The sequence below is a fragment of the Sturnus vulgaris genome, chromosome 1, assembly GCF_052056855.1.
Source record: "Sturnus vulgaris isolate bStuVul1 chromosome 1, bStuVul1.hap1, whole genome shotgun sequence".
In the NCBI taxonomy this organism is placed as follows: domain Eukaryota; kingdom Metazoa; phylum Chordata; class Aves; order Passeriformes; family Sturnidae; genus Sturnus; species Sturnus vulgaris.
This window is the reverse complement of record NC_142243.1, coordinates 206,404-275,124: the sequence shown is the minus strand read 5'-3', so window position 1 is coordinate 275,124 and position 68,721 is coordinate 206,404. Positions and strand designations below refer to the sequence as shown.

Sequence of the window (68,721 nt, the reverse complement as noted above, 5' to 3'; positions counted from 1 at the left end):
TACACACCGGGGTCCTGATTTTTTCCCGCCCTTTCCGCCGCCATTTTTGGCAGGTCAGCCGGGGTGCCGCCCGAGGCGCCATTTTGAGAGTCCCGACACGCTCAAGATGGCGGCCTCTCTAGGACCCCGGCGGATAGGCGTCTACGTAAAACGCCTGCCCGCGCCCGCCGGCGCCCTCACGCCCGCGGCACCGCGGACCGCGCGGCCGTTGTCGGCACGCCCTGAAACATCCGGGAAAATTGGCGGCGAGCGGATCGGTGTCGGCGACTTAATCAGGCATCTTATGCCTACACACCGGGGTCCTGATTTTTTCCCGCCCTTTCCGCCGCCATTTTTGGCAGGTCAGCCGGGGTGCCGCCCGAGCCGCCATTTTGAGAGTCCCGACACGCTCAAGATGGCGGCCTCTCTAGGACCCCGGCGGATAGGCATCTACATAAAACGCCTGCCCGCGTTCGCCGGCATAAAAATAAATATGCATAAATATAAACATAGACATAAACATGCACAAACGTTAACCTGCATAGATAAACATAAACATAAACATAAACATAAACATAAACATAAACATGCAAAACAATAATATAAATATAAATATAAATATAAACATAATTAGAAATAAAAATACAAACATTAATAAAATCAGTGAGAAATGGGGTAAAATCAGTGAGAAATGGGGGGGAAAAGCCATGAAAAATGATGGAAAAATCAGAGAGAAATGGGGGAAAAATCGGTGAGGAATGGGGAAAAAGATCAACGAAAAATTGGGAAAAATCAGTCAGAAGTGGGGGATAAAAATCAGTGAGAAATGGGGGGAAAAGTCGGTGAGAAATGGGGAAAAAATCAGTGATTAATGGGCGGGAAAATGCATGAAAAATGGGGGGAATAATTCAGAGAGAAATGGGGGCAAATATCAGTGAGAAATGGGGGGGAAAATCAGGAAATATCCATGAAAATTGGGGGAAACATCCATGAAAAATGGCGGAAAAAATCAGTGAGAAATGGGGAAAAATGGGGAAAAAGGAGTGAGAAATGGGGGAAAAAATCAGTGAGAAATGGGGAAAAATGGGGAAAAAATCCACGAAAAATGGGTGGAAAAATCCATGAAAAATCAACGGAAAAATCAGTGAGAAATGGGGAAAAAATCAGAGAGAAATGGGGAAAAATCATTGAAAAATGGGGGATAAAAATCAGTGAGAAATGGGGGGAAAATGGGGAAAAACATCAGTGAGAAATGGGGAAAAAAATCTTTGATAAATTGGGGCAAAAATCATTGAGAAATGGGGAAAAAAATCAGTGAGAAATGGGGAAAATTTGGGAAAAATCCACGAAAATTGCGGGAAAAAATGCTTGAAAAAATGGGGAAAAAAATCCGAGAGAAAATCCCCGGGAATCCCCGGGAAAATCCCCGCGGAATCCCCGAGAAAATCCCCCAGGAATCCCCCAGAAAATCTCCCCGAAATCCCCGGGATCATCTCCCCGGAATCCCCGAGAAAACCCGCCCCGAATCCCCTGGAAGATTCCCCCGGAATCCCCGAGAAAATCCCTCGGAATTCCCCGGGAAAATCAACCCGGAATCCCCGAGAAAATCCCCCGGAATCCCCGGGAAAATCCCCCAGGAAAATCCCCGGGATAATCACCCCGGAATCCCCTGGAAAATCCCCTAGGAATCCCCGAGAAAATCCCCCCAGATTCCCCGGAAAATCCCCCCGGAATACTCTGCAATATCCCCCCGGAATCCCCGGGAAAATCCCCCAGGAAAATCCCCGGGATAATCACCCCGGAATCCCCTGGAAAATCCCCTAGGAATCCACGCGAAAATCCCCCGGAATTCCCCTAGAAAATCCCCCCGGACTGCCCGAGAAATTTCCGCCGGAATCCCCGGGAAAATCCCCCCGGAATCCACGCGAAAATCCCCCAGAAATCCCCGTGAAAGCCCCCCCGGAATCCCCAAGAAAATCTCCCCGGAATCCCCGAGAAAATTCGCCCGTAATACTCGGGAAAATATGCCCGGAATCCCCTGGAAAAACCCCCCGGAATCCCCTGGATAATCCCCCCGGAATCCCCTGGATAATCCCCCCGGAATAGCCGATAAAATCCCCCTGGAATCTCCAGGAAAATGCCCCGGGAATACGCGAGAAAATCTCCCCGGAATCCCCGAGAAAATCCCCCCGGAATCCCCTGGAAAATCCCCCCTGAATCCCCGAGAAAATCCCCCCGGAATCCCCTGAAAATCCCTCGGAATTCCCCGGGAAAATCCTCCCGGAATCCACGAGAATATCCGCCCGGAATCCCCGGAAAATCCTCCAGAAATCCCCGAGAAAATCCCCCGCAGTCCCCGGGAAAATCAACCCGGAGTCCGATGGAAAATCCCCCCGGAATCCCCGAGAAAATCCCCCGGAGTTCCCCTGGAAAATCCCCCCGGACTCCCCGAGAAATTCCTCCCGGAATCCCCGGGAAAATCCCCCCGGAATCCGCGAGAAAATCCCCCCGGAATCCGCGAGAAAATCCCCCCGGAATCCAGGCGAAAATCCCCCAGAAATCCCCGTGAAAGCCCCCCCGGAATCCCCAAGAAAATCTCCCCGGAATCCCCGAGAAAATTCGCCCGTAATACTCGGGAAAATATGCCCGGAATCCCCTGGAAAATCCCCCCGGAATCCCCTGGAAAATCCCCCCGGAATCCCCGACAAAATCCCCCCGGGATCCCCGGAAAATGCCCCCCGAATCCCCGGGATACTCACCCCGAGATCCCCGGGAAAATCCCCTGGAATTACCAGGGAAAATCCCCCCGCAATCCCAGGGAAAATCCCCCCAGAATCCCCGCGAAAATCGGCCCCGAATCCCCTGGAAAATTCCCCCGGAATCCCCGGAAAATCCCCCCGGAATCCCCGGGAAAATCCCCCCGGAATCCCCGAGAAAATCCCCCCGGAATTCCCCGGGAAAATCCCCCGGGAATCCCCGAGAAAATCCCCCCGGAATCCCCGAGAAAATCCCCCCGGAATTCCTCGGGAAAATCGTCCCGGAATCCACGAGAAAATCCCCCGGAATCCCCGACAAAATCCTCCCGGAATACTCGGGAAAATCCCCCCGGAATCCCCGGGGAAATCCCCACGGAATCCCCGAGAAAACCCCCCCGAAATACTCGGGAAAATCCCCCGGGAATCCCCGAGAATATCCCCCCGGAATCCCCGGGAAAATAATCTCGGAATCCCCTAGAAAATCTCCCCGGAATCACCGAGATAATGGCCCCGGAATACCCGAGAACATCCCCCGGAATTGCCCGAGAAAATCATCCCGTAATCCCCGAGGAAATCCCCCCGGAACACTCGGGAAAATCCCCCCGGAATTCCTCGTAAAATCACCCCGGATACCCCGGGAAAATCCCTCCGGACTCCCCGAAAAATTCCCCCCGGAATACTCGGGAAAATCCCCCCGGAATCCCCGAGAAAATCCACCCGGAATCCCCTGGAAAATCCACCGGGAATTCCCCGGGAAATTCCTCGCTGAAACCCCTGGAAAATCCTCCCGGAATCCCGGAGAAAATCCCCCCGGACTCCCCGAAAAAACCCCCCCGGAATACTCGGGAAAATCCCCCCGGAATACTCCTGAAAATCCTCCCGGAATTCCCGAGAAAATCCCCCGGAATTCCCTGAGAAAATCGCCCCGGAATCCCAGTGAAAATCCCCCCGGAATCCCCGTGAAAATCCCCCCGGAATCCCCGGGAAAATCCCCCAGGAATCCCCTGGAAAATCCCCCAGGTATCCCCGATAAAATCCCCCTGGAATCCCCGATAAAATCCCCCTGGAATCCCCTGGATAATCCCCCAGGAATCCCCGAGAAAATATGCCCGGAATCCCCTGGAAAATCCCCCTGGAATCGCGGGGAAAATCCCCCCGGATTTCCCGGGAAAAATCCCCCCGGAATCCCCGATAAAATCTCCCCGGAATCCCTGAGAAAATCCCCCCGGAATCCGCGAGAAAATATGCCCAGAATCCCCGATAAAATCCCCCCGGAATCCCCGGGAATATCCCCCCGGAATCCCCCAGAAAATCCCCCCGGAATCCCCGACAAAATCCCCCCGGAATTCCCGAGAAAATCCCCCCGGAATTCCGGTCCATTTCTGTAGGAGAACAGTTTGTAAGGATAGTGCAGAAGGCACTAGTTGCCAACGAGTTACAGCTGTACTGATTAGCAAGGAGTGGAAACAGCCTTGCCTGCCCAGTGAGGCTGGTTGTTATAAAAGCGTGGGTCAGCTGGCTGCCAGTTTCACTAAGCACAGCTCCAGCTGGAGGTGCAGAGCCTGCTGCAGTGTGGGCTGGAGCCTGCTGGCTGTGCTGCGAGGAGGAAGGGACACGTGGCCGTGCAAGGGATGGACAAGGTGAGAGGATGCTGTGTGTGGGACAGACAGGCTCAGGTGGCTGGGGAAGGGACAGGCTGGGGTTTAGCCAGTCGTACAGAGGAGAGGAGGAGTCGGTGCTGTGTGGAGCTGCCTGTGAGAAAAGGAGTCAGAGTTGCCTCAAAGAAATCTGTGGAGAGAAGGCATGAAAAGTGTGTAATGAAAGACTAATGTTGGTGCCTGTCATGTCTGTCTTGATATAATTGCTACACGTTTTCTCGGAATGCTTGAATTTAGACATAAAATGAAAACTTTATTGTAAGAAAGGAATGCATTTCTCACCAAAGTGGTGTAGGGTGGGGGATCACAACTCACAGATGGCCTGGAAGCAGAACGGCCACAGGGGTTACTGTAACTGGGCCTCCAGTACCAAAGCCCCAGTGGGTTTAAAGGCTAGAGCTGGGCTGGGATTAGCACGGGCTATGCAGCTGGGCTCGTGCACAGGTCTGTCAGCACTCCTACCCGAGGACAGTCCCTCACCTAGGGAGAGGTTCTAGGCCTGGAGATGAGGCTGAGTTTGGGAAGGGTGATGAGGACATGGTTAGGGAGGGATGTAAATGCATATCAAAAGACTTAATTTTGAGGGGTGGCAAGCATTAGCTATAAAACAGTAAGTATTTACAGCTAAAGGCTGGAGGTGGGGGCTGTCTGAGGAGGACAGGACTGTTTAAGGCTGAAGTTGGAAGAGAAACCTTGGTGAAGCTTTTGCGTTAGAAACGGCCTCACCTGCCAAATCAGATTTTTGTCTTCAGGATTGCATGAGTGAGGATGCCACAGCCAAGGAAAAGGTTCAGGTTTGGGAGGCAAAGGCGAGTTAGGCAGGGCTGCAGGGCTGGGGCTTGGCTGTTTCCATACTGCTCAGGGCAGCAAAGGGTAGCTGGCTCACTGGGCCTTGGATCTAGAACTCTTTCTGGAACAAGGTGGAGAGCTGAGGTTCATGCAAGGGGCCAGGAATTCTTTGTCTGACTGGAAAATGCCAGAGGGGCAGTGTGTGACTCGGATAGGATGATATGTTCGTCTGGCGAGAGTCACAAAAGAATATTTTGGTTTACTGATAACTGGGCAGCTCAGAAGTTACTACTTGACTTAGTTGCTGCTCCCATCTGTTGCACACATAAACAGAGCAAAGCAGACGAATTCTCTCGGAGCCTGAGGTCTTTGACTGGCCCTCCAAAAATGCTGCCCGCTAAAAAACAGACGTGGGGGAGGAAAGTTGTCAGATACAATAGAGCAAGAAAAGGCCACGGGCTTCGAAGTGCCCTCCAGCAGACCATGGAAGTGACGTGTCTGGAAGTGAAACCAGCAGTCTGCTTCCCCAGCCTCCTGGAAGCCTCTAACAGCTACACAGGCAGTGAGGGGAGAGAACAATTCAACCTAAAAATAATTCTCAGTAGCGTTCTGCACTGCTGTTAAAAATACTGCAACCAGGGAATGTGGTGTGGTGATAACTATTAGGCCTGTAAGTCTGGTAACTGGGGCTTTTAGCTCAAACATCTCGGTATGGCTACTTTGAGCCTTGTAAAAGCTGCGTTAAGTCCAATTTCTTGGGTAGTTCTACTAGCTCTAGCCTTGCTTTTCATCCCCTCAGTAACAAAGCAGCTCCCTCTCGAGAATGTTATTTACTTTCCATATGATGTGCCTACCAATTTCTGGAATTGCAAATGTCTTTGGATACATGCGTAAATTTAAGTTTCAAGAAAGCTGTCAAGCTAAAACAAAGGCTTGCCATAATGCAGAAGAAAATGTTTTATGGAAGAACTGAGAGGTCCCTACCTGGGCATAGAATTTGCTATACTAAGGTGTGTTCCAAACGGATCTGCCATCTAAACAAGCAGAAAAATAGTTGGAATGTAGTGAGTTCAATTTAACTATTGCTAGAAATAGGAATTATTAGCAGAGCTTGGAGCATGATATCACTAGCAGCAGTAAGACGCTTTTAGCTTGCTTCTCATCAATTACTTGTAAAAAGCATTTGTACCTAGTGTGTAGCAATTAATATTTCCCCATTTTCTTCCCCCCCGCCCCCCAGTCTCAGGTACTCCTTTTATTTTACCCTTTTCTGTCTTGTAACATCACCTTCCTTTATTTTATTCTATCTTCTGTTCTCAGAACATCGCAGCATCCTCTGTCAATGTGAAAGCATTTGTTCATCCTGTCTTGGAATGGCTGTCAATGTTGCCCTCTTCTGGATCACTTTTTTTTTTTTTTTTTTTTTTTTTTAACAATATGTTGCTAAATGTCAGGAAAATTAATCCACAAACACCAGCGGTTTATGTCCAAAAAGGAAACAGAGGAGTCCTTTTTGCTTTATTCGAATAAAGGGAGAGGCCATGGGACATTCCCCTGGGATCTCTCAAATTTTTGGAGGACGCAGCCTCCTTTTTATCCTATTTTCCCGGCCGCATTTCCCTCTCTCTTTTCCCATTGGCTGAGGTACTTGAGAGGCACAGACTTCCCGGAACGCCTGATACCTGAAATTCCCCTCTAATGTATAACCCTCCCTTTTAATTTTTAATTCTTATAGAATTCATAGTTTCCCCCCGTTGCTTCTTTCATCTTTCGATATCCAATTTCATTTATCAGCAGCCCCGCAGTTTGTTTGTAAAGGCAACTATCTCTTTCCATTCATCAATCAGTGGAATCCATCCCATTGTTTCTTTTATCTCTCAGTGCTAGCCTTATCTACAGGCTGATCCACAGCTCATTTGTAAAGACAAATTCAACATTCCTCTCAGCTAATAAATGAGAAGTTAGCTGAAAAAAGTAAAAACTGGATTTTTTTTCTGGTGTGTGTCGGACAATACAGTGGAGAGAATTTGCGGGAGGATGATCGAGGATATCCTATTATAATATCGTTCTCGGACATTTTACTATTTTAGATCATCAGTTGTATTCTGAAAGAAATCTATTTTAATGATATGTGTACGTTTGCACGAAGTTATAGTTAAATATAGCTTGCGGCTGGGCTCTTTAATGACTAGGGGTATTTTTGGTTTTAATTCAATATTTTATGCTTGTGGTGTGTAGTGTGCTGATTTATTTTTTAATGTTATTTACTACGTGCGCTTTTGTTTTTGAGTGAAGGTAACTTTCTGGATGGTTTTGTATTTGAGGCAGAATGAATTGAAGTAGGTTTTTAAAACTGATTTTTCATATGTACGATGGGGAGTTTAGTAGGGGCAGCTCTGATGGTGGGGGCTTGGTTGTTAATTTTATCAGACGGCTTTTGTTAGATACAGCTTTTAATTCTGGAAAGTTTTTTTTTCTAATGTCGTGCTTTGAAGGTGGTTTTCGAGGATGTATGGTATAGCTTTATTTTGTTTGTAGATGGTGTATGCTAAGGGCTATGGTCTATTTATCTAATGCCATGTTTTTTCATTCAGGTGTTGATAAGGGAGTTCTTGAATGGCGTTTTGTGTTGTTTTTGTTTTTGGTGGGGCGTTGTTTTTAAAGGATACCTTGATAAGGTTTGCCGATGGCGTTCTAGCCTGTAGCATAAGGCATAGGGTAGTTTTTGAATTATTTTGTGGTGGCTTTGATTCTTGCCAGTATGTAGTGTTTGTTTGAGGTAATGCTGTGTAGCTAATTTCTGTTTTCTTATTAATATTAGAATTGGAGTGTTGTAGTATATGGGCTGTTATTATATCCTAGGGGTTCTATTTATTTGGTTTGATTGTTTTCTAGTTATGGATAATTTTTCTCAAAAAACCATTTTCAGAATTTCAGGCGTGACACAAAAGAACACTCAGATTGCTGGAAGGGAAACGTGTGCCCAGATTGTCTCGAAGCAGTGCTGCTGTCGGTTCTCGTTCAGTTGTGTCTTCTGAAAATGAGACTGTTGTATTCATTGCGCTGTGCTAAACACTTGTCATTCTCCCAATGCCAGGAAACAGATGAAGCTTGAAGAAAGAGGAAGGAATTTGGAAGCGTACAAACAAGCTGAGAAGAGGTTCAGAGATCAGGGTGCTCACTGGCAGCAGGGGCTGGGGGTTAGGGCTGAGCAGGAGCAAAGCCGGAGCACATCAACCTCACCTCGTGTTTTCTCGGGGGCTTTATGGCCCTGGCAAGAGAGAGATGTTCACTGATGAGTCCCAGGCCGAGCCGTGAGCACAGCATGTTGTGTTGGAGCTGGGGGTTTTTTTTGAGACGTTCAGCAGCCACACTCTCTAGTCAAGAGTCCTGAGGTTTGTTGCTGCTCCACTTTCATCCTCATATCCAGCTTCCAGCCCTTTTCTTCTCTCTGTCCAGTGTGTCTTTTTTGTTCCTTTCTTGTCCTGTGTGCTCCCCATCCCATTCCCGTTCCCTACGGAGGGGGAGGGTGTGGAGACTGGGGGCTCCGACGTGGTTTGGGGCACCCCAAGGTCCCTGGGAAAGGGAGCCGGGCTGCGCTGGAGGAGCAGGTGAGTCGGGCATGGGGGGGGGGGGGGGGGGTCATGCTGGGTGCCAGAACATTGACAGGGAGGGGTGGGTGTAGAATGCATGAAAAACAGAACCATAAAAAATACCTAAATATAGTCTAAAAGGAATGTTTAAATGCTTTTTATTTGGGTAGAGGCACGGTTTTTATAGCTAATATAAAAATAAAATATAAAGAATAGAAATAGATTGGTATACATGTAAAATATAATGAAATATAAGTAGCAAATATCTATGAAAAATCTAGTGTATAACAGAAATAATGCAAATATAAGAATATGTATAAATATAAAATAGAGCTATGAGAATGGTAATAAGAATGGGGTAAAACATCAGTGAGAAATGGAAAAAAACCACATGAAAAATGGTGGGAAAATCAGTGAGAAATGGAGAAAAATCAGTGAAAAATGGGGGGGGAATCTTTGAAAAATGGGGAAAAAAATCAGTGAGAAATGGGGGAAAAAAAATCCATGAAAAATGGGGGAATAAATCAGTGAGAAACGGGGAAAAGTGGGGGAAAAAATAATTGAGAAATGGGGAAAAAAATCAGTGATATATGGGGAGAAAATCAGTGATTAATGGGCGGAAAAATGCATGAAAAATGGAAGGAAAAATTCAGAGAGAAATGGGGGCAAATATCAGTGATAAATGGGGAAAAAAATCAGTGATTAATGGGGGGAAAAATGCATGGAAAATGGGGGGAAAATTCAGAGAGAAATGGGGGCAAAAATCAGTGAGCAATGGGGGGGAAAATCGGGAAATATCCATGGAAAAATGGGGGGAAAAAATCAGTGAGAAATGGGGGAAAAAATCAGTGAGAAATGGGGGAAACATCATGGTGAAATGGGGAAAAAAATCTTTGATAAATTGGGGAAACAAATCATTGAGAAATGTGGGAAAAAAATCAGTGAGAAATGGGGAAAATATGGGAAAAAATCCACGAAAATTGCGGGGAAAAATGCATGAAAAATTGGGGAAAAATCAGTAAGAAATGGGGGAAAAAATCCATGAAAAATGGCGGGAAAAATCAGATCGGTGATCGATAGCTAATGCGTGCCTATGGATTAGATCGGCGATCGATTGATCGCGCCTGCCGATCGATTATATCGGCGTTCGATTGCTAATGCCTGCCGATCGATTAGATCGGCGATCGATTGCCAATGCCTGCCGATCGATTAGATCGGCGGTCGATTGCCAATGCCTGCCGATCGATTGCTAATGCACACTATTTGCACACTCCTTGCACACCCTTTGCACTCATACAGAGGCAGGAGGTTTCTCAGTTCTGGTCGGGGTTTTTTGGGGCGTTCATTCCGGGGGATTTCCTCAAGGATTGGGACACTCCTTGGTTCCATCCCTTGCCTGTCTCCCAAGCGCCACCCTGTGGGCAGAGCGCGGTACTGCGCGCCTGCCTCTCCCAAGATGGCGGCTCGGGTGTCGCTCCCCGACCTTCTAACTCTGGCTGCAAAAGGAGGGGGGCACAGCAAGGAGCCCGCTCGCTCTAGTGGGATGCCTGCGCACGACGCCGACACCGATCCCACGGGTGCGATTTTCGGCGGCGTTTCCAATCGTGCGGACATCTCCTTCAGCCCGCTTCGGCCCGGGGAAGAGGGGCGGGGCCGCCAGCGATGGTGCCGGCGCAGCCCGGGCAGGCTCGGGGCGGAGCCGGGGCTTGGCGAGGCGGGGCACGGAGGTCCCGGGGACGGGACCGGGCGGGGCCGGGGCGGTGCTTTAGGGGCGGTCCCCAGTGGTCCCAGGCGGCACCGGGGGCGGGGCCGGGTGATCCCGGAGCGGTACCGAGCTGTGCTGGGGACGGTGCTGCAGGGGCGGTGCCGGGCCCTCCTCAGGGTGATTGAATGCCCAGAAATCGCCTCCTCTGCCCCGTGCTCACACTGAGCTGCGGGCTGCAGCGTGCTGTCGGAGCTCCGCACACAGCACGGATTTGGGCTTCCCCTCCTCTCAAACCCTCTCCCCCTTCTTCCTCCTCCTCATCTTCCTCTTTTTCCTCTCCCTCCGCCTCGCCCCCCTCCCCGGGCCCCTGACTCCCCCCGGGATCCCCTCCTCCGGAGGCGGCCCTTCCGAACCGACCCCCCCTCCAAGCCCCGGAGTCCGAGACCATTAAGGTAAGCTTTGGAATTGAAATATCAGGATATTCACTCTATCCCACTGGCCTGAAATTTCAGGATTGTACGATTTTTTCTTGAAGCAGTTACCTTTGCTGCAGGATTGTGTGGTCACCAGTCTCCTTTCCTGTGACTCTTGTTGAAATTTGCTGTCAGATAACCGGCTAGTAACGAAATATTTGACAGAAATCAATGCTGTGAACGGACTTCACTGCAGCAGTTGATGAAAGAGCAAAGAAAATGTCTGTCGTGTTTACGCACCCCCCCGAGGCTGAATGAATTCTGATACTGTAATAAATCAGTGCAGTTGGTGCCTGCAAAGGTCTTGACATTGATCAAGAAGATATTGCTTTGGATTTTTACTTTTTATCAGCGTTTCTTTAATCTGTACTTCAGCACTCTAGCCTTTCATAAGTCTTCTCCGGTTTCCTCTGGCCCTGCAGAGTAGTCCTCTCTGTTATTGTCTGATCCCAGCTTTGATGCAAGGAGTACTTTTTGTCTTGAAAATTAGCATCCCCCTCTGCATATTTAAATTAGTTATTTGACTTTTGAGAAAAAGCTGGTCAGCTCGAAGTCCACCAGACACCAGAGGCTGCTGTTTTTAGCACCTTATTCAAAGAGGACATCCTTTAGTTACCTAAGGAGGGGTAGAGATTTACCCTTAGGAATAAGGAATAAATGCAACCAGACTGTCCTGCCAAGAAAAAAATCCAGTTACAGTGACTGAATTAGGGTTTAGTGGCCCTTGATCCTTGCAAGGGATTAAAGGCAGGTTCACTTGGTCTCCCAGCAATGAATGTCTCAACCGAAAGCTGCTCAAAATGTGCCGTTTTTCTGATGGTTTTGGATTCTTTTGCCAGGTGGGAACATGGACTGCTTGACTTGTTCCTGTGTCCACTTTCCACTTCAGTCCTTTGCATTTTCTCTGAAGGGAAAGCAGGAACAGGGAAGTTGGGGCAGTTCCGTCAGCAGAAAGGCTGCTAAGAATAGATGGTAAGGACTTACTTTTCTGCACAGTGCCATGTAACTGAAGGCTCGTTTTTGGATTTCACATTCTGTTCCTGCCTGGTTTTGTGAGAGCTGCAGGTGCATTTCTGTTTCCAGACCCTGCCAAAAATAGTCGCTTATATTATAATGAATCCTTTTTCCTTCATGTTTTCTTGCTTTAAAAGAATTACCCTGTCAGATTGATGTGAGCAGCAGTTGTTTTTAGATCTGCTGGTGTTGTACACGGAGTAACTGTAGAACAAATGAGTTGTGATGGCTTCCTTGTATTTGATGTGTGGAGAGGAGCAAAGGCACAGATTCATCCTGTGTAATTGCAGTCGTCCAACGTAGGTGCCAGGGTCGGCAAGCTGGGCAAGGTTTCCTCTCTTGCTGGGCCTTAGGGGGAGGGAGTTGAACCCTGGTGTCACTCGGATTCCTTCCTCTTCTCCCTCCTCCTTTCTTGCTTGTAGAGCTGGAGCTCGGGGTCACCGAGTTTGAGTGCTCGCAGTCAGGGCCTGAATTTGGAGAGCAGGAAAGCGGGGGGAAGTTTCTAGGCACGTCAAAGCCTGTCTCTAGGGTGTGGGACTTGTTGGTCTTCCTCACCACCCCCAGCAACTTGCACTTCTCTCTGGACCTTGCTGTGGTCACAGCCCACTGCTCATTTATGTGACTGTTCATCCCTCTGCCTGATTGCTTTAAGTACAAGTAGCCTGATTCAGGTTTAATTTAGCAATGATTTTCCTCTGTTTCATCGGTAGTTTTCTAAAACTCCCCTACAGGCTATTTTGAAGGTGCTTTTTTCTTTTTTTTTTAACTGCCTGTGATGATAGAAAGCTGTACGGCCCTCTGAAAGCAGTATAACCTGCTTTCCAAAAATTACAGAAGTAGGATTTTTATTGTCCACTATGCAGCTGAAGTCCCCCTAGTGAGCCTCTTGAACTGAGGGTGAGGAGAGCGGCAGATACGACTCCTCATCAACCTGCTCTTCTTTTCGTTCCTAAAAGAAGGAAGCATGAAGGTAACTATAGAAAAAGATCTGCATCCCTCGGGGTTTTGTATTTTAGGTGTTTTGAGGTTTATTTACACACCTCCTCCTTTGTTTCCTGGACAGGTTTTACGTGACAGTGGAGCGTTTGAGGACACGTGGAAGGAGCTTTCAATTTGGCTGGAGCACTTGGATAATACAAAAGAAGACCAGAAGGAAGCAGTGATTCAGTTTTTGGAAAAGGTAACGGTGTTCAAATCAGCTGGATAAAAAAATGCAAAGAATAGTGTTAGTGGAAACTGGAGGTCTTGTTGCTATTGTTGAGAAACCTGTCAAAGACCAGCGAATGAATTCTGAGAAAAGCCTTGTTTGGGATTCTTTATACGGAGGTGGCATCCTTCTTGTGTTCAGTGGGAGGGCAGCCAAATGATTTGTAGGAAAATGAAATCCAAAAAGATCAGCTGTTATTACAGCATTGTTGGTGTAAGGGTAGAGTGGTGTAGGTGTGGGTAGCTTTGATCTCCTCTTTAGGTGCCGACATTATCAGAGCTCAGTAGATGGTGGTCCTTGACAAGGAAAGGTGACACTTGCTGTTTACTCTTCAGGATGTTGAATGCCCAGTGCTTTGCCTCCACTGTGGTCTGCCCAGGTACTCGGTGTGTGGTCGCAATCTAGGTGCCAAGTTGTGGTGGGTTTTTGTTTTTCCATCAGTGTGGCCTGTAGAGCAGGAACTGTAGACAGAATCCTGCAGAAGTGCTATGGAAGTTGTCCTCATAAAAGCTGCCCAGCTTTCAGCACGTGGTCGTTCTCAGTACCGTGTGGTTCCCCTGCACTTGCCAGCCAGCAGGTGCACTTACCTTTCTCCCCACCTTTGCTGACAGATCCTGCTGAAGCTGGTGACCAACCCCTGTCCCTACACTGACAAGGCAGCAGACCTGGTTCAGGCAGCCAGCACGCTCCAGGTGGCTCTGTTTAAACAGGACTCTGATAACATCAGCATCCCCGTCTCTCACATTGATGGTATGTGGTAACCTGTCAACATCCCAACTCCATGACTTGGGGATACACTTTCTAGCCCTAATCAGCAAACTGGGGATGGATAACTCTGGCAATCCTGTTAAGTAAGGGCCCTCCAGGATTCAGCTCTCCACGTGTTCTTGGTATCAGAAGTCGAAGTGGAATTGCCAAGTTGCCGCTTTACCTCTGAAAGTAATTTCTGCCGTGGTTGTGCCACTTGAACGGTATTTGAAATCTCTCTTCATGCTCTTGCAGCGGCGTTTTTGAACTCAAATGGAAATCTAGCCCTTCTGCCTGGGACTGTTGACAGAGTCATGGAATCCCAGAGTGGTTTGGCCGGCAAGGCTCCTTAAATCTCATCCAGTTCCAGCCCTGCCATGAACAGGGACACCTTTCAGTAGCCCGGGCTGCTCCAAGCCCCAGTGTCCAGCCTGGCTTTGGACACATCCAGGGATCCAGGAGCAGCCACAGCTGCTCCGTGCTGGACAGCAGCATTGAAAGGCAGAGTGAAGGTTCAGCTGTAATTTAGGGGTTGCACTTAACGTTGTATTGTGTGACAAATGTGGCTTTCATACTTTTTTTAAATTTTTTTTTTATTAAAAAGAATTAAAAAGATGCCTTGTATTCCTGGAGTGTTGCATTCTACGTCTGTTGTTTTTCCTGTTAGTCTGGATTCTTGCTTTGATGTTTTTCTTCACTTATTAGATGTCCTGGATATGGTGGATGTCCTGATCGAGGACAGTGATGGCTTTGATGAAGAAGTTGGGTTCTCTTTAAATGAAGACGTGATCATTTCCCTTCAGTGCTGTTGTCCCTGCTGCATTAGAAGCCAGGAATGAACAAGTCCACGTGGGCCTGGATGCTGATCCCTCTTGCTGGTCCATGACAGCATGTGACAGGTGAGATTTCCAGGTGTCTGATTTAGCAGGAAACTGGTTTGTTCCTTCTTGTGAGGAGGCTCATTGGCTTTGCATGGGCAAAGCCACTCCACGTTTTCCATCTAGGAACAGAGTTGGGGAGCTGTTTGAAAACAGAGTCCCAGAGGTAAACAGCTTGGCTCGGTATTTCTGTGTGGAAATAGAAGAATATCTGTGTCTTCTGATTTTTCTCTCGTCTTTCTTCCACAGGTGTTTTTGTATTCCTGACTTGGGTTTCCATCGGGGACACGTGGCTTGGAGCTCAGGAGCCGGATCTGTTCCTTGCCCACGGCAGATTGGTCTGCACTAGTGCAGGTGATGAATTACAGGACGGCTTGGGAACTCGGAAACAAGGAGAAGCAAGTCTTATGTGTCTTTGCAAAAAGTTTTGGCTACCACAGGGCATTAATTCAGGGAGTTAAGACTTCATCTTTAACGTTCTGTGCTCTGCCAGCATCACTGCGAGCCCTGAAAGCCTCCTGAGCTGTTCTCATACAGACCTATCTTGTTTGGTCAAAAAAAAATCTTAGTTTAGTTTCGTCCAAGAAATGTTACTACTCTGTGCGAGCTCATGGGGAAGCTTTTATTTGGCATCTCTCAGTGGGACATTGAAAGTCCAACTTCCCATTTCTTGCACAGTCTGAGAGGCAGTATTACTTTCTATCATTTTTATCACAGGCATTTTAAACTTTTTGAGGAACCGGCAGGACTGTTTGTGTGGAGGCGTGCGGTTCACAGCCATCCTCTGTCCAACGTAGGATGGGAAAAAAAGGCTGGAGAGCTTCCTACAAGGGGCTGTAAGTGCAAATGACCAGGAGCCCGGGGTTTAGTCATGATGATTTAGTATTTCTTAAAAGACTCTGATTGATTTCATGATGCCAAAACCAGTATGAATAGAAGACTGAAGTCAGGAATCACGATGGTCTCCTTGGGTTTAAAAAGCTTTAATGGTGTTTCAGGACATTTGTATGAGACCTGGTTTGTTTTTTCTTACCCTTTTATTCAATCAAAAAAAAAAAAAAAAAAGCCTTGATCCATCACTGCTGCTGTGATGTGTGACAAATGCCTGTCCTCCCTCCACGTGGAACAGGTGAGAGGTGGAACTGAAGCCCAAAGAGTTTTCTGCCCACTGATAACATGTGAGTCATATTGGGAATTCTCTGCAGAATGGCAACAGTTGTTCTTGAATTTGGCCATGAGGGGAGTGGAACATGGCAGCCCGGGTCTGAGAAGGTGCAGTGCCAGAAGGAGAAGCTTTGAAATGTTAAATCAGGATTGATTCAGGTGACTCGCGACCGCGTGCTGTGCCCAGGTCCCTGGTAGAAATACTGTGCAGGGAAAAGCCAGAGCTGCCTGTGCTATGAGCTGAATTTTTTATTGGGGGGGGGGGGGGGGGCGGTGTGTGAAATAAGAATGAGGTGCAAATGAGGGAATTGCTTGTGTGTGTGAATATTCTTGTCCTAAAGGAGCGCTGCCCGGTGCTCCTCCCTTCCTGTGCCCCTCTCCTGGTGAGCCTCTGTCCTGCTGGCCGTGCCTCTCTGTCTCCGTGCCTGTGCTGCTCCTTGCCCGTCTTTGCCCGCCCCGCACGGGCTGTGCTCGCTTCCTCTCTGGCTCCTGGGTTCCCTCTTTGTCATGGTACCCCTCAGTCCTTGCTGTGTGTTTGGCACTCTCTGTCTTTTCTCCGTCCTTCTCTGTGCCTCTGTGGTGCTCCCTGTGCCGTTGTTTCCCCTGGGATCCTTGTGTCCCGGTCACTGTCTGTCCTAGGGTGATGTTATGGTGTTTCTATCTCCAATCATGTGTCCTGATTATGTTTGGTATTATGTCCTGTGCTTCCAGGACTGACTCTGAGAGTGAAGCTTTGTTTTGTCTTGTTATCAGCCGGCTCACCTCCCCCATGTTTATGTTTATGTCTATGTTTAGGAGAGGTTTTAGCTCGGTTTGCTTGCTTGCCTGCTTGCTTGCTTGCTTGCCTGCTTGCTCGCTTCTGCCTCTTTTTCTTTCCTTCGCTCTGCCCTTGCTTTTTTCTTATTAGTTAGTTCAGCTAGGCAGTCCAACTTTTTCCCTGGACTGTTTTCTCTTCCACCCCGTCCCCTCCCTCTCCTGGATACCATCTGAACCTGTTCCGGACGGGGACCTGGGAAACCCCAAGAAACACCGGGAGTCTACACTCTGTCACCTGCAGCAGCCATTCCCAAGCGCCAGAGACTGATAACTGGGCGACCACTCGCCAGAGAGACTGAACTCGTCATCCCTTCAGAACGGTGAAAGAGTTTTTTGTCAGCTGGTGTTGTCTTTTTTCCCTGTGCTGGGGAGTGTCTTGCTTGTTAAATAAAGAGGTTTTTTTCTCCCACTCTTCTCCGAGGAAAGTCTTCCCGAACCCGGTGGGGTGGGGGGGAGGAGTCGTGGGGTTTGCTGTCTGGGGGCTCCTTCTGGAGGTTTTCCCCCAAATTTGCCCAAAACCAGGACACTGTCCCTGTTCATTTTTAATCCCTCCCTCTTGTGCTGCCCATCCAGCATGCCAGGGGTTTCTTTTCGTTTTTTGGTTATTTTTCGTTTTCATTTTTCTTCTTCTTTTTTTTTTTTTAGGGGGGGTTCCATTTCATCGTGCACCTTGATGTTGATTTTCTTCCCTTGTCTTCTCTGCTGCCCCTCCTCCTTTCTGCCCCTTGTCCCCTGTGTCTGCAGGGCTGGGGAGGAACTTCAGCCCTTGTGGGGGTTGCCCTCCCTTTTCTGGTGTCAGCAGAGTCACTTTCTGTGGGATGGACACATGGGAGGGGTTGCAGTCAAGTGCCCTGCTGCTGTCCAGGGCAGTTGGAGTCGTTCTGTGCCTTCTTTGGGGTGAGGAAAAAAGGCTGAGGGGGGCTCCGACGTGGTTTGGGGCACCCCAAGGTCCCTGGGAGAGGGAGCCGGGCTGCGCTGGAGGAGCAGGTGAGTCGGGCATGGGGGGGGGTCATGGTGGGTGCCAGAACATTGAGAGGGAGGGGTGGGTGTAGAATGCATGAAAAACAGAACCTTAAAAAACAGCTAAATATAGTCTAAAAGGAATGTTTTATTGGTTTGTGTTTGGATAGAGGTAGGGTTTTTTTATAGATACTGTAAATAGAAAAGATAAAGAATAAAAATATAGAAGCAAATATAAGAAACCAATATATAAATATATTACATTACATTATATTCTGTTATGAAAATAGAAATATATAAATATTTAGACTTTAAAAGGAATGTTTTATTGTTTTTTATTTGGTTAGAGGAGGGTTTTTAATAAATAATATAAATAATATAGGCAAAAATATACAAATATGCAAAAATCGATACTGACATAAAATTATTATAACTATATATGCATATATATATGTAAGTATAAATATATAGAAATAAATATAAATATAAAATACATGTGTTATGAATGATGTTCTATTTTTCCCAATTTATCAAGCAACAAGATTAAATTTAATAGTAAGTTTTTAATAGTAACAAAATGAATACAATCAAAGTATTGGAGATGACAAAGTATTGGAGATGAAACAATCAAAGTGTATATATTTAAGAATATACAAATTTTGGCAGTAAGTAATTTAGTATAATTGAGGTTCATATAAAGCATAAGCAAAACCGACCGGGGAGGGGCCCCCCTCCGACCGGGGATACGGGGAGTGGCTCGCCATTCCTCACGTATCAAAGCATCCAGGCTAACAATCCCACTTATATACTATAGGCTACAAAAGTTTCTAGAAAGCTCCTCCTAGTTTCTATTCCTAAGATCTACGTAACTATACTGCACGGCGCATGCTCTACTAATGGGTTAGGGGGTCTCTTATCTTTTTAAGGGTCTTATTTCCCGTGAAGGCCCATCATCTTCATCAGTGACCGAGGTGTGACCTGCAGGTAGCGCAGGCGCCCTGTGTGACTGAGCAGATGTTTTCCATAACATGACTTTAATTAAGTCCCATGCTTGGGATCATTCCATTTTTGACAGCTTCAAGGTTGAAGCTGTATTTCTAGATGCCGCTTATCAGACCTTCGTCCTTTGACTATTCTTATCTGACTTTCTTCTAACCTCCTTCTTTGACTCCCAACCTCTGTAAGATGTCTTTTATCCTGTCTCACCCATCTCCCCCTTCTCACTCTGTAACAATTGTCTTCTATTGATCTAAATACAATTTTGTAAATATAGTTACAACTTAATTAGCACGAATCACATTTATCACACATGTATGTAGTATGTAATATAAATAATTTATCGATTTTAATATGTTATATTAAATAGTATTTATAATAGAATGTAAATAGCATATAGTATATTAATATACTAGTAAAAAATACATTAAATAGTATATAAATATAGAATACACAATATAGACATATAAATCTACAGATATAAATATGAAAACTAAATAGAAAAATATATTCAAATATAATTTAAAATAATCGAGTTTTTTGTTTCTATTTGGTTAGAGGCAGAGCTTTTAAATAAATAATATTAAAAACTATGAACCTACAAATATAGATGGATATAGATAAAATAGAAATAACATTAGTAATATAAATCTATGTATATAATGAATAATAAAATAATATTGTATGTATGATAAATAGAATAGCAATTAAACTGAATATATGAAATATGTATAGATTATGAATATAAATTAAATATTAAAAAATAGATGATTTATATATATAAATCGGGAAATATCCATGAAAATTGGGGGAAACATCCATGAGAAATGGGGGGAAAAATCTGTGAGAGACGGGGAAAAATGGGGAAAAAATCCACGAAAAATAGGGGAAAAAATCCATGAAAAATGGGGGGAAAATCAGTGAGAAATGGGGAAAAACCCAGTGAGAAATGGGGAAAAACCAGTGAGAAATGGGGGGTAAAAACCAGTGAGAAATGGGGGGTAAAAATCAGTGAGAAATGGGGGGTAAAAATCAGTGAGAAATGGGGGAAAAAATCAGTGAGAAATGGGGAAAAATCAGGAAAAAATCCACGAAAATTGCGGGAAAAAATGCTTGAAAAATTGAGGAAAAAATCTGAGAGAAATGGGGAAAAAAATCAATGAAAAATGGCGGGAAAAGGTTTCTCAGTTCTGGTCGGGGTTTTTTAGGGCGTTCATTCCGGGGGATTTCCTCAAGGATTGGGACACTCCTTGATTCCATCCCTTGCCTGTCTCCCAAGCGCCACCCTGTGGGCAGAGCGCGGTACTGCGCGCCTGCCTCTCCCAAGATGGCGGCTCGGGTGTCGCTCCCCGACCTTCTAACTCTGGCTGCAAAAGGAGGGTGGCACAGCAAGGAGCCCGCTCGCTCTAGTGGGATGCCTGCGCACGACGCCGACACCGATCCCACGGGTGCGATTTTCGGCGGCGTTTCCAATCGTGCGGACATCTCCTTCAGCCCGCTTCGGCCCGGGGAAGAGGGGCGGGGCCGCCAGCGATGGTGCCGGCGCAGCCCGGGCAGGCTCGGGGCGGAGCCGGGGCTTGGCGAGGCGGGGCACGGAGGTCCCGGGGACGGGACCGGGCGGGGCCGGGGCGGTGCTTTAGGGGCGGTCCCCAGTGGTCCCGGGCGGCACCGGGGGCGGGGCCGGGTGATCCCGGAGCGGTACCGAGCTGTGCTGGGGACGGTGCTGCAGGGGCGGTGCCGGGCCCGCCTCAGGGTGATTGAATGCCCAGAAATCGCCTCCTCTGCCCCGTGCTCACACTGAGCTGCGGGCTGCAGCGTGCTGTCGGAGCTCCGCACACAGCACGGATTTGGGCTTCCCCTCCTCTCAAACCCTCTCCCCCTTCTTCCTCCTCCTCATCTTCCTCTTTTTCCTCTGTCACTGCTGAGGCTCTGGAAAGAACTGAAATTCTGCAGGGAGACATGTCCTCTCGTGGCCCCAGGGACTGCCTCGGCACGGGCCAGGAGCGCCTCCGGCCCCTGCCTTCTCCTGCTTGAAAAGATCACCTGGAGCCCGAGCTCGGGGAGGTGAAATCAGCTGAAATCCAGGTAACTCTGTCAAGTGCCCCCCAGGGACATCGGCGGGGCTGGGGGATGAGGGTTTGAAACAGCAAATTCTTTGGAATATACACCTGTCCCCGTGCCGATGCTGCTGAGCTTCCTGCCACAGTATATCCCCACTCCATGAGGCGCTGTGAGGTTATGGCAGTGGGAATTGAGCAGGGAATTGGGGGCTATGGGCATAATTCACGGGAGCTAGCAAAGCTGACAGCCAACCCCAAATCGGGGCACAGCACAGAGAACAATCTGTGTGCTGCCCTGTCAGCTCAAGCCCTTGGGCTGGGAAGTATTGGGAGTTAAATGTATGAAATTACACAAATCACAGCAACTGGCATCACCCAGAGGGACAATCCAAGTCCCAAACAATTCCTCCACAGTCCACTCTGGGAAAAACACCCTGTGCCTGCCAGGAGCTCTGACCCTGCTTTTCCTACCAGCTCCTGAGCAGTGTCAGGGCCACCACGACGCCTTTAAAATCCAGATAAACCCCAAATCCTACACAGTGATTAATCCAAAGAAAGTACTGAATTGTTGTCATTAAAAGCTCAAAACTCATTAAGAATTCTATGACAACAGTGTAATGGACTCCCAGGAACCTCATGAATGCTCTCGGTTTCATTTTTGTGTATTTTTACTCCCTCATTTGGCAGCTTGTAAAACTTATCCTGGAATTCAGAGGTCAAGCAGGATCGACTTTGGATTGACCTTCACCTCTGTTCCCACTTTGTGCAAACACAACTCGTGCCCAGGTGGGTGAACTCATCACCTCAGCTTTTCACTCCAGAGTATCCCCTCCTTATTTCCCTGTAGATGAACTCAGATCCACTCCTCACCTCCACTGGTCATCCAAGCGTCCATTCTGTTCCCCACAGGCCCTGGTGGCCCCAGGGAGCTCCCTTGGCCTTTCTCCTGCCCCTCTGCAGCCGGAGGTCGCTACACAAACAGTTCTTGTGTCCCCTCTAAATGACCCCGGGTTTTCTGCTCAATGAATGGCATGACCCGTGCCCACTGCTCATGATTCACCCAACCAAAATCAAGAGCAAATGTTGCTTGGGCTTTAAGAACTTGAAATAACTCTGAAGCAAAAGAAATCACCTTTTTCTTCTGGTTTTTATTTTTATTTTTTCATTTAAGATGCTGGACTTGCCTCTGTGGATGTGTGCTGAGCTCTCACTGCAGGGGACTGTCAGGCCTGAATGGCTGTGAGTTCGTGTTCTTCTCAGTAGGGAATCAGAAATTATTCTTAGACCATAGAATTGTTTTCTGAAACCTTTCCCCTTTCCTCTTTGTGCCTTTGAATTTTTCAGCTGTTCCCTGTTGTCACTTCCCCTGCCTGACTTCTGTGCAGCTCCTAGCTGGGAAAAACTGGGAAAACTTAGGGGGTACAGAGGTGGAATTTTTGGCTGGATTTTTCTAAAATTTCTAATTTTGCTGAACTTATTTCCCCAGTGAGAAGAGCACGAACTCACAGCCATGCAGGCCTGACAGTCACTGCGGGAAATCTGACACAGTATTAATAAGTAACCTTTCCTGAGAGCAGTCACCACCCCAGTCCTCCAGCCTTGTCAAATGTTTGCAATGAATGGACCCAAGTTCTAATCCTTAATCTAAATTTATGTCAGCTTTTGTTAGAAAGATACCGGACAGTAAATCATACAAGAGAATTTAAAAATTGCACAAAGAATAACAGGCCCAGACCAAACCCAACCGCCCCCATCAGTGCTCCACCCCAATTTTGGGAGAAACAGTGATACAGTTTATAAATACTCTCCTTCCACACTATTCAGTCCTTCACCGCACATCCCCAGAGAGGAGTCCCTCAGACCTTGCTCCCCTGAACACCAGGAGAGCTGGAGTTTCACCCAGATCCCACATTCCCATGGCAGTTAATCCCAGCAGGGAGGCAAAGAGGAACCCTGCATCCTCTGACATAGCCCACAGCACGGGCAGCACCAGGAGCCCTCCAGGCTCAGACCTCTGGTGCTGAAGCCGCTGGGCTTTGGCTGATCAAACACCACAGCTCTTGGCAAAGATGCCAGGAGAGTCGTGATTCTTCCTGTCCTGAAAGAGAGGAGGAAAAGAAAATTAAGTCGACTGCAGAAGGATTCCAGCTCTCACACTTCTGGGGGGGGGAGAGGGAGGGGGAAGTGATTTGCCTAATTTCCACTGAAATCAGAGGTAAATGGTTCTAATCTGTATCCTTGGAAATCTGCAATTAGATATTTCGTCAACACTGGATTTAGTCTATTAAAAGCTGTACATTTTTCCCTCAACCATACTTTATGCATACTAGAGAAATAAATTTGCACGTTTTCTGGCTTTTCTGACATTTCCTGGCTTTTTAATCCTAGTCTTTGCCTTCTGAAAAGCATTAATTGACTCAATTTTCACTCATGACAAATCCACCTGGTTTTTAAAATATGAGATTTTACATTCATAGCGACAGAATTTTCATTGACATTTAAACTTGACTGAAAAATGTGCATGATTTCTACCGTGTTACCCTGAATGAGAACTCTATCTGTCAATTTAAATAACTTTCACTCTTTTCTTATTCATCATACAGCTTTTATCCCTTCAGATACCTTTGCTTTCTATCTATATTGTACAGCAAACCTCCACAACTTTAACTTTTCCATCTTTTCTGAGACATGTTTTCTTGTATTCAATTACCAGTGGCCTGGCGTTTCATTTGCTCTGGCTTTCTTTGTGACTTTTGTTACCTTATTTAGCCCACGAAAACACCCACAGGGAATATAACCACAGCAGCTTATCAGAGCTGTAAAATTGAGGCTACATTTCTGATGTGCAATATGCTCTTGCAGTACCTTCACGAGGGCATTCTGCATACAGCAGGAGAATATTTACTGATGTACTAGTGCAATAATGACCCACCTGCCTCTGCTCCTCTCTGGGGCACTTTCTGTCTGTAGGGATTGGAATTAACGACAGTCTCTCTGTGCTGCCTGATGTCAGAGCTGAGAAAGGTGTCGAGGATATATAAGAGTCGTGAGACTTGCCAGAAAGGAAGAGGGAGAAGGATACTCCAGAGCCAGATGCAAGCGTGGAATTGTTGCATGCACACTTCCTGCTAACCAAGAGGGCTTGCTGGCTTCTCCAGTTAGATCTGTGACCACAAAAAGGTAAATACTTTGCCTTTTTTCTTACTTTCCCTGCAGTGCAAAAGATGCGCCTTTAGAAAAGCTCTATATCCCCTATTATTAATCAAGAGCATTTTTTCAGGAAAAGACTAAGACAGCTTTAAAGTAAACTACACTGGGGACCAGAATTTGAGACTGGGATATGTCAGGAAACGCAAATCAGAGATAAGGGATAGGATTGAAACTACTGGATGGAAAATGAGCATTTACTGCTGAGAGCCATATTTCTGAAACTGAATTGTGTCACTAAACTTGAAGGGATCATTTTTCTCACTCTAGCTTGTGAAAAAGACTAATTGCTCTTGATTTAGGACAGAATGGGCATCGGTGATAGGATGTGCTGAAGAGTATTTGGGTTAGCTTTCAGTTTTGAATCACTGTTCTTTTCAGAAAGTTTGGAAGGGAAGATGCACAACCTGAAGTTGTCAGTTTTCTTCATTGCACTTTCTGTCACTCTGAGCTGTTTGGAAGCTACACCTATTGAGGGGTGAGTGACAAATAATCATGTTTATTTCTTTTTAGGGAAAAAGGTGTTCAGATTATTGCATGAGTTGCTTTTGCTTTCATGTCTTAAATAATATAAAAATAGAGTTATTCAAGCTCACTGTTTTATTGTTGTTCAGAGATTACTGTCTCTGGCTGATGATCTATCTGATGGTACTTCCAAGAGACAAGGATGGATGTTGCCTGTAATGTCACACAATACACTCTCAGGACTCAGTGAGGAAATGCCAGAACAACCACCAGCAAAGACAAAAAGGTATTGATTTTCCTTGTTTCTTCCAGCCATATCAGATTGAATCATGAAGCAAACTTTGTTCCAGTGATATCCTGCTATTTGAGAGACTTTGCTTCTGCTTTTTTTCCTCAGGAAAAAAAAAAAAAAAGATATTAAAATATCCTTCTACTAAACAGAGCTTTCCTATAAGCATAAAGATCAGCTTTTCTGTAACAAAAAGATCAAAGCATTTAGGGTCGAAAGTGAAATCCAGGGACTTTGTTTCAAATCATTTGATCATTTTACGATTATAAACTTTCTTAAATTAAAGAGGCTGCAAACTCTACATTACCTTGTGAAGAAAGGTGCATTTTGCAAGCGCCTTCCTTTTTAAAAAGTTCATCAGATTTCCAAGCCTGGGGGGGAAAGAAAAGAAAACATACCCTTCTTAATAATACTGCAGCTCTACTGGAATGGAATTATTTTATGGTAAAAATGCTTTCAGTAATTAAGCAATTTTAAAATCACATAATTAAATATTAATCATAAGAAGAAGGAAAAGAAGAAATTGATTCTGAGAGAATTTCACTTGTCTGAAATATATTGTTATTTATAAATTCAATTTCAGGACCTCTGTGAGAACCAGTTGCTATTTGAACCTTGTGTGGTAAGGACTTGAATAAAACCAAAAGAAATATCCATGAAAGTCAATGGGAGGTTATATAAAGCCCTATGCAACAATTTTCTTGTAATGCAATTACACATTTAAAATATTAATTGCTTAAGAACTGCTGCCTATCTACTAATCAAGAACCTGTATAAGACAGACATTCCTTTCATAGCTGCCTTTCCTCTTGTATTATTAGATCAATACAAATAACTTCAAAAGGTTATATGACATTTTAGATGATAGATTTAATAATCAGTAAGCAAAGGAACACATTGGTAACTGCTCAGAGTTTGAAACTGGGATATAGCTGCTCTTCACAGTAAATTTTAGCCACAAAGTGATATCTAATTCATGCCATATCAGCATGAAGAAGTCCAAGAAAATATGCAACAACTCAGTAGGCAATCTCTGCGAGCAAGTATTTCTGTTTGAAGGAAGAACACAGTAATCTAAGAAACAAGTCTGAAAACCCAAGCTAATCATTACATTGCAATTTAAAAAAAAACCTCGTGCTACATAGGTTTTACGTGGAGTTCTGTAAATGATCTGTCGGTTCAGATCATAAAATGTTATTTCTAGATACGGATCCTTCCTCGGACACTCTTTAAAGTATCATTCAGCAAAGGATTTTCTCTCACCACAACAGAACTTTCAATTTGCTGGTGTTTCAAAAGAGATGTGGCAGGTTTTTTTTTTAGGTGAAACCTCTGTTTAGTCAGAGCTAAGTGGGAAGAGAGACAGAGCAAAAGACCATCCTAAGTGATTCTGCAGTTGGCAGAAGCTGGCAATGCCTGCTACTTCTCATGATATGTGGTGCAGATGGGAGAAAGAGTCTTTGGGTTTAATCCACTTGCTGTGGACTGGAATATTACCACTCACTTCAGTGAGAGCAGGATGTAATTCTGTGAAAACATGAGAACTGAATAAATGTTAGTGATCATCATTATGTTAGTAATCCTCATGATATCAGCAAGAGCTCTAAATAGATTTAGAAGTTCAGCTGAAAGTTAAACATTTAATTATTGCTTTCACTTTGTGTCTCACCTATACTATCATTACAGGTCTTCTAAATGTCATAAACTGCTGTGCAGGATATCAATAAAAACGACATATGACAGTTCATGTCTCTGCATTTGAATAACCTCCATCATTAAAACTGATAATAGCACCCAGCACAAGGATTTTTTTCAGGAACAAAGTAGGTGGTGGGAAGATTCTAATGTTCCTGTATTTGTGCACATATTAAAAGAACTCCCACATTAGCAGAGCTCAAATGACTATGAGAAGTGGCACACTCGATGGCTCATTGTTTGACTTACTGCTGGCTGTCTTTGTTTCACCTTGGCAGTCACCAGCTGGAGAAGAGGAGATGCAACACGGCCACGTGTGTGACGCAGCCCTTGGCCGATTTCCTGGTGCGCTCCAGCGGCAGCGCCGGGGCCCTTTACCCGCCCACCAACGTGGGCTCCAACACCTACGGAAAGAGGGACAGAGAGCCCCAGAGCCACGCACAGCTTTAGGCTCTGGAGATGGCTGCTGACACTAGAAGCTCAGTTTTTATTGTATCAACAACCTCTCGGTCATTTATTACTTGTAGAGTCTTACCAGTGCCTTGTTTTCTCTGTGTGTGTGGGGGGGTATGTGATTTATGTTCATCATTCCACCATGCATGTACAATGACATGCATAGGCTATTCTTTCAACCCCATTAAGAACTCCAGAAATCTGCTTGTTAAAATCCTTTGTAAAAATCTGTCACAATAATAAATGGAAAAGTAATGGCAACAATGTTATTATTATTATTATTATTATTATTATTATTATTATTATTATTATTATTATTATTATTATTGTTATAAGGATGAAAAAGATAACCCATGATGTGTATGTCTTTATAGTCACAGTCTGGTAAGAGAAAGAAACCGCCTTAATTAAAGAACAATAAATATCAGAATGCTAGCAAAAGTTATGTCCTAATGAAAGTAAAACAGAAGAATCTTCTGTTTTTTAAACATCTACAGCATCTTGTCTGGTACAGTTGAAGGAACAACTAGATGAGAAAAGATGCTGCATTGTGCACCATAATCAGACAATTATGCAGTTAACTGATTGGCCTGTTTCCACTATAACATACAGCAAGCAAGGAAACGTGGTCTTGCAGCACAGACTTCTGTGCCTACTGAGCAGGGGATTTTAAGGATTTGCAGTTCTTATGTTAAGATGATATCAGTAAAATGTAAGCATAATAAGTATAATAATATATGTAAGTATAATAAATATGAATAAGAGATAGCTCTGATACAATCTAGGAGAAACTCCCGTCCTTGGGTATTCCTTTCCTTAACTACAGTAACAAAGGGAAGAGAAAAAACAATGAGTAGCTCAAGAACCAAAACACATCATAGAAACTCAGTAATTTTTTCCACTGGCATACTTAAATTGCTACCAAAATCCAGGGGAAATATTTCAGAGATGGGCAGACCTTAATGAGAATCTGACGGCATTATTTTCTCCTATCTCAGCCCAGAATCAGGGCAGGCTTAAAAACCTTTAAGTTCCTTTAAATTTTAAGCAAATTTTCATAGAGGTGAGCTGTTTCATTTCACAGAAATGGCTGTTTTGTCCACACTTCCTCAGTGAAGGGTTCACTGTTGTCCGAAAAACATTATTGTCCAATTACGAAAAACATTCAGCAGAACCTTAGTTCTGGAGAGGCAAATGAAAGTTCAATAACTGCCTTCAGTTGGTTTGTTTCCGTTACAAAGTATACCTCGAAATAGAAACATTTTTGCTAATTTAATGTTAAATGGCATATTCACTTCATTTCACACACAAAAAAATGCATGGGAATAAAAAGTACAGGATTCCTCCTGTAAAAAGTGTTATTAATTACTCTCTTTATTGAGGGAAGTTTCAACCTTCATTAAAGTTCTAATGGATATTAATTCTGAATTTTATTGAGAAAACCGTTTATATGCCATTGAACTAATACTTCTGCCGGCTTGAAATGCCTTCCATTCCAGTTACTTTTGAGTTACGCTGCACACACTGCGCTTAATTTGTTTTTCATTTAGAATATTTATATTTCAGAAAACAAATGAGAGAGAGGACAGCTTTGAAGTGTCACTGCGAGATTGTTTGTACAGAGCAGTAACGAAGTGGAGCCTTCCCTGTGGGTAGCTGCTGATCTCTAGGCTGATCCCAGCCCGGAATATGAGCCACGCTTTATGCACCAGATTTTGTTTTTTCAGCTACCATTTGACAAACACTAACAAAGCACAGGCTGTCCATGCACAGGACCAGTGAAACTGGGTACATTATTTTCTGCCTCACACACTCTCGAATCTGGTGGATTGGATACCAGCATCTATTTCACACAATCAAACTATTCCACAAATACTGAAAAATCTAACTCGGTTCCTAAGTCAGTGAAACCACCAAGAGAGAAAAGAGGGGGACCATCTCACCTGTCTTTAGCTCCTCTTTGTCTAACCAGTTGTCAGCGCTCTCCTGCTATTTGGTGGAGGAAGACTACTTCCAATTCATCCCAGCTTAGACACCTATTTTAGGATGGGATTAATCACGCCTGAAGTGCCTCTATTTCTTCGCTGATGATAGAGAGTGTCTAGACAATTAGCTGAAAATGAGCACTTAGATTTAAGATAACTAGAGTTAGTTGACAGGAATCTCATCTGCATTTGGTATGAACTGTTCAAACTAAAATCAAAGAGAAAAAGATTTGGTAAAAAAAAACCCCACACCACCAGCACCTCAGACTCCAAATCAACTTTCATTCTGAGCTACGTTAGTTAATTCATCAGCCAGAGCATCTTGAGAAACTTCCTTCAGTGAGATTTGTTCCCGCCCGTACTCCCTTGAGAAGACAGCTCTGCTCCCTCCCTCCTGCTGTTGCTGCACTTGGCCTCTCAGAGACGAAGCATCTAGCCATAGTAAGGCTGGATACAAGCACAGTCCAGGGCTAAATGAGCCAGGAAAAGAATGGACTGTAATGGAAAAAAGAAAATAAATACATTTATTTAATAATGAATTAATTACTAATAAGCATTTAAGCATTACTTCATCTGCTCTGGTCATGCCAGGCAAGCCGAGGGGGAGCCCCGGGCCGGGCAAGCCTGGTAAGCCGAGGGGGCGCCCCGAAGTGGGGGGGGGCCGCGCCGGGCCAGCTGGGGGGGGCGGGCCCCGGGGCTGGGCCAGACGGGGGGGCGGGCCTCGGCGCTGGGCAAGCCAGGCAATCCGAGGGGACGCTCCGGGTTGGTCATGCCGGGCAAGCCGAAGCGGGGGGGCTCCGGGCTGGGCAAGCCCCGCGGGGGCTCCGGGCTGGTCATGCCAGGCAAGCCGGGGGGAGCCCCGGGCCGGGCAAGCCTGGTAAGCCGAGGGGGCGCCCCGAAGTGGGGGGGGCCCGCGCCGGGCCAGCTGGGGGGGGGCGGGCCACGGGGCTGGGCAAGCCGAAGGGGCGGTCCCTGGGGCTGAACAAGACGGGGGGGCGGGCCTCGGCGCTGGGCAAGCCAGGCAATCCGAGGGGACGCTCCGGGCTGGTCATGCCGGGCAAGCCGAAGGGGGGGAGCTCCGGGCTGGTCATGCCAGGCAAGCCGGGGGGAGCCCCGGGCCGGGCAAGCCTGGTAAGCCGAGGGGGCGCCGAAGTAGTGGGGCCCCGCGCCGGGCCAGCTGGGGGGGGGCGGGCCCCGGGGCTGGGCAAGACGGGGGGGCGGGCCTCGGCGCTGGGCAAGCCAGGCAATCCGAGGGGACGCTCCGGGTTGGTCATGCCGGGCAAGCCGAAGCCGGGGGGCTCCGGGTTGGGCAAGCCCCGCGGGGGCTCCGGGCTGGTCATGCCAGGCAAGCCGGGGGGAGCCCCGGGCCGGGCAAGCCTGGTAAGCCGAGGGAGCGCCCCGAAGTGGGGGGGGCCCGCGCCGGGCCAGCTGGGGGGGGGCGGGCCACGGGGCTGGGCAAGCCGAAGGGGCGGTCCCTGGGGCTGAACAAGACGGGGGGTCGGGCCTCGGCGCTGGGCAAGCCAGGCAATCCGAGGGGACGCTCCGGGTTGGTCATGCCGGGCAAGCCGAAACGGGGGGGCTCCGGGCTGGGCAAGCCCCGCGGGGGCTCCGGGCTGGTCATGCCAGGCAAGCCGGGGGGAGCCCCGGGCCGGGCAAGCCTGGTAAGCCGAGGAGGCGCCCCGAAGTGGGGGGGGCCCGCGCCGGGCCAGCTGGGGGGGGGCGGGCCACGGGGCTGGGCAAGCCGAAGGGGCGGTCCCTGGGGCTGAACAAGACGTGGGGGCGGGCCTCGGCGCTGGGCAAGCCAGGCAATCCGAGGGGACGCTCCGGGCTGGTCATGCCGGGCAAGCCGAAGGGGGGGAGCTCCGGGCTGGTCATGCCAGGCAAGCCGGGGGGAGCCCCGGGCCGGGCAAGCCTGGTAAGCCGAGGGGGCGCCCCGAAGTGGGGGGGCCCCGCGCCGGGCCAGCTGGGGGGGGGCGGGCCCCGGGGCTGGGCAAGCCGAAGGGGCGGTCCCTGGGGCTGAACAAGACGGGGGGTCGGGCCTCGGCGCTGGGCAAGCCAGGCAATCCGAGGGGACGCTCCGGGTTGGTCATGCCGGGCAAGCCGAAGGGTGGGGGGGCACCTGTCCAGGCAAGCCGGGGGGGGGGGCTCCGGGCAGGACTTGCCAGGCAAGCAGGGCGGGGGGCCCGGTCCGGGCATTCCTAAGGGGTTGCCCCGGGCCGGGGAAGCCGGGGCGGGGGGCCCCGGGGGGGGCAAGGCGGGGGGGAGAGCCCCAGGCCGGGTGGGGGGCGAGGTAGCCCGGGTTCGGGCAAGCCGATGGGGCGGTCCCTGGGGCTGGGCAAGACGGGGGGCAGGCCTCGGGGCTGGGCAAGCCGGGATGGGGGTCCCCAGCCTTGGCTACACGAATGGGCGGCGGGGGGACGGTCCCGGGCCGGGCATGCTGGGGGGGGACGGTCCCAGGCTGGGCAAGGCGGGGGCGGGGGACGGTCCTGGGCCGGGCAAGGCGGGGGCATGGCCCGGCCCCTCAGTGTCCTACCCGGAGCCGGCCCCCGGGTGACACTGTGCCTTTGCAGGGCTGGAGAACTTGGTGTCCGTCGCCAAGACGCTGCCGTTGCCCCACGTGTACGATGTCGTGGAAGGACACGTGAAAGTTTCTGTGGAATGTGCTGAGATATTCAAACTTCTCAATGCAGAAAGGAAGCCTGAAAGTGAAATAAGTTGCATATGGGGGTTGTAATTCAGGGACTAGCAGCTGCAATCCCAACAATCTCACGCTGGAGAAGAACCAAGAAAAGGTCGCCAAGGAATGGGCACAGCCCCCAAGGCTGCCAGAGCTCCAGGAGCGTTTGGACAATACCCTCAGGGGTGCCCAGGGTGGGATTGTTGGGGTGTCTGTGCAGGGCCGATTGTTGGACTGGATGATCTTTGTGGGTCCTTTCCAGCTCAGAAAATTCAGCGGTTCTGTGAATAAATGCTTTGTGGTGTAAATAACTCTTAATAATCTAATATGGTTTTGGGTTTGTGGTTTTTTTTTTTTTTTTGTTGTTTTTTTTTCCTGGAAGTAGCAGTGGCAGAAGCACCTACCAAGTGCCAGATGCTCTTTTCTGTTTGTGGGTGTTACTGGCTTTAGTGACACACACAACCAATAGTCCTGTGTAAATCAGGCTGTTAGGGTTCTTGAAGTGTTATCAAAATACCTTTTAGGAAATAAGGAGATCAATAGAAGCAGTTAAAAAAGCAAAACTAAAGTAAACTAGTGAAAGTAAATGTTTTTAGATACCTCTCTTATACATCAGTATTCCTCAGATGCCATTGGTAAAGTTGACCTCATTTTTCTCATTTCAGCTGGGCACGATTAGTCCTCATCAGAATATGATGAATGAACAAAGAGTTCAACAGCTTTTCACTGTGAATGCTGGTGCAGCATTGCTAACTGCTTGCAATGTAGTATGGCATTGCATGTCTTTTTAACCATCACTTGCTGTTCTTTGCCTTTCAGTATTGTTTTTGTCTGTGTCATGTTCAGTGACAGCCTTTGCTCAATATCCTATTGCTGACAGGGGCTGATGTTTGTAATGGGCACAGCCCCGGTGCTGTACGGTTTCTGGATTCTTCTGGAAGGAATTAATTATGAGACTGGAACAGCCCCAATGTTTTCTTCCAGCATATTTCATTTTTTTCCTCCACTTGGGAGCAACCATCACTTGAAGCATTGGTTTCTTGAAACTACATGCTCTCAGAAGTGATCTTTTCCAAGAGGAAGCATTAATTTGGGAGAGAATCTAGAAGTTAATGTCACTTTCATATGTGGAAGCTTTCCTCTTGGAGGGGGGTTATTCTTTTTATTAATGGCGGTTGTTACTGTTTGCTCAGGTAATAATTTCAAGTCAGATATTAACTTACTTTTCTGTCCTGCAGATGCTGTTAATCTTTCAAGCTCTGGAAGCCATTTTACTGAGGACAGCCAGCGACCTCTCGCATTTTTCTGTTGTGGGAATGAACATTGTCAAAAAGTTGATTAATTCCTATGTGAAACTGATCTATGCTGCTTTGTATTCTGAAAATTGCAAGTAAGTCTTCTTGGTGACCTGGTGGAGGATCTCTGCCAATTGGTCTGGAGGGACTGGACATCGCAAAATTCATCTTGACTTATTGCTAATAATCTCCTTTTATTTAATAATCCTTTTCCACTTGTCATAAAATAATTGCCTGTGGCAGTCTTTGGAAAGTGGAAGCTCTGATACATCAGACAATCCAGTGCTGTAGGATACTTTCCTGAAGCTGTGGTTTTCATCAGTTGGGCCTGTCCTAGTGAGAGGTTTAAGGTAGTATCTCCAGCAAATTCTATGGAACAGAATGAACTGCTCTCAGGGAAAAGCTGAATTATTTCGTAAAGTATATTTTCGGGATAAACCAGAGCTAATCTATAGTATTCAGAAAGGACGTTTTAGGGCGGAATCTGAGGTGATTTCTGAGGGACAGAATGAAGTTGTCGCAGGGGAAAGCTGAGTTACTGTGCAGTGGATTTTGTGGGCTTCAAGATGAGGTATCCTGTGTTTCACTGAGGGAGAAGCAGGAGCTGTGAATTGTGCTGAGGGCCATGGGGACACCGAGGGAGATGCAGGTGCCGCGAGTGAGGTTCGGGTGTCTTGAGGAACACGGAGGGGCCAAGTGTCTGAGCGAGTGTGGCTGAGCGAGAGGGAGGTGCCTGACTGCGTGTGTGCTGGGTGACCTCCCTGTAAGCAGGGCTGGGTCTTTGCTTTGCTGCCCTTGGCCTTTTGCCACTGTTGCTGCTTTGGCTGGCTGGAGAGCGGGGCGACCCTATAAAAGGACAGTGAGAGCCCCAGTGTGTGCAGGCCAGGGGGGAAATGGAGCTCCCCCAGGCCACCCTGTAAGCAGGGCAGGGCCTTTTGCCCACGGCCCTTGGCTTTGTGCCTTGGCCACCCCTGAAGCCCCTCAGCATTTTTAGGCCTTTATGGCCTCCCTGCAGCCCCCCTGGGGCAGGCGTGAAGCTTTGGTCTCCTGCTCAGCGGAGGCAGGGCCCCCACAGGCCCTGTGAGCAGTGACAAAAGCAGTTATCTGTGTTTAAGGTCTGAGTTTCTGGTGCAACACTGAGCATCCATTACTGTTGGTTTGTTTTAGGCTTGGACTTGTATAAAGGTGAGACTCCCCCCTCACCAATGGGCCAAGAGAGATGGTTTCCTGCAGTCCTGAGAACTTAGGAAGTATTCCAGGAGTCTGTGATGAAGCCTTGATCTTTTCCTGTTTGGACATGCCATTCAGGAAGAGGTGAGTAGCTATGGTGATTTGAGGAGGTAAGGTGGATTGGTGTGGGTCCACTCATGGTTGAGCAATGCCACATCACCTTGTCCCCCCCTCAGCCACGCATAGCCTGTGATGACGGTGTCAGGCTCTGCGTGTGGCCGAATCCTGTGGCCCGAGGGCGCAGGCATTGTCAGGAGATGGTGAGCATCAAAATTGTCAGGTTTTGGGTGATGGTGCTCCTGAGATAATGCACTAATATTTGATTTCATTAATTGCAGTTGACATCAGTGACAGCAGCGCTTTGAGAGCACGGAATTGTCAGAGGATGAGATGGCCTTCCTTCACACCTGCCATGGGCTCACATCCCCTGATGTCCGTGAGATAAGTGGAGGGCTTCCACCCACAGGGGGGATGGAAGTGGGATGTGGGGTCAGGACTCTTTGGACGGGGTTTTTGAGTCAGGTTTGGAGACGAGGATGTCTAAGCTGAGTCCCCTATGGACATATGTAGTGTAGATCTGAAGATGCTGAGGTGCACAGGGCAGAGCGGCCCTGGTGTTTGTTGTGTCATTTGTCTATCGTGCAGTGTGTGTCTCGTGTGGCATGTCTTTTCCCTTTGCCCTTCAAGGTTCTTTTTGGAAACTCTGACATCATTCTTAGCATCTCTCATTGCTGCTTTCCTCTGCCTGGCACTGCTACAATCAAACCTTTGACCCAAGGGATTGGACAGGTATTAGAATCTGACTGGATGCTTCTCAAGAGAGATGAGATGTCTTTTTTAAAGGTCTTGTTCTGTGCACTGGAGAGATGCCTTGTACTGGATTAGGACTTGCAGGAGTGTGAAGATAGGTAGAGGATTCTGAGCGTAGGGTTCTCGTGCATCCATCTTTGCGGTTCTTGGAATGAATCGTCCTGTTAGCGTCTTGTTCCTGCCGGCTTCTCTGAGCCTCATCAGGTCAGCGTCGCTCTCATCTCGACCGTGTCCTTCCTCGTTCTCTCCGTGCTTGCAGTCGCTCTTCTGAATGAGTTTTCTCTTGCTGTTGCGTCCCCTTGTTTGTCATCCCCTGTGTCAGAGGCGTTTGCGTGTCTGGCCTGGGATCGTTCTGCCCTGCTGCGCAGTGTGAGAGTGGGGGTAAAAGCATAAATGCTGGGGACTTGAAATTTGTAATGCAGAGTATATTTGGATTCTGGATGGTTTTCCTAGGTAGAAACAAGGCCTCTGGAGCTGTGCAGGGCTTTAACCTTTGTCATAACTTCCTTTCAGATGCAGATGGTTTAAATCAGAAGCAGAGCGCCCCATTGTGGGTGAGGGGGTTGCCCCAAGCAGGTCGGTGACTGTTTGTCCTCGTCGGGGAAGCATAAGTGGTGGCTGTGTTACAGCACTGTTCTTTCTCTTTATTTTTAGGAAGTGATGGTGGATATCAGCTGTCAGGTGGAAGTGGGCAAGGTGAGCAGTGACAGAAGCAGTTATTTGTGGTAAAGGTCTCAATTTCTGGTGCAAGTCTAAGCGTCCGTTACTGTTGGTGTGTTTTAGGCATTGCACTTTTATTAAGGTGAGACCCCTCCTCGCTAAGAAAAGTGGTTTTGCACTGTCCTGAGAACTCGGGAAGTATTCCAGGAGCCTGTGATGAAGCCTTGACCTTTTCCTGTTTGGAGATGCCATCCAGGTAACCTTCAGGAATAGGTAAGGAGCTGTGGTGAGTTGGGGAGGTAGGGTGGAGTAGTGTGGGTGCACTCAAGTTTGAGCAATGTCGCATCACCTTGTCCCCCCCTCAGCCACGCATACCCTGTGATGACGGCGTCAGGCTCTGCGTGTGGCCCTCCAGTGTTGTCAGGAGATGGTGAGCGGCAGAATTGTCATGTTTTGGCTGATGGTGCTGCTCAGATCATACACTGATGGTTGATTTCATTTATAGCGGCTGACATGAGTGACAGCAGCCTGGTGAGAACATGAAATTGCAGAGGATGAGGTGGCCTCCCTTTACAACTGCCGTGGGTTCGCATCTTCGGACGTCGGAGAGATAAGTCGAGGGCTTCCGCCCACAGGGAGGATGAAAGCGGGATGTGGATTCGGGACTCTGCGGGAGGGATTTTTGAGCCAGCTTTGGAGATGGGGGTGTCCAAGATGTGTGCCCTTTGGCCATATAAAGGGTAAGTCCTGTAATGCTGACGTGCGCAGGGCAGAGCGGCCCTGGTGTCTGTCGTGTCATTTGTCTATCGTGCAGTGTGTGTCTTTAGTGTGTCTTGTGTGGCATGTCTTTTGCCTTTGTCCTTCGAGGGGCTTATTGGGACCTCTAGCATCATTCTTAGCATCTGTATTCCCACCTTTCCTGTCCCTGCGCCGGTGCCATCAAACCTTTGAGTCGGGAGCTAGGACAGGCATCAGAATCTCATCTCTCTTTAGAAGCATCCAATCAGAAGTGTTTTACTGTCTTATTCTGAGCTGCCATTGACAGCTGTGCACTGCAGAGATCGATTTTCAGTGGAGTAGGACTTGCAGGAGTGTGAAGATAGGTAGTGGATTCTGAGCGTAGGGTTCTCGTGCATCCATCTTTGCGGTTCTTGGAATGAATCGTCCTGTTAGCGTCTTGTTCCTGCCGGCTTCTCTGAGCCTCATCAGGTCAGCGTCGCTCTCATCTCGACCGTGTCCTTCCTCGTTCTCTCCGTGCTTGCAGTCGCTCTTCTGAATGAGTTTTCTCTTGCTGTTGCGTCCCCTTGTTTGTCATCCCCTGTGTCAGAGGCGTTTGCGTGTCTGGCCTGGGATCGTTCTGCCCTGCTGCGCAGTGTGGGAGTGGGGGTAAAAGCATAAATGCTGGGGACTTGAAATTTGTAATGCAGAGTATATTTGGATTCTGGATGGTTTTCCTAGGTAGAAACAAGGCCTCTGGAGCTGTGCAGGGCTTTAACCTTTGTCATAACTTCCTTTCAGATGCAGATGGTTTAAATCAGAAGCAGAGCGCCCCATTGTGGGTGAGGGGGTTGCCCCAAGCAGGTCGGTGACTGTTTGTCCTCGTCGGGGAAGCATAAGTGGTGGCTGTGTTACAGCACTGTTCTTTCTCTTTATTTTTAGGAAGTGATGGTGGATATCAGCTGTCAGGTGGAAGTGGGCAAGGTGAGCAGTGACAGAAGCAGTTATTTGTGGTAAAGGTCTCAATTTCTGGTGCAAGTCTAAGCGTCCGTTACTGTTGGTGTGTTTTAGGCATTGCACTTTTATTAAGGTGAGACCCCTCCTCGCTAAGAAAAGTGGTTTTGCACTGTCCTGAGAACTCGGGAAGTATTCCAGGAGCCTGTGATGAAGCCTTGACCTTTTCCTGTTTGGAGATGCCATCCAGGTAACCTTCAGGAATAGGTAAGGAGCTGTGGTGAGTTGGGGAGGTAGGGTGGAGTAGTGTGGGTGCACTCAAGTTTGAGCAATGTCGCATCACCTTGTCCCCCCCTCAGCCACGCATACCCTGTGATGACGGCGTCAGGCTCTGCGTGTGGCCGAAGCGTGTGGCCCGAGGGTGCTGGCATTGTCAGGAGATGGTGAGCATCAAAATTGTCGTGTTTAGGCCGATGGTGCTGCTGAGATCATGCATTGATTTCCTTTATTGCAACTGCCATCCATGACAGCAGCGCTTTGAGAGCGCAGAATTGCCAGAGGACGAGGCGGCCTACCTTCGCACCTGCTGTGGGTTCGCATCCCCACACGTCCGAGAGATAAGTGAAGGGCTTCCACGCACAGGGAGGATGGAAGTTGGATATGGGGTCAAGACCCTGCGGGAGGGATTTTTGAGTCATGTTTGGAGCCGAGGACGTCCAGGCTGTGTCCCCTTGGACCATTTCAGGTGTCGGTTTGAGGATGCCGAGGTGCACAGGGCAGAGCGGTCCTGGTGTTTGTTGTGTCACTTGTCTATCGTGCTCTGTGTATCTTTAGTGTGTCTCGTGTGGCATGTCTTTTCCCTTTGCCCTTCAAGGTTCTTTCTGGAAACTCTGGCGTCATTCTTGCCATCTCTGATTGCTTCCTTCCTCAGCCTGGCACCGGTACCCTCAAACCTTTGATTCAGGAGCTTGGACAGGCATCGTTATCTGATTGGATGCGTCTCAAGAGAGATGAGATGTCTTTTTTAAGGTCTTGTTCTCTGCGCTGCAGAGATCGATTTTCAGTGGAGTAGGACTTGCAGGAGTGTGAAGATAGGTAGAGGATTCTGAGCGTAGGATTCTCAGGCATCCATCTTTGCGGTTCTTGGAATGAATCGTCCTGTTAGCGTCTTGTTCCTGCCGGCTTCGCTGAGCCTCATCAGGTCAGCGTCGCTCTCATCTCGACCGTGTCCTTCCTCGTTCTCTCCGTGCTTGCAGTCGCTCTTCTGAATGAGTTTTCTCTGGCTGTTGCGTCCCCTTGTTTGTCATCCCCTGTGTCAGAGGCGTTTGCGTGTCTGGCCTGGGATCGTTCTGCCCTGCTGCGCAGTGTGGGAGTGGGGGTAAAAGCATAAATGCTGGGGACTTGAAATTTGTAATGCAGAGTATATTTGGATTCTGGATGGTTTTCCTAGGTAGAAACAAGGCCTCTGGAGCTGTGCAGGGCTTTAACCTTTGTCATAACTTCCTTTCAGATGCAGATGGTTTAAATCAGAAGCAGAGCGCCCCATTGTGGGTGAGGGGGTTGCCCCAAGCAGGTCGGTGACTGTTTGTCCTCGCCGGGGAAGCATAAGTGGTGGCTGTGTTACAGCACTGTTCTTTCTCTTTATTTTTAGGAAGTGATGGTGGATATCAGCTGTCAGGTGGAAGTGGGCAAGGTGAGCAGTGACAGAAGCAGTTATTTGTGGTAAAGGTCTCAATTTCTGGTGCAAGTCTAAGCGTCCGTTACTGTTGGTGTGTTTTAGGCATTGCACTTTTATTAAGGTGAGACCCCTCCTCGCTAAGAAAAGTGGTTTTGCACTGTCCTGAGAACTCGGGAAGTATTCCAGGAGCCTGTGATGAAGCCTTGACCTTTTCCTGTTTGGAGATGCCATCCAGGTAACCTTCAGGAATAGGTAAGGAGCTGTGGTGAGTTGGGGAGGTAGGGTGGAGTAGTGTGGGTGCACTCAAGTTTGAGCAATGTCGCATCACCTTGTCCCCCCCTCAGCCACGCATACCCTGTGATGACGGCGTCAGGCTCTGCGTGTGGCCCTCCAGTGTTGTCAGGAGATGGTGAGCGGCAGAATTGTCATGTTTTGGCTGATGGTGCTGCTCAGATCATACACTGATGGTTGATTTCATTTATAGCGGCTGACATGAGTGACAGCAGCCTGGTGAGAACATGAAATTGCAGAGGATGAGGTGGCCTCCCTTTACAACTGCCGTGGGTTCGCATCTTCGGACGTCGGAGAGATAAGTCGAGGGCTTCCGCCCACAGGGAGGATGAAAGCGGGATGTGGATTCGGGACTCTGCGGGAGGGATTTTTGAGCCAGCTTTGGAGATGGGGGTGTCCAAGATGTGTGCCCTTTGGCCATATAAAGGGTAAGTCCTGTAATGCTGACGTGCGCAGGGCAGAGCGGCCCTGGTGTCTGTCGTGTCATTTGTCTATCGTGCAGTGTGTGTCTTTAGTGTGTCTTGTGTGGCATGTCTTTTGCCTTTGTCCTTCGAGGGGCTTATTGGGACCTCTAGCATCATTCTTAGCATCTGTATTCCCACCTTTCCTGTCCCTGCGCCGGTGCCATCAAACCTTTGAGTCGGGAGCTAGGACAGGCATCAGAATCTCATCTCTCTTTAGAAGCATCCAATCAGAAGTGTTTTACTGTCTTATTCTGAGCTGCCATTGACAGCTGTGCACTGCAGAGATCCATTTTCAGTGGAGTAGGACTTGCAGGAGTGTGAAGATAGGTAGTGGATTCTGAGCGTAGGGTTCTCGTGCATCCATCTTTGCGGTTCTTGGAATGAATCGTCCTGTTAGCGTCTTGTTCCTGCCGGCTTCTCTGAGCCTCATCAGGTCAGCGTCGCTCTCATCTCGACCGTGTCCTTCCTCGTTCTCTCCGTGCTTGCAGTCGCTCTTCTGAATGAGTTTTCTCTTGCTGTTGCGTCCCCTTGTTTGTCATCCCCTGTGTCAGAGGCGTTTGCGTGTCTGGCCTGGGATCGTTCTGCCCTGCTGCGCAGTGTGGGAGTGGGGGTAAAAGCATAAATGCTGGGGACTTGAAATTTGTAATGCAGAGTATATTTGGATTCTGGATGGTTTTCCTAGGTAGAAACAAGGCCTCTGGAGCTGTGCAGGGCTTTAACCTTTGTCATAACTTCCTTTCAGATGCAGATGGTTTAAATCAGAAGCAGAGCGCCCCATTGTGGGTGAGGGGGTTGCCCCAAGCAGGTCGGTGACTGTTTGTCCTCGCCGGGGAAGCATAAGTGGTGGCTGTGTTACAGCACTGTTCTTTCTCTTTATTTTTAGGAAGTGATGGTGGATATCAGCTGTCAGGTGGAAGTGGGCAAGGTGAGCAGTGACAGAAGCAGTTATTTGTGGTAAAGGTCTCAATTTCTGGTGCAAGTCTAAGCGTCCGTTACTGTTGGTGTGTTTTAGGCATTGCACTTTTATTAAGGTGAGACCCCTCCTCGCTAAGAAAAGTGGTTTTGCACTGTCCTGAGAACTCGGGAAGTATTCCAGGAGCCTGTGATGAAGCCTTGACCTTTTCCTGTTTGGAGATGCCATCCAGGTAACCTTCAGGAATAGGTAAGGAGCTGTGGTGAGTTGGGGAGGTAGGGTGGAGTAGTGTGGGTGCACTCAAGTTTGAGCAATGTCGCATCACCTTGTCCCCCCCTCAGCCACGCATACCCTGTGATGACGGCGTCAGGCTCTGCGTGTGGCCGAAGCGTGTGGCCCGAGGGTGCTGGCATTGTCAGGAGATGGTGAGCATCAAAATTGTCGTGTTTAGGCCGATGGTGCTGCTGAGATCATGCATTGATTTCCTTTATTGCAACTGCCATCCATGACAGCAGCGCTTTGAGAGCGCAGAATTGCCAGAGGACGAGGCGGCCTACCTTCGCACCTGCTGTGGGTTCGCATCCCCACACGTCCGAGAGATAAGTGAAGGGCTTCCACGCACAGGGAGGATGGAAGTTGGATATGGGGTCAAGACCCTGCGGGAGGGATTTTTGAGTCATGTTTGGAGCCGAGGACGTCCAGGCTGTGTCCCCTTGGACCATTTCAGGTGTCGGTTTGAGGATGCCGAGGTGCACAGGGCAGAGCGGTCCTGGTGTTTGTTGTGTCACTTGTCTATCGTGCTCTGTGTATCTTTAGTGTGTCTCGTGTGGCATGTCTTTTCCCTTTGCCCTTCAAGGTTCTTTCTGGAAACTCTGGCGTCATTCTTGCCATCTCTGATTGCTTCCTTCCTCAGCCTGGCACCGGTACCCTCAAACCTTAGATTCAGGAGCTTGGACAGGCATCGTTATCTGATTGGATGCGTCTCAAGAGAGATGAGATGTCTTTTTTAAGGTCTTGTTCTCTGCGCTGCAGAGATCGATTTTCAGTGGAGTAGGACTTGCAGGAGTGTGAAGATAGGTAGAGGATTCTGAGCGTAGGATTCTCGTGCATCCATCTTTGCGGTTCTTGGAATGAATCGTCCTGTTAGCGTCTTGTTCCTGCCGGCTTCGCTGAGCCTCATCAGGTCAGCGTCGCTCTCATCTCGACCGTGTCCTTCCTCGTTCTCTCCGTGCTTGCAGTCGCTCTTCTGAATGAGTTTTCTCTTGCTGTTGCGTCCCCTTGTTTGTCATCCCCTGTGTCAGAGGCGTTTGCGTGTCTGGCCTGGGATCGTTCTGCCCTGCTGCGCAGTGTGAGAGTGGGGGTAAAAGCATAAATGCTGGGGACTTGAAATTTGTAATGCAGAGTATATTTGGATTCTGGATGGTTTTCCTAGGTAGAAACAAGGCCTCTGGAGCTGTGCAGGGCTTTAACCTTTGTCATAACTTCCTTTCAGATGCAGATGGTTTAAATCAGAAGCAGAGCGCCCCATTGTGGGTGAGGGGGTTGCCCCAAGCAGGTCGGTGACTGTTTGTCCTCGCCGGGGAAGCATAAGTGGTGGCTGTGTTACAGCACTGTTCTTTCTCTTTATTTTTAGGAAGTGATGGTGGATATCAGCTGTCAGGTGGAAGTGGGCAAGGTGAGCAGTGACAGAAGCAGTTATTTGTGGTAAAGGTCTCAATTTCTGGTGCAAGTCTAAGCGTCCGTTACTGTTGGTGTGTTTTAGGCATTGCACTTTTATTAAGGTGAGACCCCTCCTCGCTAAGAAAAGTGGTTTTGCACTGTCCTGAGAACTCGGGAAGTATTCCAGGAGCCTGTGATGAAGCCTTGACCTTTTCCTGTTTGGAGATGCCATCCAGGTAACCTTCAGGAATAGGTAAGGAGCTGTGGTGAGTTGGGGAGGTAGGGTGGAGTAGTGTGGGTGCACTCAAGTTTGAGCAATGTCGCATCACCTTGTCCCCCCCTCAGCCACGCATACCCTGTGATGACGGCGTCAGGCTCTGCGTGTGGCCCTCCAGTGTTGTCAGGAGATGGTGAGCGGCAGAATTGTCATGTTTTGGCTGATGGTGCTGCTCAGATCATACACTGATGGTTGATTTCATTTATAGCGGCTGACATGAGTGACAGCAGCCTGGTGAGAACATGAAATTGCAGAGGATGAGGTGGCCTCCCTTTACAACTGCCGTGGGTTCGCATCTTCGGACGTCGGAGAGATAAGTCGAGGGCTTCCGCCCACAGGGAGGATGAAAGCGGGATGTGGATTCGGGACTCTGCGGGAGGGATTTTTGAGCCAGCTTTGGAGATGGGGGTGTCCAAGATGTGTGCCCTTTGGCCATATAAAGGGTAAGTCCTGTAATGCTGACGTGCGCAGGGCAGAGCGGCCCTGGTGTCTGTCGTGTCATTTGTCTATCGTGCAGTGTGTGTCTTTAGTGTGTCTTGTGTGGCATGTCTTTTGCCTTTGTCCTTCGAGGGGCTTATTGGGACCTCTAGCATCATTCTTAGCATCTGTATTCCCACCTTTCCTGTCCCTGCGCCGGTGCCATCAAACCTTTGAGTCGGGAGCTAGGACAGGCATCAGAATCTCATCTCTCTTTAGAAGCATCCAATCAGAAGTGTTTTACTGTCTTATTCTGAGCTGCCATTGACAGCTGTGCACTGCAGAGATCGATTTTCAGTGGAGTAGGACTTGCAGGAGTGTGAAGATAGGTAGTGGATTCTGAGCGTAGGGTTCTCGTGCATCCATCTTTGCGGTTCTTGGAATGAATCGTCCTGTTAGCGTCTTGTTCCTGCCGGCTTCTCTGAGCCTCATCAGGTCAGCGTCGCTCTCATCTCGACCGTGTCCTTCCTCGTTCTCTCCGTGCTTGCAGTCGCTCTTCTGAATGAGTTTTCTCTTGCTGTTGCGTCCCCTTGTTTGTCATCCCCTGTGTCAGAGGCGTTTGCGTGTCTGGCCTGGGATCGTTCTGCCCTGCTGCGCAGTGTGGGAGTGGGGGTAAAAGCATAAATGCTGGGGACTTGAAATTTGTAATGCAGAGTATATTTGGATTCTGGATGGTTTTCCTAGGTAGAAACAAGGCCTCTGGAGCTGTGCAGGGCTTTAACCTTTGTCATAACTTCCTTTCAGATGCAGATGGTTTAAATCAGAAGCAGAGCGCCCCATTGTGGGTGAGGGGGTTGCCCCAAGCAGGTCGGTGACTGTTTGTCCTCGCCGGGGAAGCATAAGTGGTGGCTGTGTTACAGCACTGTTCTTTCTCTTTATTTTTAGGAAGTGATGGTGGATATCAGCTGTCAGGTGGAAGTGGGCAAGGTGAGCAGTGACAGAAGCAGTTATTTGTGGTAAAGGTCTCAATTTCTGGTGCAAGTCTAAGCGTCCGTTACTGTTGGTGTGTTTTAGGCATTGCACTTTTATTAAGGTGAGACCCCTCCTCGCTAAGAAAAGTGGTTTTGCACTGTCCTGAGAACTCGGGAAGTATTCCAGGAGCCTGTGATGAAGCCTTGACCTTTTCCTGTTTGGAGATGCCATCCAGGTAACCTTCAGGAATAGGTAAGGAGCTGTGGTGAGTTGGGGAGGTAGGGTGGAGTAGTGTGGGTGCACTCAAGTTTGAGCAATGTCGCATCACCTTGTCCCCCCCTCAGCCACGCATACCCTGTGATGACGGCGTCAGGCTCTGCGTGTGGCCCTCCAGTGTTGTCAGGAGATGGTGAGCGGCAGAATTGTCATGTTTTGGCTGATGGTGCTGCTCAGATCATACACTGATGGTTGATTTCATTTATAGCGGCTGACATGAGTGACAGCAGCCTGGTGAGAACATGAAATTGCAGAGGATGAGGTGGCCTCCCTTTACAACTGCCGTGGGTTCGCATCTTCGGACGTCGGAGAGATAAGTCGAGGGCTTCCGCCCACAGGGAGGATGAAAGCGGGATGTGGATTCGGGACTCTGCGGGAGGGATTTTTGAGCCAGCTTTGGAGATGGGGGTGTCCAAGATGTGTGCCCTTTGGCCATATAAAGGGTAAGTCCTGTAATGCTGACGTGCGCAGGGCAGAGCGGCCCTGGTGTCTGTCGTGTCATTTGTCTATCGTGCAGTGTGTGTCTTTAGTGTGTCTTGTGTGGCATGTCTTTTGCCTTTGTCCTTCGAGGGGCTTATTGGGACCTCTAGCATCATTCTTAGCATCTGTATTCCCACCTTTCCTGTCCCTGCGCCGGTGCCATCAAACCTTTGAGTCGGGAGCTAGGACAGGCATCAGAATCTCATCTCTCTTTAGAAGCATCCAATCAGAAGTGTTTTACTGTCTTATTCTGAGCTGCCATTGACAGCTGTGCACTGCAGAGATCGATTTTCAGTGGAGTAGGACTTGCAGGAGTGTGAAGATAGGTAGTGGATTCTGAGCGTAGGGTTCTCGTGCATCCATCTTTGCGGTTCTTGGAATGAATCGTCCTGTTAGCGTCTTGTTCCTGCCGGCTTCTCTGAGCCTCATCAGGTCAGCGTCGCTCTCATCTCGACCGTGTCCTTCCTCGTTCTCTCCGTGCTTGCAGTCGCTCTTCTGAATGAGTTTTCTCTTGCTGTTGCGTCCCCTTGTTTGTCATCCCCTGTGTCAGAGGCGTTTGCGTGTCTGGCCTGGGATCGTTCTGCCCTGCTGCGCAGTGTGGGAGTGGGGGTAAAAGCATAAATGCTGGGGACTTGAAATTTGTAATGCAGAGTATATTTGGATTCTGGATGGTTTTCCTAGGTAGAAACAAGGCCTCTGGAGCTGTGCAGGGCTTTAACCTTTGTCATAACTTCCTTTCAGATGCAGATGGTTTAAATCAGAAGCAGAGCGCCCCATTGTGGGTGAGGGGGTTGCCCCAAGCAGGTCGGTGACTGTTTGTCCTCGTCGGGGAAGCATAAGTGGTGGCTGTGTTACAGCACTGTTCTTTCTCTTTATTTTTAGGAAGTGATGGTGGATATCAGCTGCCAGGTGGAAGTGGGCAAGGTGAGCAGTGACAGAAGCAGTTATTTGTGGTAAAGGTCTCAATTTCTGGTGCAAGTCTAAGCGTCCGTTACTGTTGGTGTGTTTTAGGCATTGCACTTTTATTAAGGTGAGACCCCTCCTCGCTAAGAAAAGTGGTTTTGCACTGTCCTGAGAACTCGGGAAGTATTCCAGGAGCCTGTGATGAAGCCTTGACCTTTTCCTGTTTGGAGATGCCATCCAGGTAACCTTCAGGAATAGGTAAGGAGCTGTGGTGAGTTGGGGAGGTAGGGTGGAGTAGTGTGGGTGCACTCAAGTTTGAGCAATGTCGCATCACCTTGTCCCCCCCTCAGCCACGCATACCCTGTGATGACGGCGTCAGGCTCTGCGTGTGGCCGAAGCGTGTGGCCCGAGGGTGCTGGCATTGTCAGGAGATGGTGAGCATCAAAATTGTCGTGTTTAGGCCGATGGTGCTGCTGAGATCATGCATTGATTTCCTTTATTGCAACTGCCATCCATGACAGCAGCGCTTTGAGAGCGCAGAATTGCCAGAGGACGAGGCGGCCTACCTTCGCACCTGCTGTGGGTTCGCATCCCCACACGTCCGAGAGATAAGTGAAGGGCTTCCACGCACAGGGAGGATGGAAGTTGGATATGGGGTCAAGACCCTGCGGGAGGGATTTTTGAGTCATGTTTGGAGCCGAGGACGTCCAGGCTGTGTCCCCTTGGACCATTTCAGGTGTCGGTTTGAGGATGCCGAGGTGCACAGGGCAGAGCGGTCCTGGTGTTTGTTGTGTCACTTGTCTATCGTGCTCTGTGTATCTTTAGTGTGTCTCGTGTGGCATGTCTTTTCCCTTTGCCCTTCAAGGTTCTTTCTGGAAACTCTGGCGTCATTCTTGCCATCTCTGATTGCTTCCTTCCTCAGCCTGGCACCGGTACCCTCAAACCTTTGATTCAGGAGCTTGGACAGGCATCGTTATCTGATTGGATGCGTCTCAAGAGAGATGAGATGTCTTTTTTAAGGTCTTGTTCTCTGCGCTGCAGAGATCGATTTTCAGTGGAGTAGGACTTGCAGGAGTGTGAAGATAGGTAGAGGATTCTGAGCGTAGGATTCTCAGGCATCCATCTTTGCGGTTCTTGGAATGAATCGTCCTGTTAGCGTCTTGTTCCTGCCGGCTTCGCTGAGCCTCATCAGGTCAGCGTCGCTCTCATCTCGACCGTGTCCTTCCTCGTTCTCTCCGTGCTTGCAGTCGCTCTTCTGAATGAGTTTTCTCTGGCTGTTGCGTCCCCTTGTTTGTCATCCCCTGTGTCAGAGGCGTTTGCGTGTCTGGCCTGGGATCGTTCTGCCCTGCTGCGCAGTGTGGGAGTGGGGGTAAAAGCATAAATGCTGGGGACTTGAAATTTGTAATGCAGAGTATATTTGGATTCTGGATGGTTTTCCTAGGTAGAAACAAGGCCTCTGGAGCTGTGCAGGGCTTTAACCTTTGTCATAACTTCCTTTCAGATGCAGATGGTTTAAATCAGAAGCAGAGCGCCCCATTGTGGGTGAGGGGGTTGCCCCAAGCAGGTCGGTGACTGTTTGTCCTCGCCGGGGAAGCATAAGTGGTGGCTGTGTTACAGCACTGTTCTTTCTCTTTATTTTTAGGAAGTGATGGTGGATATCAGCTGTCAGGTGGAAGTGGGCAAGGTGAGCAGTGACAGAAGCAGTTATTTGTGGTAAAGGTCTCAATTTCTGGTGCAAGTCTAAGCGTCCGTTACTGTTGGTGTGTTTTAGGCATTGCACTTTTATTAAGGTGAGACCCCTCCTCGCTAAGAAAAGTGGTTTTGCACTGTCCTGAGAACTCGGGAAGTATTCCAGGAGCCTGTGATGAAGCCTTGACCTTTTCCTGTTTGGAGATGCCATCCAGGTAACCTTCAGGAATAGGTAAGGAGCTGTGGTGAGTTGGGGAGGTAGGGTGGAGTAGTGTGGGTGCACTCAAGTTTGAGCAATGTCGCATCACCTTGTCCCCCCCTCAGCCACGCATACCCTGTGATGACGGCGTCAGGCTCTGCGTGTGGCCCTCCAGTGTTGTCAGGAGATGGTGAGCGGCAGAATTGTCATGTTTTGGCTGATGGTGCTGCTCAGATCATACACTGATGGTTGATTTCATTTATAGCGGCTGACATGAGTGACAGCAGCCTGGTGAGAACATGAAATTGCAGAGGATGAGGTGGCCTCCCTTTACAACTGCCGTGGGTTCGCATCTTCGGACGTCGGAGAGATAAGTCGAGGGCTTCCGCCCACAGGGAGGATGAAAGCGGGATGTGGATTCGGGACTCTGCGGGAGGGATTTTTGAGCCAGCTTTGGAGATGGGGGTGTCCAAGATGTGTGCCCTTTGGCCATATAAAGGGTAAGTCCTGTAATGCTGACGTGCGCAGGGCAGAGCGGCCCTGGTGTCTGTCGTGTCATTTGTCTATCGTGCAGTGTGTGTCTTTAGTGTGTCTTGTGTGGCATGTCTTTTGCCTTTGTCCTTCGAGGGGCTTATTGGGACCTCTAGCATCATTCTTAGCATCTGTATTCCCACCTTTCCTGTCCCTGCGCCGGTGCCATCAAACCTTTGAGTCGGGAGCTAGGACAGGCATCAGAATCTCATCTCTCTTTAGAAGCATCCAATCAGAAGTGTTTTACTGTCTTATTCTGAGCTGCCATTGACAGCTGTGCACTGCAGAGATCGATTTTCAGTGGAGTAGGACTTGCAGGAGTGTGAAGATAGGTAGTGGATTCTGAGCGTAGGGTTCTCGTGCATCCATCTTTGCCGTTCTTGGAATGAATCGTCCTGTTAGCGTCTTGTTCCTGCCGGCTTCTCTGAGCCTCATCAGGTCAGCGTCGCTCTCATCTCGACCGTGTCCTTCCTCGTTCTCTCCGTGCTTGCAGTCGCTCTTCTGAATGAGTTTTCTCTTGCTGTTGCGTCCCCTTGTTTGTCATCCCCTGTGTCAGAGGCGTTTGCGTGTCTGGCCTGGGATCGTTCTGCCCTGCTGCGCAGTGTGGGAGTGGGGGTAAAAGCATAAATGCTGGGGACTTGAAATTTGTAATGCAGAGTATATTTGGATTCTGGATGGTTTTCCTAGGTAGAAACAAGGCCTCTGGAGCTGTGCAGGGCTTTAACCTTTGTCATAACTTCCTTTCAGATGCAGATGGTTTAAATCAGAAGCAGAGCGCCCCATTGTGGGTGAGGGGGTTGCCCCAAGCAGGTCGGTGACTGTTTGTCCTCGCCGGGGAAGCATAAGTGGTGGCTGTGTTACAGCACTGTTCTTTCTCTTTATTTTTAGGAAGTGATGCTGGATATCAGCTGTCAGGTGGAAGTGGGCAAGGTGAGCAGTGACAGAAGCAGTTATTTGTGGTAAAGGTCTCAATTTCTGGTGCAAGTCTAAGCGTCCGTTACTGTTGGTGTGTTTTAGGCATTGCACTTTTATTAAGGTGAGACCCCTCCTCGCTAAGAAAAGTGGTTTTGCACTGTCCTGAGAACTCGGGAAGTATTCCAGGAGCCTGTGATGAAGCCTTGACCTTTTCCTGTTTGGAGATGCCATCCAGGTAACCTTCAGGAATAGGTAAGGAGCTGTGGTGAGTTGGGGAGGTAGGGTGGAGTAGTGTGGGTGCACTCAAGTTTGAGCAATGTCGCATCACCTTGTCCCCCCCTCAGCCACGCATACCCTGTGATGACGGCGTCAGGCTCTGCGTGTGGCCGAAGCGTGTGGCCCGAGGGTGCTGGCATTGTCAGGAGATGGTGAGCATCAAAATTGTCGTGTTTAGGCCGATGGTGCTGCTGAGATCATGCATTGATTTCCTTTATTGCAACTGCCATCCATGACAGCAGCGCTTTGAGAGCGCAGAATTGCCAGAGGACGAGGCGGCCTACCTTCGCACCTGCTGTGGGTTCGCATCCCCACACGTCCGAGAGATAAGTGAAGGGCTTCCACGCACAGGGAGGATGGAAGTTGGATATGGGGTCAAGACCCTGCGGGAGGGATTTTTGAGTCATGTTTGGAGCCGAGGACGTCCAGGCTGTGTCCCCTTGGACCATTTCAGGTGTCGGTTTGAGGATGCCGAGGTGCACAGGGCAGAGCGGTCCTGGTGTTTGTTGTGTCACTTGTCTATCGTGCTCTGTGTATCTTTAGTGTGTCTCGTGTGGCATGTCTTTTCCCTTTGCCCTTCAAGGTTCTTTCTGGAAACTCTGGCGTCATTCTTGCCATCTCTGATTGCTTCCTTCCTCAGCCTGGCACCGGTACCCTCAAACCTTAGATTCAGGAGCTTGGACAGGCATCGTTATCTGATTGGATGCGTCTCAAGAGAGATGAGATGTCTTTTTTAAGGTCTTGTTCTCTGCGCTGCAGAGATCGATTTTCAGTGGAGTAGGACTTGCAGGAGTGTGAAGATAGGTAGAGGATTCTGAGCGTAGGATTCTCGTGCATCCATCTTTGCGGTTCTTGGAATGAATCGTCCTGTTAGCGTCTTGTTCCTGCCGGCTTCTCTGAGCCTCATCAGGTCAGCGTCGCTCTCATCTCGACCGTGTCCTTCCTCGTTCTCTCCGTGCTTGCAGTCGCTCTTCTGAATGAGTTTTCTCTTGCTGTTGCGTCCCCTTGTTTGTCATCCCCTGTGTCAGAGGCGTTTGCGTGTCTGGCCTGGGATCGTTCTGCCCTGCTGCGCAGTGTGAGAGTGGGGGTAAAAGCATAAATGCTGGGGACTTGAAATTTGTAATGCAGAGTATATTTGGATTCTGGATGGTTTTCCTAGGTAGAAACAAGGCCTCTGGAGCTGTGCAGGGCTTTAACCTTTGTCATAACTTCCTTTCAGATGCAGATGGTTTAAATCAGAAGCAGAGCGCCCCATTGTGGGTGAGGGGGTTGCCCCAAGCAGGTCGGTGACTGTTTGTCCTCGCCGGGGAAGCATAAGTGGTGGCTGTGTTACAGCACTGTTCTTTCTCTTTATTTTTAGGAAGTGATGGTGGATATCAGCTGTCAGGTGGAAGTGGGCAAGGTGAGCAGTGACAGAAGCAGTTATTTGTGGTAAAGGTCTCAATTTCTGGTGCAAGTCTAAGCGTCCGTTACTGTTGGTGTGTTTTAGGCATTGCACTTTTATTAAGGTGAGACCCCTCCTCGCTAAGAAAAGTGGTTTTGCACTGTCCTGAGAACTCGGGAAGTATTCCAGGAGCCTGTGATGAAGCCTTGACCTTTTCCTGTTTGGAGATGCCATCCAGGTAACCTTCAGGAATAGGTAAGGAGCTGTGGTGAGTTGGGGAGGTAGGGTGGAGTAGTGTGGGTGCACTCAAGTTTGAGCAATGTCGCATCACCTTGTCCCCCCCTCAGCCACGCATACCCTGTGATGACGGCGTCAGGCTCTGCGTGTGGCCGAAGCGTGTGGCCCGAGGGTGCTGGCATTGTCAGGAGATGGTGAGCATCAAAATTGTCGTGTTTAGGCCGATGGTGCTGCTGAGATCATGCATTGATTTCCTTTATTGCAACTGCCATCCATGACAGCAGCGCTTTGAGAGCGCAGAATTGCCAGAGGACGAGGCGGCCTACCTTCGCACCTGCTGTGGGTTCGCATCCCCACACGTCCGAGAGATAAGTGAAGGGCTTCCACGCACAGGGAGGATGGAAGTTGGATATGGGGTCAAGACCCTGCGGGAGGGATTTTTGAGTCATGTTTGGAGCCGAGGACGTCCAGGCTGTGTCCCCTTGGACCATTTCAGGTGTCGGTTTGAGGATGCCGAGGTGCACAGGGCAGAGCGGTCCTGGTGTTTGTTGTGTCACTTGTCTATCGTGCTCTGTGTATCTTTAGTGTGTCTCGTGTGGCATGTCTTTTCCCTTTGCCCTTCAAGGTTCTTTCTGGAAACTCTGGCGTCATTCTTGCCATCTCTGATTGCTTCCTTCCTCAGCCTGGCACCGGTACCCTCAAACCTTTGATTCAGGAGCTTGGACAGGCATCGTTATCTGATTGGATGCGTCTCAAGAGAGATGAGATGTCTTTTTTAAGGTCTTGTTCTCTGCGCTGCAGAGATCGATTTTCAGTGGAGTAGGACTTGCAGGAGTGTGAAGATAGGTAGAGGATTCTGAGCGTAGGATTCTCAGGCATCCATCTTTGCCGTTCTTGGAATGAATCGTCCTGTTAGCGTCTTGTTCCTGCCGGCTTCTCTGAGCCTCATCAGGTCAGCGTCGCTCTCATCTCGACCGTGTCCTTCCTCGTTCTCTCGGTTCTTGCAGTCGCTCTTCTGAATGAGTTTTCTCTTGCTGTTGCGTCCCCTTGTTTGTCATCCCCTGTGTCAGAGGCGTTTGCGTGTCTGGCCTGGGATCGTTCTGCCCTGCTGCGCAGTGTGGGAGTGGGGGTAAAAGCATAAATGCTGGGGACTTGAAATTTGTAATGCAGAGTATATTTGGATTCTGGATGGTTTTCCTAGGTAGAAACAAGGCCTCTGGAGCTGTGCAGGGCTTTAACCTTTGTCATAACTTCCTTTCAGATGCAGATGGTTTAAATCAGAAGCAGAGCGCCCCATTGTGGGTGAGGGGGTTGCCCCAAGCAGGTCGGTGACTGTTTGTCCTCGTCGGGGAAGCATAAGTGGTGGCTGTGTTACAGCACTGTTCTTTCTCTTTATTTTTAGGAAGTGATGGTGGATATCAGCTGTCAGGTGGAAGTGGGCAAGGTGAGCAGTGACAGAAGCAGTTATTTGTGGTAAAGGTCTCAATTTCTGGTGCAAGTCTAAGCGTCCGTTACTGTTGGTGTGTTTTAGGCATTGCACTTTTATTAAGGTGAGACCCCTCCTCGCTAAGAAAAGTGGTTTTGCACTGTCCTGAGAACTCGGGAAGTATTCCAGGAGCCTGTGATGAAGCCTTGACCTTTTCCTGTTTGGAGATGCCATCCAGGTAACCTTCAGGAATAGGTAAGGAGCTGTGGTGAGTTGGGGAGGTAGGGTGGAGTAGTGTGGGTGCACTCAAGTTTGAGCAATGTCGCATCACCTTGTCCCCCCCTCAGCCACGCATACCCTGTGATGACGGCGTCAGGCTCTGCGTGTGGCCCTCCAGTGTTGTCAGGAGATGGTGAGCGGCAGAATTGTCATGTTTTGGCTGATGGTGCTGCTCAGATCATACACTGATGGTTGATTTCATTTATAGCGGCTGACATGAGTGACAGCAGCCTGGTGAGAACATGAAATTGCAGAGGATGAGGTGGCCTCCCTTTACAACTGCCGTGGGTTCGCATCTTCGGACGTCGGAGAGATAAGTCGAGGGCTTCCGCCCACAGGGAGGATGAAAGCGGGATGTGGATTCGGGACTCTGCGGGAGGGATTTTTGAGCCAGCTTTGGAGATGGGGGTGTCCAAGATGTGTGCCCTTTGGCCATATAAAGGGTAAGTCCTGTAATGCTGACGTGCGCAGGGCAGAGCGGCCCTGGTGTCTGTCGTGTCATTTGTCTATCGTGCAGTGTGTGTCTTTAGTGTGTCTTGTGTGGCATGTCTTTTGCCTTTGTCCTTCGAGGGGCTTATTGGGACCTCTAGCATCATTCTTAGCATCTGTATTCCCACCTTTCCTGTCCCTGCGCCGGTGCCATCAAACCTTTGAGTCGGGAGCTAGGACAGGCATCAGAATCTCATCTCTCTTTAGAAGCATCCAATCAGAAGTGTTTTACTGTCTTATTCTGAGCTGCCATTGACAGCTGTGCACTGCAGAGATCGATTTTCAGTGGAGTAGGACTTGCAGGAGTGTGAAGATAGGTAGTGGATTCTGAGCGTAGGGTTCTCGTGCATCCATCTTTGCGGTTCTTGGAATGAATCGTCCTGTTAGCGTCTTGTTCCTGCCGGCTTCTCTGAGCCTCATCAGGTCAGCGTCGCTCTCATCTCGACCGTGTCCTTCCTCGTTCTCTCCGTGCTTGCAGTCGCTCTTCTGAATGAGTTTTCTCTTGCTGTTGCGTCCCCTTGTTTGTCATCCCCTGTGTCAGAGGCGTTTGCGTGTCTGGCCTGGGATCGTTCTGCCCTGCTGCGCAGTGTGGGAGTGGGGGTAAAAGCATAAATGCTGGGGACTTGAAATTTGTAATGCAGAGTATATTTGGATTCTGGATGGTTTTCCTAGGTAGAAACAAGGCCTCTGGAGCTGTGCAGGGCTTTAACCTTTGTCATAACTTCCTTTCAGATGCAGATGGTTTAAATCAGAAGCAGAGCGCCCCATTGTGGGTGAGGGGGTTGCCCCAAGCAGGTCGGTGACTGTTTGTCCTCGCCGGGGAAGCATAAGTGGTGGCTGTGTTACAGCACTGTTCTTTCTCTTTATTTTTAGGAAGTGATGGTGGATATCAGCTGTCAGGTGGAAGTGGGCAAGGTGAGCAGTGACAGAAGCAGTTATTTGTGGTAAAGGTCTCAATTTCTGGTGCAAGTCTAAGCGTCCGTTACTGTTGGTGTGTTTTAGGCATTGCACTTTTATTAAGGTGAGACCCCTCCTCGCTAAGAAAAGTGGTTTTGCACTGTCCTGAGAACTCGGGAAGTATTCCAGGAGCCTGTGATGAAGCCTTGACCTTTTCCTGTTTGGAGATGCCATCCAGGTAACCTTCAGGAATAGGTAAGGAGCTGTGGTGAGTTGGGGAGGTAGGGTGGAGTAGTGTGGGTGCACTCAAGTTTGAGCAATGTCGCATCACCTTGTCCCCCCCTCAGCCACGCATACCCTGTGATGACGGCGTCAGGCTCTGCGTGTGGCCGAAGCGTGTGGCCCGAGGGTGCTGGCATTGTCAGGAGATGGTGAGCATCAAAATTGTCGTGTTTAGGCCGATGGTGCTGCTGAGATCATGCATTGATTTCCTTTATTGCAACTGCCATCCATGACAGCAGCGCTTTGAGAGCGCAGAATTGCCAGAGGACGAGGCGGCCTACCTTCGCACCTGCTGTGGGTTCGCATCCCCACACGTCCGAGAGATAAGTGAAGGGCTTCCACGCACAGGGAGGATGGAAGTTGGATATGGGGTCAAGACCCTGCGGGAGGGATTTTTGAGTCATGTTTGGAGCCGAGGACGTCCAGGCTGTGTCCCCTTGGACCATTTCAGGTGTCGGTTTGAGGATGCCGAGGTGCACAGGGCAGAGCAGTCCTGGTGTTTGTTGTGTCACTTGTCTATCGTGCTCTGTGTATCTTTAGTGTGTCTCGTGTGGCATGTCTTTTCCCTTTGCCCTTCAAGGTTCTTTCTGGAAACTCTGGCGTCATTCTTGCCATCTCTGATTGCTTCCTTCCTCAGCCTGGCACCGGTACCCTCAAACCTTTGATTCAGGAGCTTGGACAGGCATCGTTATCTGATTGGATGCGTCTCAAGAGAGATGAGATGTCTTTTTTAAGGTCTTGTTCTCTGCGCTGCAGAGATCGATTTTCAGTGGAGTAGGACTTGCAGGAGTGTGAAGATAGGTAGAGGATTCTGAGCGTAGGATTCTCGTGCATCCATCTTTGCGGTTCTTGGAATGAATCGTCCTGTTAGCGTCTTGTTCCTGCCGGCTTCGCTGAGCCTCATCAGGTCAGCGTCGCTCTCATCTCGACCGTGTCCTTCCTCGTTCTCTCCGTGCTTGCAGTCGCTCTTCTGAATGAGTTTTCTCTTGCTGTTGCGTCCCCTTGTTTGTCATCCCCTGTGTCAGAGGCGTTTGCGTGTCTGGCCTGGGATCGTTCTGCCCTGCTGCGCAGTGTGAGAGTGGGGGTAAAAGCATAAATGCTGGGGACTTGAAATTTGTAATGCAGAGTATATTTGGATTCTGGATGGTTTTCCTAGGTAGAAACAAGGCCTCTGGAGCTGTGCAGGGCTTTAACCTTTGTCATAACTTCCTTTCAGATGCAGATGGTTTAAATCAGAAGCAGAGCGCCCCATTGTGGGTGAGGGGGTTGCCCCAAGCAGGTCGGTGACTGTTTGTCCTCGTCGGGGAAGCATAAGTGGTGGCTGTGTTACAGCACTGTTCTTTCTCTTTATTTTTAGGAAGTGATGGTGGATATCAGCTGTCAGGTGGAAGTGGGCAAGGTGAGCAGTGACAGAAGCAGTTATTTGTGGTAAAGGTCTCAATTTCTGGTGCAAGTCTAAGCGTCCGTTACTGTTGGTGTGTTTTAGGCATTGCACTTTTATTAAGGTGAGACCCCTCCTCGCTAAGAAAAGTGGTTTTGCACTGTCCTGAGAACTCGGGAAGTATTCCAGGAGCCTGTGATGAAGCCTTGACCTTTTCCTGTTTGGAGATGCCATCCAGGTAACCTTCAGGAATAGGTAAGGAGCTGTGGTGAGTTGGGGAGGTAGGGTGGAGTAGTGTGGGTGCACTCAAGTTTGAGCAATGTCGCATCACCTTGTCCCCCCCTCAGCCACGCATACCCTGTGATGACGGCGTCAGGCTCTGCGTGTGGCCCTCCAGTGTTGTCAGGAGATGGTGAGCGGCAGAATTGTCATGTTTTGGCTGATGGTGCTGCTCAGATCATACACTGATGGTTGATTTCATTTATAGCGGCTGACATGAGTGACAGCAGCCTGGTGAGAACATGAAATTGCAGAGGATGAGGTGGCCTCCCTTTACAACTGCCGTGGGTTCGCATCTTCGGACGTCGGAGAGATAAGTCGAGGGCTTCCGCCCACAGGGAGGATGAAAGCGGGATGTGGATTCGGGACTCTGCGGGAGGGATTTTTGAGCCAGCTTTGGAGATGGGGGTGTCCAAGATGTGTGCCCTTTGGCCATATAAAGGGTAAGTCCTGTAATGCTGACGTGCGCAGGGCAGAGCGGCCCTGGTGTCTGTCGTGTCATTTGTCTATCGTGCAGTGTGTGTCTTTAGTGTGTCTTGTGTGGCATGTCTTTTGCCTTTGTCCTTCGAGGGGCTTATTGGGACCTCTAGCATCATTCTTAGCATCTGTATTCCCACCTTTCCTGTCCCTGCGCCGGTGCCATCAAACCTTTGAGTCGGGAGCTAGGACAGGCATCAGAATCTCATCTCTCTTTAGAAGCATCCAATCAGAAGTGTTTTACTGTCTTATTCTGAGCTGCCATTGACAGCTGTGCACTGCAGAGATCGATTTTCAGTGGAGTAGGACTTGCAGGAGTGTGAAGATAGGTAGTGGATTCTGAGCGTAGGGTTCTCGTGCATCCATCTTTGCCGTTCTTGGAATGAATCGTCCTGTTAGCGTCTTGTTCCTGCCGGCTTCTCTGAGCCTCATCAGGTCAGCGTCGCTCTCATCTCGACCGTGTCCTTCCTCGTTCTCTCCGTGCTTGCAGTCGCTCTTCTGAATGAGTTTTCTCTTGCTGTTGCGTCCCCTTGTTTGTCATCCCCTGTGTCAGAGGCGTTTGCGTGTCTGGCCTGGGATCGTTCTGCCCTGCTGCGCAGTGTGAGAGTGGGGGTAAAAGCATAAATGCTGGGGACTTGAAATTTGTAATGCAGAGTATATTTGGATTCTGGATGGTTTTCCTAGGTAGAAACAAGGCCTCTGGAGCTGTGCAGGGCTTTAACCTTTGTCATAACTTCCTTTCAGATGCAGATGGTTTAAATCAGAAGCAGAGCGCCCCATTGTGGGTGAGGGGGTTGCCCCAAGCAGGTCGGTGACTGTTTGTCCTCGCCGGGGAAGCATAAGTGGTGGCTGTGTTACAGCACTGTTCTTTCTCTTTATTTTTAGGAAGTGATGGTGGATATCAGCTGTCAGGTGGAAGTGGGCAAGGTGAGCAGTGACAGAAGCAGTTATTTGTGGTAAAGGTCTCAATTTCTGGTGCAAGTCTAAGCGTCCGTTACTGTTGGTGTGTTTTAGGCATTGCACTTTTATTAAGGTGAGACCCCTCCTCGCTAAGAAAAGTGGTTTTGCACTGTCCTGAGAACTCGGGAAGTATTCCAGGAGCCTGTGATGAAGCCTTGACCTTTTCCTGTTTGGAGATGCCATCCAGGTAACCTTCAGGAATAGGTAAGGAGCTGTGGTGAGTTGGGGAGGTAGGGTGGAGTAGTGTGGGTGCACTCAAGTTTGAGCAATGTCGCATCACCTTGTCCCCCCCTCAGCCACGCATACCCTGTGATGACGGCGTCAGGCTCTGCGTGTGGCCGAAGCGTGTGGCCCGAGGGTGCTGGCATTGTCAGGAGATGGTGAGCATCAAAATTGTCGTGTTTAGGCCGATGGTGCTGCTGAGATCATGCATTGATTTCCTTTATTGCAACTGCCATCCATGACAGCAGCGCTTTGAGAGCGCAGAATTGCCAGAGGACGAGGCGGCCTACCTTCGCACCTGCTGTGGGTTCGCATCCCCACACGTCAGAGAGATAAGTGAAGGGCTTCCACGCACAGGGAGGATGGAAGTTGGATATGGGGTCAAGACCCTGCGGGAGGGATTTTTGAGTCATGTTTGGAGCCGAGGACGTCCAGGCTGTGTCCCCTTGGACCATTTCAGGTGTCGGTTTGAGGATGCCGAGGTGCACAGGGCAGAGCGGTCCTGGTGTTTGTTGTGTCACTTGTCTATCGTGCTCTGTGTATCTTTAGTGTGTCTCGTGTGGCATGTCTTTTCCCTTTGCCCTTCAAGGTTCTTTCTGGAAACTCTGGCGTCATTCTTGCCATCTCTGATTGCTTCCTTCCTCAGCCTGGCACCGGTACCCTCAAACCTTTGATTCAGGAGCTTGGACAGGCATCGTTATCTGATTGGATGCGTCTCAAGAGAGATGAGATGTCTTTTTTAAGGTCTTGTTCTCTGCGCTGCAGAGATCGATTTTCAGTGGAGTAGGACTTGCAGGAGTGTGAAGATAGGTAGAGGATTCTGAGCGTAGGATTCTCGTGCATCCATCTTTGCGGTTCTTGGAATGAATCGTCCTGTTAGCGTCTTGTTCCTGCCGGCTTCGCTGAGCCTCATCAGGTCAGCGTCGCTCTCATCTCGACCGTGTCCTTCCTCGTTCTCTCCGTGCTTGCAGTCGCTCTTCTGAATGAGTTTTCTCTTGCTGTTGCGTCCCCTTGTTTGTCATCCCCTGTGTCAGAGGCGTTTGCGTGTCTGGCCTGGGATCGTTCTGCCCTGCTGCGCAGTGTGAGAGTGGGGGTAAAAGCATAAATGCTGGGGACTTGAAATTTGTAATGCAGAGTATATTTGGATTCTGGATGGTTTTCCTAGGTAGAAACAAGGCCTCTGGAGCTGTGCAGGGCTTTAACCTTTGTCATAACTTCCTTTCAGATGCAGATGGTTTAAATCAGAAGCAGAGCGCCCCATTGTGGGTGAGGGGGTTGCCCCAAGCAGGTCGGTGACTGTTTGTCCTCGCCGGGGAAGCATAAGTGGTGGCTGTGTTACAGCACTGTTCTTTCTCTTTATTTTTAGGAAGTGATGGTGGATATCAGCTGTCAGGTGGAAGTGGGCAAGGTGAGCAGTGACAGAAGCAGTTATTTGTGGTAAAGGTCTCAATTTCTGGTGCAAGTCTAAGCGTCCGTTACTGTTGGTGTGTTTTAGGCATTGCACTTTTATTAAGGTGAGACCCCTCCTCGCTAAGAAAAGTGGTTTTGCACTGTCCTGAGAACTCGGGAAGTATTCCAGGAGCCTGTGATGAAGCCTTGACCTTTTCCTGTTTGGAGATGCCATCCAGGTAACCTTCAGGAATAGGTAAGGAGCTGTGGTGAGTTGGGGAGGTAGGGTGGAGTAGTGTGGGTGCACTCAAGTTTGAGCAATGTCGCATCACCTTGTCCCCCCCTCAGCCACGCATACCCTGTGATGACGGCGTCAGGCTCTGCGTGTGGCCCTCCAGTGTTGTCAGGAGATGGTGAGCGGCAGAATTGTCATGTTTTGGCTGATGGTGCTGCTCAGATCATACACTGATGGTTGATTTCATTTATAGCGGCTGACATGAGTGACAGCAGCCTGGTGAGAACATGAAATTGCAGAGGATGAGGTGGCCTCCCTTTACAACTGCCGTGGGTTCGCATCTTCGGACGTCGGAGAGATAAGTCGAGGGCTTCCGCCCACAGGGAGGATGAAAGCGGGATGTGGATTCGGGACTCTGCGGGAGGGATTTTTGAGCCAGCTTTGGAGATGGGGGTGTCCAAGATGTGTGCCCTTTGGCCATATAAAGGGTAAGTCCTGTAATGCTGACGTGCGCAGGGCAGAGCGGCCCTGGTGTCTGTCGTGTCATTTGTCTATCGTGCAGTGTGTGTCTTTAGTGTGTCTTGTGTGGCATGTCTTTTGCCTTTGTCCTTCGAGGGGCTTATTGGGACCTCTAGCATCATTCTTAGCATCTGTATTCCCACCTTTCCTGTCCCTGCGCCGGTGCCATCAAACCTTTGAGTCGGGAGCTAGGACAGGCATCAGAATCTCATCTCTCTTTAGAAGCATCCAATCAGAAGTGTTTTACTGTCTTATTCTGAGCTGCCATTGACAGCTGTGCACTGCAGAGATCGATTTTCAGTGGAGTAGGACTTGCAGGAGTGTGAAGATAGGTAGTGGATTCTGAGCGTAGGGTTCTCGTGCATCCATCTTTGCCGTTCTTGGAATGAATCGTCCTGTTAGCGTCTTGTTCCTGCCGGCTTCTCTGAGCCTCATCAGGTCAGCGTCGCTCTCATCTCGACCGTGTCCTTCCTCGTTCTCTCCGTGCTTGCAGTCGCTCTTCTGAATGAGTTTTCTCTTGCTGTTGCGTCCCCTTGTTTGTCATCCCCTGTGTCAGAGGCGTTTGCGTGTCTGGCCTGGGATCGTTCTGCCCTGCTGCGCAGTGTGGGAGTGGGGGTAAAAGCATAAATGCTGGGGACTTGAAATTTGTAATGCAGAGTATATTTGGATTCTGGATGGTTTTCCTAGGTAGAAACAAGGCCTCTGGAGCTGTGCAGGGCTTTAACCTTTGTCATAACTTCCTTTCAGATGCAGATGGTTTAAATCAGAAGCAGAGCGCCCCATTGTGGGTGAGGGGGTTGCCCCAAGCAGGTCGGTGACTGTTTGTCCTCGCCGGGGAAGCATAAGTGGTGGCTGTGTTACAGCACTGTTCTTTCTCTTTATTTTTAGGAAGTGATGCTGGATATCAGCTGTCAGGTGGAAGTGGGCAAGGTGAGCAGTGACAGAAGCAGTTATTTGTGGTAAAGGTCTCAATTTCTGGTGCAAGTCTAAGCGTCCGTTACTGTTGGTGTGTTTTAGGCATTGCACTTTTATTAAGGTGAGACCCCTCCTCGCTAAGAAAAGTGGTTTTGCACTGTCCTGAGAACTCGGGAAGTATTCCAGGAGCCTGTGATGAAGCCTTGACCTTTTCCTGTTTGGAGATGCCATCCAGGTAACCTTCAGGAATAGGTAAGGAGCTGTGGTGAGTTGGGGAGGTAGGGTGGAGTAGTGTGGGTGCACTCAAGTTTGAGCAATGTCGCATCACCTTGTCCCCCCCTCAGCCACGCATACCCTGTGATGACGGCGTCAGGCTCTGCGTGTGGCCGAAGCGTGTGGCCCGAGGGTGCTGGCATTGTCAGGAGATGGTGAGCATCAAAATTGTCGTGTTTAGGCCGATGGTGCTGCTGAGATCATGCATTGATTTCCTTTATTGCAACTGCCATCCATGACAGCAGCGCTTTGAGAGCGCAGAATTGCCAGAGGACGAGGCGGCCTACCTTCGCACCTGCTGTGGGTTCGCATCCCCACACGTCCGAGAGATAAGTGAAGGGCTTCCACGCACAGGGAGGATGGAAGTTGGATATGGGGTCAAGACCCTGCGGGAGGGATTTTTGAGTCATGTTTGGAGCCGAGGACGTCCAGGCTGTGTCCCCTTGGACCATTTCAGGTGTCGGTTTGAGGATGCCGAGGTGCACAGGGCAGAGCGGTCCTGGTGTTTGTTGTGTCACTTGTCTATCGTGCTCTGTGTATCTTTAGTGTGTCTCGTGTGGCATGTCTTTTCCCTTTGCCCTTCAAGGTTCTTTCTGGAAACTCTGGCGTCATTCTTGCCATCTCTGATTGCTTCCTTCCTCAGCCTGGCACCGGTACCCTCAAACCTTTGATTCAGGAGCTTGGACAGGCATCGTTATCTGATTGGATGCGTCTCAAGAGAGATGAGATGTCTTTTTTAAGGTCTTGTTCTCTGCGCTGCAGAGATCGATTTTCAGTGGAGTAGGACTTGCAGGAGTGTGAAGATAGGTAGAGGATTCTGAGCGTAGGATTCTCAGGCATCCATCTTTGCGGTTCTTGGAATGAATCGTCCTGTTAGCGTCTTGTTCCTGCCGGCTTCGCTGAGCCTCATCAGGTCAGCGTCGCTCTCATCTCGACCGTGTCCTTCCTCGTTCTCTCCGTGCTTGCAGTCGCTCTTCTGAATGAGTTTTCTCTGGCTGTTGCATCCCCTTGTTTGTCATCCCCTGTGTCAGAGGCGTTTGCGTGTCTGGCCTGGGATCGTTCTGCCCTGCTGCGCAGTGTGGGAGTGGGGGTAAAAGCATAAATGCTGGGGACTTGAAATTTGTAATGCAGAGTATATTTGGATTCTGGATGGTTTTCCTAGGTAGAAACAAGGCCTCTGGAGCTGTGCAGGGCTTTAACCTTTGTCATAACTTCCTTTCAGATGCAGATGGTTTAAATCAGAAGCAGAGCGCCCCATTGTGGGTGAGGGGGTTGCCCCAAGCAGGTCGGTGACTGTTTGTCCTCGCCGGGGAAGCATAAGTGGTGGCTGTGTTACAGCACTGTTCTTTCTCTTTATTTTTAGGAAGTGATGGTGGATATCAGCTGTCAGGTGGAAGTGGGCAAGGTGAGCAGTGACAGAAGCAGTTATTTGTGGTAAAGGTCTCAATTTCTGGTGCAAGTCTAAGCGTCCGTTACTGTTGGTGTGTTTTAGGCATTGCACTTTTATTAAGGTGAGACCCCTCCTCGCTAAGAAAAGTGGTTTTGCACTGTCCTGAGAACTCGGGAAGTATTCCAGGAGCCTGTGATGAAGCCTTGACCTTTTCCTGTTTGGAGATGCCATCCAGGTAACCTTCAGGAATAGGTAAGGAGCTGTGGTGAGTTGGGGAGGTAGGGTGGAGTAGTGTGGGTGCACTCAAGTTTGAGCAATGTCGCATCACCTTGTCCCCCCCTCAGCCACGCATACCCTGTGATGACGGCGTCAGGCTCTGCGTGTGGCCCTCCAGTGTTGTCAGGAGATGGTGAGCGGCAGAATTGTCATGTTTTGGCTGATGGTGCTGCTCAGATCATACACTGATGGTTGATTTCATTTATAGCGGCTGACATGAGTGACAGCAGCCTGGTGAGAACATGAAATTGCAGAGGATGAGGTGGCCTCCCTTTACAACTGCCGTGGGTTCGCATCTTCGGACGTCGGAGAGATAAGTCGAGGGCTTCCGCCCACAGGGAGGATGAAAGCGGGATGTGGATTCGGGACTCTGCGGGAGGGATTTTTGAGCCAGCTTTGGAGATGGGGGTGTCCAAGATGTGTGCCCTTTGGCCATATAAAGGGTAAGTCCTGTAATGCTGACGTGCGCAGGGCAGAGCGGCCCTGGTGTCTGTCGTGTCATTTGTCTATCGTGCAGTGTGTGTCTTTAGTGTGTCTTGTGTGGCATGTCTTTTGCCTTTGTCCTTCGAGGGGCTTATTGGGACCTCTAGCATCATTCTTAGCATCTGTATTCCCACCTTTCCTGTCCCTGCGCCGGTGCCATCAAACCTTTGAGTCGGGAGCTAGGACAGGCATCAGAATCTCATCTCTCTTTAGAAGCATCCAATCAGAAGTGTTTTACTGTCTTATTCTGAGCTGCCATTGACAGCTGTGCACTGCAGAGATCGATTTTCAGTGGAGTAGGACTTGCAGGAGTGTGAAGATAGGTAGTGGATTCTGAGCGTAGGGTTCTCGTGCATCCATCTTTGCGGTTCTTGGAATGAATCGTCCTGTTAGCGTCTTGTTCCTGCCGGCTTCTCTGAGCCTCATCAGGTCAGCGTCGCTCTCATCTCGACCGTGTCCTTCCTCGTTCTCTCCGTGCTTGCAGTCGCTCTTCTGAATGAGTTTTCTCTTGCTGTTGCGTCCCCTTGTTTGTCATCCCCTGTGTCAGAGGCGTTTGCGTGTCTGGCCTGGGATCGTTCTGCCCTGCTGCGCAGTGTGGGAGTGGGGGTAAAAGCATAAATGCTGGGGACTTGAAATTTGTAATGCAGAGTATATTTGGATTCTGGATGGTTTTCCTAGGTAGAAACAAGGCCTCTGGAGCTGTGCAGGGCTTTAACCTTTGTCATAACTTCCTTTCAGATGCAGATGGTTTAAATCAGAAGCAGAGCGCCCCATTGTGGGTGAGGGGGTTGCCCCAAGCAGGTCGGTGACTGTTTGTCCTCGCCGGGGAAGCATAAGTGGTGGCTGTGTTACAGCACTGTTCTTTCTCTTTATTTTTAGGAAGTGATGGTGGATATCAGCTGTCAGGTGGAAGTGGGCAAGGTGAGCAGTGACAGAAGCAGTTATTTGTGGTAAAGGTCTCAATTTCTGGTGCAAGTCTAAGCGTCCGTTACTGTTGGTGTGTTTTAGGCATTGCACTTTTATTAAGGTGAGACCCCTCCTCGCTAAGAAAAGTGGTTTTGCACTGTCCTGAGAACTCGGGAAGTATTCCAGGAGCCTGTGATGAAGCCTTGACCTTTTCCTGTTTGGAGATGCCATCCAGGTAACCTTCAGGAATAGGTAAGGAGCTGTGGTGAGTTGGGGAGGTAGGGTGGAGTAGTGTGGGTGCACTCAAGTTTGAGCAATGTCGCATCACCTTGTCCCCCCCTCAGCCACGCATACCCTGTGATGACGGCGTCAGGCTCTGCGTGTGGCCGAAGCGTGTGGCCCGAGGGTGCTGGCATTGTCAGGAGATGGTGAGCATCAAAATTGTCGTGTTTAGGCCGATGGTGCTGCTGAGATCATGCATTGATTTCCTTTATTGCAACTGCCATCCATGACAGCAGCGCTTTGAGAGCGCAGAATTGCCAGAGGACGAGGCGGCCTACCTTCGCACCTGCTGTGGGTTCGCATCCCCACACGTCCGAGAGATAAGTGAAGGGCTTCCACGCACAGGGAGGATGGAAGTTGGATATGGGGTCAAGACCCTGCGGGAGGGATTTTTGAGTCATGTTTGGAGCCGAGGACGTCCAGGCTGTGTCCCCTTGGACCATTTCAGGTGTCGGTTTGAGGATGCCGAGGTGCACAGGGCAGAGCGGTCCTGGTGTTTGTTGTGTCACTTGTCTATCGTGCTCTGTGTATCTTTAGTGTGTCTCGTGTGGCATGTCTTTTCCCTTTGCCCTTCAAGGTTCTTTCTGGAAACTCTGGCGTCATTCTTGCCATCTCTGATTGCTTCCTTCCTCAGCCTGGCACCGGTACCCTCAAACCTTTGATTCAGGAGCTTGGACAGGCATCGTTATCTGATTGGATGCGTCTCAAGAGAGATGAGATGTCTTTTTTAAGGTCTTGTTCTCTGCGCTGCAGAGATCGATTTTCAGTGGAGTAGGACTTGCAGGAGTGTGAAGATAGGTAGAGGATTCTGAGCGTAGGATTCTCGTGCATCCATCTTTGCGGTTCTTGGAATGAATCGTCCTGTTAGCGTCTTGTTCCTGCCGGCTTCGCTGAGCCTCATCAGGTCAGCGTCGCTCTCATCTCGACCGTGTCCTTCCTCGTTCTCTCCGTGCTTGCAGTCGCTCTTCTGAATGAGTTTTCTCTGGCTGTTGCGTCCCCTTGTTTGTCATCCCCTGTGTCAGAGGCGTTTGCGTGTCTGGCCTGGGATCGTTCTGCCCTGCTGCGCAGTGTGGGAGTGGGGGTAAAAGCATAAATGCTGGGGACTTGAAATTTGTAATGCAGAGTATATTTGGATTCTGGATGGTTTTCCTAGGTAGAAACAAGGCCTCTGGAGCTGTGCAGGGCTTTAACCTTTGTCATAACTTCCTTTCAGATGCAGATGGTTTAAATCAGAAGCAGAGCGCCCCATTGTGGGTGAGGGGGTTGCCCCAAGCAGGTCGGTGACTGTTTGTCCTCGCCGGGGAAGCATAAGTGGTGGCTGTGTTACAGCACTGTTCTTTCTCTTTATTTTTAGGAAGTGATGCTGGATATCAGCTGTCAGGTGGAAGTGGGCAAGGTGAGCAGTGACAGAAGCAGTTATTTGTGGTAAAGGTCTCAATTTCTGGTGCAAGTCTAAGCGTCCGTTACTGTTGGTGTGTTTTAGGCATTGCACTTTTATTAAGGTGAGACCCCTCCTCGCTAAGAAAAGTGGTTTTGCACTGTCCTGAGAACTCGGGAAGTATTCCAGGAGCCTGTGATGAAGCCTTGACCTTTTCCTGTTTGGAGATGCCATCCAGGTAACCTTCAGGAATAGGTAAGGAGCTGTGGTGAGTTGGGGAGGTAGGGTGGAGTAGTGTGGGTGCACTCAAGTTTGAGCAATGTCGCATCACCTTGTCCCCCCCTCAGCCACGCATACCCTGTGATGACGGCGTCAGGCTCTGCGTGTGGCTGAAGCGTGTGGCCCGAGGGTGCTGGCATTGTCAGGAGATGGTGAGCATCAAAATTGTCGTGTTTAGGCCGATGGTGCTGCTGAGATCATGCATTGATTTCCTTTATTGCAACTGCCATCCATGACAGCAGCGCTTTGAGAGCGCAGAATTGCCAGAGGACGAGGCGGCCTACCTTCGCACCTGCTGTGGGTTCGCATCCCCACATGTCCGAGAGATAAGTGAAGGGCTTCCACGCACAGGGAGGATGGAAGTTGGATATGGGGTCAAGACCCTGCGGGAGGGATTTTTGAGTCATGTTTGGAGCCGAGGACGTCCAGGCTGTGTCCCCTTGGACCATTTCAGGTGTCGGTTTGAGGATGCCGAGGTGCACAGGGCAGAGCGGTCCTGGTGTTTGTTGTGTCACTTGTCTATCGTGCTCTGTGTATCTTTAGTGTGTCTCGTGTGGCATGTCTTTTCCCTTTGCCCTTCAAGGTTCTTTCTGGAAACTCTGGCGTCATTCTTGCCATCTCTGATTGCTTCCTTCCTCAGCCTGGCACCGGTACCCTCAAACCTTTGATTCAGGAGCTTGGACAGGCATCGTTATCTGATTGGATGCGTCTCAAGAGAGATGAGATGTCTTTTTTAAGGTCTTGTTCTCTGCGCTGCAGAGATCGATTTTCAGTGGAGTAGGACTTGCAGGAGTGTGAAGATAGGTAGAGGATTCTGAGCGTAGGATTCTCAGGCATCCATCTTTGCGGTTCTTGGAATGAATCGTCCTGTTAGCGTCTTGTTCCTGCCGGCTTCTCTGAGCCTCATCAGGTCAGCGTCGCTCTCATCTCGACCGTGTCCTTCCTCGTTCTCTCGGTTCTTGCAGTCGCTCTTCTGAATGAGTTTTCTCTTGCTGTTGCGTCCCCTTGTTTGTCATCCCCTGTGTCAGAGGCGTTTGCGTGTCTGGCCTGGGATCGTTCTGCCCTGCTGCGCAGTGTGGGAGTGGGGGTAAAAGCATAAATGCTGGGGACTTGAAATTTGTAATGCAGAGTATATTTGGATTCTGGATGGTTTTCCTAGGTAGAAACAAGGCCTCTGGAGCTGTGCAGGGCTTTAACCTTTGTCATAACTTCCTTTCAGATGCAGATGGTTTAAATCAGAAGCAGAGCGCCCCATTGTGGGTGAGGGGGTTGCCCCAAGCAGGTCGGTGACTGTTTGTCCTCGTCGGGGAAGCATAAGTGGTGGCTGTGTTACAGCACTGTTCTTTCTCTTTATTTTTAGGAAGTGATGGTGGATATCAGCTGTCAGGTGGAAGTGGGCAAGGTGAGCAGTGACAGAAGCAGTTATTTGTGGTAAAGGTCTCAATTTCTGGTGCAAGTCTAAGCGTCCGTTACTGTTGGTGTGTTTTAGGCATTGCACTTTTATTAAGGTGAGACCCCTCCTCGCTAAGAAAAGTGGTTTTGCACTGTCCTGAGAACTCGGGAAGTATTCCAGGAGCCTGTGATGAAGCCTTGACCTTTTCCTGTTTGGAGATGCCATCCAGGTAACCTTCAGGAATAGGTAAGGAGCTGTGGTGAGTTGGGGAGGTAGGGTGGAGTAGTGTGGGTGCACTCAAGTTTGAGCAATGTCGCATCACCTTGTCCCCCCCTCAGCCACGCATACCCTGTGATGACGGCGTCAGGCTCTGCGTGTGGCCCTCCAGTGTTGTCAGGAGATGGTGAGCGGCAGAATTGTCATGTTTTGGCTGATGGTGCTGCTCAGATCATACACTGATGGTTGATTTCATTTATAGCGGCTGACATGAGTGACAGCAGCCTGGTGAGAACATGAAATTGCAGAGGATGAGGTGGCCTCCCTTTACAACTGCCGTGGGTTCGCATCTTCGGACGTCGGAGAGATAAGTCGAGGGCTTCCGCCCACAGGGAGGATGAAAGCGGGATGTGGATTCGGGACTCTGCGGGAGGGATTTTTGAGCCAGCTTTGGAGATGGGGGTGTCCAAGATGTGTGCCCTTTGGCCATATAAAGGGTAAGTCCTGTAATGCTGACGTGCGCAGGGCAGAGCGGCCCTGGTGTCTGTCGTGTCATTTGTCTATCGTGCAGTGTGTGTCTTTAGTGTGTCTTGTGTGGCATGTCTTTTGCCTTTGTCCTTCGAGGGGCTTATTGGGACCTCTAGCATCATTCTTAGCATCTGTATTCCCACCTTTCCTGTCCCTGCGCCGGTGCCATCAAACCTTTGAGTCGGGAGCTAGGACAGGCATCAGAATCTCATCTCTCTTTAGAAGCATCCAATCAGAAGTGTTTTACTGTCTTATTCTGAGCTGCCATTGACAGCTGTGCACTGCAGAGATCGATTTTCAGTGGAGTAGGACTTGCAGGAGTGTGAAGATAGGTAGTGGATTCTGAGCGTAGGGTTCTCGTGCATCCATCTTTGCGGTTCTTGGAATGAATCGTCCTGTTAGCGTCTTGTTCCTGCCGGCTTCTCTGAGCCTCATCAGGTCAGCGTCGCTCTCATCTCGACCGTGTCCTTCCTCGTTCTCTCCGTGCTTGCAGTCGCTCTTCTGAATGAGTTTTCTCTTGCTGTTGCGTCCCCTTGTTTGTCATCCCCTGTGTCAGAGGCGTTTGCGTGTCTGGCCTGGGATCGTTCTGCCCTGCTGCGCAGTGTGGGAGTGGGGGTAAAAGCATAAATGCTGGGGACTTGAAATTTGTAATGCAGAGTATATTTGGATTCTGGATGGTTTTCCTAGGTAGAAACAAGGCCTCTGGAGCTGTGCAGGGCTTTAACCTTTGTCATAACTTCCTTTCAGATGCAGATGGTTTAAATCAGAAGCAGA

General features: G+C 49.3%; 2 protein-coding genes and 1 long non-coding RNA gene across 7 annotated transcripts; 2 read left to right on the top strand and 1 right to left on the bottom strand.

Moving 5' to 3' along the window:
• The first annotated feature begins 10,633 nt into the window (after positions 1 to 10,633).
• LOC148225017 (nucleolar pre-ribosomal-associated protein 1-like) lies at positions 10,634 to 17,191 on the top strand. Of its 3 annotated transcripts, XM_088169896.1 has the most exons (5): positions 10,636 to 12,937; positions 13,031 to 13,147; positions 13,786 to 13,924; positions 14,627 to 14,820; positions 15,049 to 17,191. In XM_088169896.1, the coding sequence occupies exons 1-4, from the start codon at positions 12,932 to 12,934 to the stop codon at positions 14,758 to 14,760; spliced, it is 396 nt and encodes a 131-aa protein (XP_088026022.1). In that variant the 5' UTR covers positions 10,636 to 12,931; the 3' UTR covers positions 14,761 to 14,820; positions 15,049 to 17,191. The 3 variants fall into 3 exon arrangements, 2 of the variants coding, with proteins under 2 accessions (XP_088025956.1, XP_088026022.1); XM_088169830.1 differs by having other exon boundaries at positions 10,634 to 13,147; XR_015805412.1 differs by lacking the exon at positions 13,786 to 13,924 and having other exon boundaries at positions 10,635 to 13,147.
• Positions 17,192 to 20,507: 3,316 nt separating this feature from the next.
• Positions 20,508 to 27,168, top strand: LOC148225015 (islet amyloid polypeptide-like). Of its 2 annotated transcripts, XM_088170006.1 has the most exons (6): positions 20,508 to 20,820; positions 21,483 to 21,581; positions 23,766 to 23,975; positions 24,384 to 24,480; positions 24,619 to 24,753; positions 26,730 to 27,168. In XM_088170006.1, exons 4-6 carry the CDS (start codon positions 24,401 to 24,403, stop codon positions 26,899 to 26,901), a joined length of 387 nt encoding a protein of 128 aa, XP_088026132.1. In that variant the 5' UTR covers positions 20,508 to 20,820; positions 21,483 to 21,581; positions 23,766 to 23,975; positions 24,384 to 24,400; the 3' UTR covers positions 26,902 to 27,168. The 2 variants fall into 2 exon arrangements, 1 of the variants encoding a protein (XP_088026132.1); XR_015805439.1 differs by lacking the exon at positions 20,508 to 20,820 and having other exon boundaries at positions 21,214 to 21,581; positions 24,617 to 24,753; positions 26,443 to 27,168.
• Positions 24,482 to 26,839, bottom strand: LOC148225016 (uncharacterized). 2 transcript variants are annotated; one of them, XR_015805490.1, is made up of 3 exons: positions 26,701 to 26,839; positions 25,064 to 25,127; positions 24,482 to 24,859 (listed from the first exon to the last, which is right to left on the bottom strand). It is a non-coding gene; the product is annotated as an uncharacterized LOC148225016 (long non-coding RNA). The 2 variants fall into 2 exon arrangements; XR_015805495.1 differs by having other exon boundaries at positions 24,482 to 24,850.
• Positions 27,169 to 68,721: the final 41,553 nt, after the last annotated feature.

Excerpts from the sequence above, each read along its gene's own strand:
- LOC148225017 (XM_088169830.1), top strand. The coding sequence starts at position 12,932 with ATGAAGGTAACTATAGAAAAAGATCTGCATCCCTCGGGGTTTTGTATT. Across the intron at positions 13,148-13,785 it reads TGATTCAGTTTTTGGAAAAG|ATCCTGCTGAAGCTGGTGAC; the intron begins GTAACGGTGTTC and ends CTTTGCTGACAG. Across the intron at positions 13,925-14,626 it reads CCCCGTCTCTCACATTGATG|ATGTCCTGGATATGGTGGAT; the intron begins GTATGTGGTAAC and ends TTCACTTATTAG.
- LOC148225015 (XM_088170006.1), top strand. The coding sequence starts at position 24,401 with ATGCACAACCTGAAGTTGTCAGTTTTCTTCATTGCACTTTCTGTCACT. Across the intron at positions 24,481-24,618 it reads GAAGCTACACCTATTGAGGG|ATTACTGTCTCTGGCTGATG; the intron begins GTGAGTGACAAA and ends TGTTGTTCAGAG. Across the intron at positions 24,754-26,729 it reads CCACCAGCAAAGACAAAAAG|TCACCAGCTGGAGAAGAGGA; the intron begins GTATTGATTTTC and ends TCACCTTGGCAG.